We start from the raw sequence: 71,755 nt of genomic DNA, 5'->3' as shown, positions 1-71,755 counted from the left end.
ACTTTCTCTCTCACTCACCTCCTCCTCCTCCTTCTCCTTCTCCTCCTCCTCCTCCTCCTCCTCCTCCTCCTCCTCCTCCTCCTCCTCCTACAGTTGCAATAAACAAGGAAGAAGATTACATGCAAATATATTCCCCAAGACACTGGCCGAGAGAGAGAGAGAGAGAGAGAGAGAGAGAGAGAGAGAAAGGTAACAAGAACATAGACAAAGGTGGAGTGAAGAAAGTAAGGGAAAGAAAAAAAAGAGGAAAAATAAACCAAAAAAATGAGAAAATAGTTAACAGACAAAATTACAAAAAAGAGAAAATAAAAAAGAAAGAGGAAAAAAGAAAAGAAAGAAAAAAGCTGAGAAAAAAGATGAAAGAGAAAAAAGAGAAAAAAATGAGGAAATAAAAGAGGCAAAAATAAAATAAAAAGAGGGGATAAAAAAGAAAAGAGAAAGAAGAGGAAAAAAAGGAAAAAAAGCAAGGCCCCCATTTTTTTCCCTTAATGTAGAAATAATGGGTTTAATGGCGTCGTTTCTTGCGTCGCCCCCAAGGCCCATTACCCATTAGAAGGCCCCAAGGAGAGGCGCCCCTTCAGGAGAGGAGGAATGGGTCGTCTTTCCTCCCTCCCTCCCTCCCTTTCCTCCCTCCCCATTACCTCCCTTCCCGTTCCATTAATTCCATCTATTTCTTTCCCCTCATTACCCTCCTCGAATGGGTCCAATTTGGCAACTAATAACAGTCGTAATAACCCTAATAATAAGCAGTAATAATAATGACCTCATCTCAGTGTTATTTATTTCTCTCTCTCTCTCTCTCTCTCTCTCTCTCTCTCTCTCTCTCTCTCTCTCTCTCTCTCTCTCTCTCTCTCTCTCTCTCTCTCTTTCTCTCTCTCTCTCTCTCTCTCTCTCTCTCTCTCTCTCTCTCTCTCTCTCTCTCTCTCTCTCTCTCTCTCTCTCTCTCTCTCTCTCTCTCTCTCTCTCTCTCTCTCTCTCTCTCTCTCTCTCTCTCTCTCTCTCATTGGATTCCTCGGGCGTGAGATGGAAGTGTGAAAAGAAAGAACGGAAAGGAAAACGAGAGAAAGGAATTAAAGGAAAAAGAACAAACACCAAAGGAAAAGAAAGAAAGTGTGGGATGGATGAAAAGAGAAAAGCAAAAGAGAAGGAAAATACAGATAAAGAAAAGAAATCAAAGAAGTAAGGAAAATCAGGACAGAACAATCGACGAGGCGGGAATAAGGAAAATAGATGAATGAAGGAAAAGAAAAAAGTAAAAATCGGAGTAAAATTGAGATAAAAAAAGACGTGATGGAAAAGAAAGAAGAGAAAATGGAGCGAGTGAGTGAGATACAAATGACTATGATGGAAATTCTCTCTCTCTCTCTCTCTCTCTCTCTCTCTCTCTCTCTCTCTCTCTCTCTCTCTCTCTCTCTCTCTCTCTCTCTCTCTCTCTCTCTCTCTCTCTCTCTCTCTCTCTCTCTCTCTCTCTCTCTCTCTTATTCTTCCTTTTCTTTTTTCACATCCTCCTCCTTTTAATCCTTTCTCTCCACTTTTCATTTCTTTTTCTTTTCTCTTCGTTTCTGTTCCTTTCTCTTTCTCTCCTTCATTCTTCTTCTTCTTCTTCTTCTTCTTCTTCTTCTTCTTCTTCCTGTTATTTCGCGTTACCTCGGAGAAGTGTGTCAAGCGAGAAACAAGTTATAATAAGTCTCATCTCCTTCTCTTCCTTCTCTTCCTCCTCCTCCTCCTCCTCCTCCTCTTTCTCCAGCGCCTTCTCCTCCTCCTCCTACTCCTTCTTCTTCGTATCTTCGTTCACTTTCTTCTTTTCCCATTTTCATTTTTTTTCGGGACCCTCATCTAGATTTTCACTGTTTTTTTTCTCTATGATTTTTTTTTGTCATATTAGGTTTCCTCTTAGTGTGTCTTTCTTTTCTTCTTTTTCTTTTCTTTCTTTCATTCCTTCTTTTTGACCTTCAGTCTTGCTTTCTCACTCCTTTCATTTTTCTTTCTCTCTTCCTTTCGTTCTTTTCTTCTTTCTTCCTCTCCTCTTTTTCTTCTCGGTTTGCGCCCTTTTCCCTCCCCATGACAACTCGCCCTCCCTCTTTACTTCCTACTCAAACACACGTAATCTCCTCTTTCCTTTCTCCACTTCCTCCTCCTTCCCTAACTTTTCCCTCCGTTACTCCAGAAAACTCCATCTTCCAATCTTTAGCTTCTCCGTTACTTCCTGCATTTTGTTCCTCCTTCTTTTTCATCTTTTTTACTTTTTACATTGTTCCTCCGACCTCCTGATATCAGTGGAGTTGTTAGTCTTGTTCGTTAGTTTTGGAGTTCATCATGTATGTAAAAATATGTTTAGTGTCGTTTAATAATTGGTATGTTATTTTTTTCGTTGTTTTTTTAGGTGTAAGTTCAGATTTCTAAAACATTTTCACAAAGGTTAGTTCTTATATGTTCTCTATTTCTCTTACTTTCTTCTTTTATATATTTTTCTTCCTTTCTTTCTCATCTTATTGTTCTTGTTCTTTTTGGTCCTGCTCTTGTTCTTGTCCATGATCTCCTTCTTCTTCTTCTTCTTCTCTCACCCTTTCCCTCTTTACTTATCTCACCGCAACGACTAACTTCTCCGTCTCCTTCCCTTTCCTCTCTTCCTCCACATAACTATTCCGACCCCCACCTTAGCCCCCAAGCCCTACCAAACCCACTTCCAGCACGCCAGCCAGCCAGCCAGCCCTTTTGAACCTCTCCCATCCCATCCCAGTCCTATCTAACCCTCTTCCAACCGCCCCCCCTCAGTAGGTAGGGGTGTGGAGTCTCATAACTCGGCCCCATCAAAGGCAGCTGGCGGAGTGTCACACCCTCCATTGTTAACTGCTACTTTTTATATCAGGCGGGCTAGTATTTCTGCCGCATTCACGCGTGGACCTCCAGCCTTCCTCCTTCCTCCTCCTTGCCACTCTCTCTTTCACTCCCTCGTTCCCCTTTTTCCATCTCTATCTCTTTCCCTCTTCTTTATTTTCATGCTTCATCTTCCTTTGCCTCCTATATTTTTACCCGTTTTTTGTTCTATTCTCTTCCTCATTTTTCTTTTCCTTGTTTTCTTACTTCACTCTTTCCACTCTCTCACTCGTTTCCCTTCTTCTCTCTCTTCCTTACTTTCTCGTATCTCCTTCTCTGTTTTTTTTTCCTTGCTTTTTCTTCTATATTTGTCTCTTCCTCTTAGCCGGTCTTCGTTATACTTACTCTTTCATTCTTATTTTTTTCTTTTCTCTCTCATTCTCTTTTTTCCTACTCGTTCAACATTCTCTCACTCCCTCGTCTCCTTTCTTCATCTCTTTCTCTCTCTTCTTCCCTTCTTTGTTTTTTTTTCTTGCTTCATCTTCTACCTTTGTCTCCTCCCTTTCGCCATTCTTTGTTTCTCTTACTCACTCATTCCTCTTTCCTCTTCTTTTCTTTCTTCCTTTTCCTCCTCTCGCTCGTTCTTTCACTTTCTCACTCCCTCGCTCCCTCCCTTCCTTTCCTCTTCTCTATTTTTCCTATTCTCTCATTTTCTCGCTATTTCCTTGCATCCTCTTCTTCCGTTGTCTTCTCCTATTAGTCTTTCTTCACTCTACTTAATCCTTCATTCTTCTTTACTTTTCTTTCTTCCTTTTCCTCAACGTCATGGTCGCCCTTCCACTCACTCCCTCGTTCCCCTTTTCTCTTTTCTTGCCTTATATTCTTCTCTTTCTCCTTCTCCTGTTTGCCATTCTTGCTCTTCGCTCAATGCACTTTCTCTCTCTCCCCCTCTTCCTTTTTCGCTTTCTTCCTGTCTTCCTCTTCTTTCTCTTCTTCCTATTTATCCTGCGTTTCATTCATTTCCTCTATCCCCTCGTCTCTTCTTTTCATCTTTTTTTTTTATCTCGTCTCATCTTCCTCCTCCTTCGCCTCCTCCTCCTCCTCCTCCTCCTCTTGGAAGTCCACCGCTCTTTCCTCTGACTCTCCCCTTTTCTCGCTCTTCCTTTTCTCCTCTTTTTCTTCTCCTCTCCTTAGCCATCCCTTCCATGCACTCACATATTTTCTTTTTTTTCTTTCTCTTTTTCTATCCTTCTCTTGGTCGTCCTTCGTTCCACTCGCTTTCTTTCTCATTCCTTTTATCTCTTTTCCTCTCCTCATCTTCCTCCTCTCTTTTCTCTGTTTCCCTTTTCTTTCTCCTCTTCTTCGTCGTCCTACGGTTTACTCACTCATTCTCTTTTTTTTTCTTCTTCTCTTCCTTTTTCTCGTCTCAGTCATCCTGCGTCGCTCTCCCTCCCTTTCCCTCCTTTATTTCTCTATATTTCTTTCATCTTCGCTCTTCTTCACCTTTAATTCCTCCTCTTCTTCGTCTCTCTTTCTCACTATCATTCTCTCTCTTCATCACATTCCTTCCACTTTCCTGTCTTCCTTCCTTCCTTTTCTTCTCTCTTTCTCTGTATTCGTCTGTTCTATCCCTTCATTTCTCTTTACTGCAATCGTTTTTCCTTGATTTCTTTCCTCTATTCTTCTGTCTCTTCATTACTCTTTCTTTACGTGGTCTTTTTTCTTCTTTCCTTTCTTCCTTACTTACTTTCTTCCTTCCTTCCTTCCTTCCCTTTATTCCTTTGTCTCTTCATTACTCTTTCTTTACGTGGTCTTTTTTCTTCTTTCCTTTCTTCCTTACTTACTTTCTTCCTTCCTTCCTTCCTTCCCTTTATTCCTTTGTCTCTTCATTACTGTGTCTCATTTCCTCCCTTTCTTTCTTCCCTCTAACCTTCTGCCCCTCCATCACTCTCTCCACTTTGTCTCTCTTCCATCTTTCCTTTCTTCTTTATTAATGTTATGGGAATCATATGTACGTTCATTTTCACAGCCTTAAACATACATCTTTAAAGTCTACGGTCTCTTAGTATCTCTCTTTTCTCTCTCTGCTTACCTTCCTTTCCTTACTCCGATCATAAGTAACCCTGTATGCAATCTCTTCATTATCTTCTCTTGCTTATTTTTTACCTTTCCGATTGTTTTTCTAAGATGTCGGTCTTCGTTTTCATCTCTTAACGTTTTCTTATTTTTTTTCGTTCTATTGTATTTCCTTTCTATTTCTTCGTGTTGTATTATCCTTCTTTCACTACGTCTTTTTCCATCTTTCTCTTGTTCCAGTTTTCTATCTTTTTCCTGTTCTTCCTTTCCTTCTTCCTTCCTCCTCCTCCTCTGATTTTCCTTCTCTCTTCTTCGTGCTTAATATTCTTTTCTTTATAGTTTTTCTCCATGTTGCTCTTTATTCCCCTTTCTTCCTTCCTTACATTCTCCTTCCATTTTATTTAATCTCCTTCGTCCTTTATCATTCTTCCATTCAGAAATTCTCCTTCGTCTTTCTTTTGTTTTTTTATTTATATTTCTCGTTGCTCCTCCTCCTGCTCCTTCTCCTTTTCCTCCATTATTCATTCATCATAAGCCTCGCTCCCCCTCACCATTTATGGCATTACGCACACACACACACACACACACACACACACACACACAGAGCACGTGAATAAAAAGCGCACACGACATCTTTGTACGTCGTTTTTTTCACACTTGTAAGGCAGTTTAAATATTTAAGTTGTTTTTCCTTGGTTCATCTGTTTTTTTGTTTTTTTTATACCAAAGAGTATGTCAGTTTTAAAAATATATGCGCGAAAAGTATGTAACTCTCTCTCTCTCTCTCTCTCTCTCTCTCTCTCTCTCTCTCTCTCTCTCTCTCTCTCTCTCTCTCTCTCCCTATACCTCCCCCCCCCCACACACACACACACACTCACGTTTTCCTTTTAAGTTCTGCCCTTTACTCCGTTTTTTCCTCTCCCTCGTTCACTCTCCCTCGCCCACTTTTTATCCGATTTTAGCCCACATCGGAAGACTATCGGGAAATTGGCCGTATTTCCGGGACTAACCTATCTGACCCCTGAACGCGAAGCCGAGGGGGAAGGGCGAAAATAAACAGAAAGAGAGAATGAGGAGAGAGAGAGAGAGAGAGAGAGATTTACATAGAAAATCAGACCACACAGACCCCATGGTCCAGACTTGGTGGTCTGTCCTTAAACCTAAGTGATTTTACATTAATCAGAAGACTCCAAAACGTTGCATTTCTACTCTAGTTGATATTAAGTTGAAGGAAGTGACGGTCGAGCTTATTTTTGAAGGAGTCAATCGTGTTACACTGGACCACTGACGGTGGAAGCTTATTCCATTCTCGCACTACAACGTTGGTGAAGAAAAATTTGGTGCAGTCTGAATTTACTTGTCTACATCTGAGTTTTACGCCATTGTTCCTCGTGCGCAAAGTGTCATCGATCATAAACAATGTTGATCTGTCTACATTCGTGAAACCATTAAGTATTTTAAAACATTCGATCAGTTTTCCTCAGGCGACGTTTCTCAAGAGAACATGTTAAGGGTAGAAAGCCTTTCTTCGTAGGATTTGTTGCGCAAGGAAGGGATAATTTTCGTTGCCCGACGCTGAACACCTTCTAATTTAGCAATATCCTTTGCATGGTGAGGAGACCAAAACTGTACCGCATATTCCAAGTGGGTCTGACTAAACTGTTGTAGAGCGGAGTATTACATCTTTATTCTTAAATAAAAGTTTCTTTTAATGAAGCCCAACATTCTGTTCGCTTTATTTGCTGCATCGATGCATTGCTGTGAGAATTTGAGGTTTGACGCGATTTTGACCCCCAAGTCCTTGACGCATTGAACGCTTTTGAGTTTAACGCCGCGCATTTCGTAATCAAACTTTTATTCCTCGTTCCAACTTGAAGGACCTGGCACTTGTCTACGTTAAAGGGCATCTCCCATCTATCCGACCAAGCTGAAATTTTGTGCAAATCCTCTTGGAGGCTTTGCCTGTCTTCGTCAGTGAGAACCGAGTTACCAATCTTTGTGTCGTCTGCAAATTTACTAATGCGGTTATTGAGTCCAACATCCACGTCGTTGATGTAAATAATGAAGAGCACTGGGCCAAGAACCGAGCCCTGAGGACGCCACTAGTGACAGGCGCCCACTCTGAGTTAAATCCGTCAATCACTACTCTTTGTTGTCTGTTGCTCAACCAATTCGCGATCCATTGGTTTACCTGACCGTCAATACCTATTTGTTTTAATTTGTAAAGTAATTTATGATGCGGACTTTATCAAACGCTTTCTGGAAATCAAGATAGACTACGTCCAGTGATTTGGTTACGTCATAAACAGTGAAGAGGTCGTTATAAAAGGTTCATAGATTTGATAGGCAGGATCTTTTGTTTCGGAAGCCATGTTGTGAGTCCCAAATTAATGAGTGGCTTTCAAGGTAACTCACAATTTGTCTCTAATTATGCCCTCAAGTAGCTTACCTACAACCGAAGTTAGACTAATGGGCCTGTAATTACCTGGTACTTTTTGTCTCCTTTCTTAAAATCGGTGTAACGTTAGCCTTTTTCCACTCTGAAGTGACAATGCCTTGTAGCAAGGAAATATTGAATACGGTTGTGAGGGAGGAGAGTATTTCGCTCTTTGTTTCTTTCAGCAGAGTTGGATATACTTTATCAGGTCCAGGACTTTTATTTGTTTTAAGTGATTTGAGGGCTTTAAGGAGAGAGAGAGAGAGAGAGAGAGAGAGAGAGAGAGAGAGAGAGAGAGAGAGAGAGAGAGAGAGAGAGAGAGAGAGAGATAGAGAGAGAGAGAGATAGAGAGAATAAGGAAAGAAAAGAAAGAATAGGAAAAAAGAAAGAATAAAAAGAAAAAGGAAAGAAAAAGGAAAGAAAAAAAGGAAAAAATAGAGAGAGAGAGAGAGAGAGAGAGAGAGAGAGAGAGAGAATGTAGATAATACAACAAGAATTGAGAGAGGGAATCTAAACGGAGTTATATATAGTGAAAAAAAAACATCAAAAAGAGTTAAGACGGAGAAAGTAAGGCAAAGGAAGGTGGGTCTAAGAACAACATGAATGGATAGGAAAGCTGAACTGAGGTAAATAGACTGTGAAATATCATAAAAAAAGTTAGACAAAGAAAGGTAAAGGAAGGTAACTCAGACGGTTAGCAAACAAAACACGCGTCAGGTAAGGCAATATACAGGTAGAAAATCATACAGGTGTGAAGGCCAGGTGAGAGAAGGTATGTAGGTAGTGTATGAATGGGCGAGATGGTGGAGTAGAAAGGACTGAAGGGTGGGAGTAAAAAGAAGAAGAAGAAGAAGAAGAAGAAGAAGAAGAAGAAGAAGAAGAAGAAGAAGAAGAAGAAGAAGAAGAAGAAGAAGAAGAAGAAGAAGAAGAAGAAGAAGAAGAAGAAGAAGAAGAAGAAGAAGAAGAAGAAGAAGAAGAAGAAGAAGAAGAAGAAGAAGAAGAAGAAGAAGAAGAAGAAGAAGAAGAAGAAGAAGAAGAAGAAGAAGAAGAAGAAGAAGAAGAAGAAGAAGAAGAAGAAGATAAGAATGAAAAAAAATAGAAGATAAAGACGAAGGAAAAGAAAAAAGAACAAAAACAAAAACAGGAGAAAGAAAACAAAATAACAAACAGCAAAAAACCACCAAGCAATTAAGATGAAGGAACACTAAAAAAAATACCTCCCCTAACAAAAACAACAAAAAAACGAGATAAGAAAACGAAAAAGCAAGAAAAGAATAAAAAAAAACCCGTAGAAAGAAGGATGATGAGGGGAGGGGAAGAGGAAATGAGGAGAGAGAGAGGGCGAGGGGGAGAGGCGTCCAGGGTTGGTCCAGGGATTAACAGAGTGACACCGGCCGCCGCTGCCTCCACAAGATCAATAAGTGTGTTTGTGTTTGGGCTCAGTGTCCGTGTGTTGCAGGTCCCCGTGTGTGCCTTGGCGGGTGGCGGGGCGGGGCTGGGTAGGCGGGGTGGTGGTGGGGGGTGTTTCGGGGGCGTCCGGTCAGTGAAGTGTGTGTGTGGGGGGGTGTGGGGGGGTGTATGGGTGTTGGGGGGGTGTGGGGGTGTCTGCCCGCTAACAATTTTTGTTGTTGTTGTTGCTGTTTTCTCGTATTTGTTGCTTTTGTTGGTGTGCAATACTACTACTACTACTACTACTACTACTACTACTACTACTACTACAACTGCTTCTACTGCTATTATACTTTATATTATATCTATTATTATCAGATTTAGTTAGCAGAATAGCATAAGCGTGAATCATGAAGCAGAGCATAAAAATGAAGCCTAGAAACAAACGTAGGTAACAAAACAGCAGCACAGGAGCCAGGAGGAGGGTGAGGTGATGACGATTAAGTGCAGGAAGAGGAGAAAAATGTGAGGAGTGAAGAAAAGGAGGAGGAGGAGGAGGAGGAGGGAAAAAAAATAAGAAACGAAAGAAGAAAAATAAAATAAAAGACAAAAAGAAAAGAAAACAACAACAACACTAAGAGGTCCAGACATCACGAAAGCATATCCTGGCAGCGCAGCATGGACGCCTGGGACAGCACGGGCGGAAGAGGGAGGAAGGCAGGTAGGGAGGAAGGGAGGGGCAGACCGTCGGGGGGTGTGGCAGCGGGGACCTAGGCGGGAAAGTGTAGCGTAAGAGCGAGGATAATTGTGTGTAAAGCGAGGAGGAATGAGGCGACGGCGGCGACACATCTCACACACACGACAATATTGTTCACCTCGGCGGTCATGGGCGGCCGTGTGACGCGCCAGCCAGCACCACCACCCCGGGGCAGGCGGCGGAGGGAGGGAGGGAGGGAGGATAAGGGGAGGAAAGGAAACGGAAGAAGGAGGAAGGATGGAGGTGGAGGATGGAGAGAGGCTGACTGTAGTAGTGAAATGAAAGGAAACGGAAGAAGGAGGAAGGATAGAGGTGGAGGATGGAGAGAGGCTGACTGTAGTAGTGAAATAATAAGGCAATGATATAAAGAGAATAAATGTGATAGATAAGATAGATAAATAGATGGTTAGATAGATAGATAGACAGAATTTTGATCATCTCGACCCCTTCACATCCCCCAAAAAAGGACTAGAGAAAATAATGGCTGATGTGGATGAATCAATGAATACAATTAGGAACATTTTACATTAATTACCATCATCAGTAACCTCTCCTTATTCTTCCATCCCTCACCCCAACATCCTCATTCCTTCTCTCTAACTACCCCAAGCAACGCATTCTCGACTTCCCCAACATCCCTTCCCTCTCCCTTCCTTACAAAGCATCCATGTCCCTCCCATCTGTTCATCTCACATTTCTCTTCCCGTTTCTAAGCATCCCAGCCTCTCTTCTCTTTTTCTCTCTCTTCATCTCCCTTATATACTCGCATCAGCATCACTTTTTATTCTCTCTCTCTCTCTCTCTCTCTCTCTCTCTCTCTCTCTCTCTCTCTCTCTCTCTCTCTCTCTCTCTCTCTCTCTCTCTCTCTCTCTTCATCGTAACACAGCTCTGGTTTATCGCTTACTTCTTTTTGCTCGTCTTTATTTCTCTCCTTTTTCATTTCGTTTCCTTTCTCTTGCTACTATTTTTCTTCTCTCTTCTCCTCTTCGTCCTTCTCTTCTTTTTTTCCGTTTCCTTTCTCCTGTTCATTCTCCTCTACTCATCGTATTTCTCCTCCTTTTCGTCTCCTCTTTCCTGCTTCTAAGCCTCCTTCTTCTCTTCATCTTCCTTCTCCTCTTTCTCTTATCTCAATCCTACGCCTTGAACTCCTATTTTCTTACGCCTCCTTCTCCTTTTCTCCTCTTCCTTCCTCCTCCTCCTTTCCTCTCAGTCCTACGCCTTCAAACTCCTCTCCTATTCACCATCTTCCACCTTCTCATTCACTCATCTCTACTCAACGCCTCCTCCTTCATTCGCAGCCTCCTCAGTATCTTCTCTCTCTCTCTCTCATCCCCGCCCGGAGCCTGACTCATCCCGGCGCGTCACAATGATAAAAGACGGACAACTGGGGGAACATCGACCTCACACCGACCTCGCTACACCGAAATTCCGGCACAGGAGACACTTTTTACCCCAGACTCGCGCTATTCCGGAGGGAGGAGCGGAGGGACGGAGGGAGGGGAGAGAGGGAGAATGAGAGAGGAAATGGGGAGGCTGAGGGGCGCTGGGGAGGGAGGGGAGGGGGGTGGAGGGGGAGGATATGTAGTGTATGGCGCTGCAGGCTGTGAGCGGACATGTGGCCTGACCATTAGCCGACACGTTGTTCTGGTGTGGGTAATCTAGCTCTGTTTTTTTCGAATTTGTTTCTGCTCTGCTGCCTATAATCCTCCTCTTCCTCCTCCTCCTCTTCTTCTTCTTCTTTTACGTCTTCTTCTTCCTCCTTGTCATCTTGATTTATATGTTTTTTTTTCTTTTTTGTTTCTTCGTTTCCTTTGCTCTCCTCATCCGCTTCTCCTCTTCCTCCTCCTCTTCATCGTCTCTTTCTTTTTTTTGTATTGTTTCCTTTGCCCATTCGCTTTTGTACTATTCTTCTTCTTCTTCTTCCTCCTGCTCCTCCTCCTCCTCCTCCTCCTCCTCCTCTTCTTCTTTTTCTTCTTCATTTTCATTTTGTTTTATTTAGTTTAGTTTAGTTTCTCTATTCAGGTCTCGTTCCTATTTCTTTCATCATCTTCTTTTCCTCTTCCTCTTCTTCCTCTTCATCGTCCATTTCTTTTTGTATTGTTCCGTTTTCTCGTTCCATTCACTTTTGTACTGTTGTTCCTCCTCTCCTCCTCCTATTCCTCCTCCTCCTCCTCTCCTCTCTTCATCATCATCCTTTTTTAATTATTGTTTCGTTTTCCTTTTCCATTCATTTCTGTACCTTATTTCTACTCCTCCTCTCCTCTCCTCTCCTCTCCTCTCCTCTCCTCTCCTTTCCTCTCCTTTCCTTTCCTTTCCTTTCCTTTCCTTTCCTCTCCTCTCCTCTCCTCTCCTCTCCTCTCCTCTCCTTTACTTTACTTTACCCTCCTCTCCTCTCCTCTCCTCTCTTCTCCTCTCCTCACCTCTCTTCTCCTCCTCTTCCTCCTCCTCCGCTGCACTCAAACAGTACACCCATAAAATAAATTCAAGCCTTTACCTTTTCCTCAGCGTGAGTGGGTACAACACACGTGTATATTTCACGGCACATTGAGTCGCGCGCAGAGCAATTACGGATCAGCTGTCTCCTGGCATACCTACGTTAACTATCGCTTTGCTAACTGTTTATTTTTTACGTTATAGATGTTTTGTTTTGGTATTCATTTCCTAGTGTTTTTACATAATCGCTTTCTTTTGTTTACTTATATTTCTATTTTTTTCTTAAGACTCCCTCCGTTTTCCTCTTGTTCTCTTCTCTTTATAGTTTCCTTCCTTCTCTTTCTTTCTCCATTTCATTTTTTATTTCCCTACAAGCTCCGTAACATAAGAAGACGACAGGCTTATACAAATACAACATTGAAATTACAGCATATATCCAGCTCTTCAACCTCCGCAGTTTAAACATGACTAAAGGAACATCAAGGCAAGTTTAATTTAAGGTAATGTTCTTTTTATATGTTTGAGTAGCTAATGTTACAAAAAGGTAAAGCTGAGGGGGGCATGCGTTACAGGTGGGCGTGGCCTCAATGCTCATCTCCTTATCCTCCTCCTTCGTTTTCTTTCTGTTTCCTTTTTCCTGTTTCTCTGTCTCCTTCTCCTCCTCTTCACTTATCACAACCTCACGCCTTCAACTCCTCCTATTCACCCTCTTCCATCTTCACCTCTACGCCACCTCCTCATTCTCAGCCTCCTCAGCCAGCATCCCCTATCCCTTGCTCTCCCTCTCTCTAACAAATTAAAAGGTATTGGTAGAGTTTGCTGGAAGAAGGACAGGGGAGAGGTCTTGATGATACACAGGTTAAAACAAGCTGCAAAGAGTAAGATCAAAACACAGAGAAGACACAGACTAAGACAAGAAAAGCGAGAGAAGATGATACAAAGAACAACGGGAAAAAGAAAAACAGTAATAGTGATGGTAGGAGAAGGAAGATGAAGAAGGAAGAAGTGGAACGATGGAAGGGAGAGGAAAAAAGAGGTTATATAAGAAAGTACAGGATATGAGATGAAAGAAAATAAGAGGAGAGGAGAGAAGAGAAGAAAGGAGAGGAGACGTGGGGTAGTAAACATCTGGAAAATAAAGAAGAAAACAGCGGGAAAAAAACAGGAGTAAGAGAGGAAAGGAAGATAATTGCATGAGATAAAAGTGAGGGTTAAAGAAAGGAAGGAGAGAGCAAGGAAAGAAGAAAACGTAGAGGAAAGGAAAAGAGGAGGACGAAAGAGAGAAAAAGAGAAGAGAAAGACGGGTCGAAGGAGGGTGCTGGAAGAAGGAAAGGAGAGCAAGAAAAAGAATAAAAAGTGTAGGAAAGGAGAAAAGGAGAACGGAAGAGAGGGAAAGAGAAAAACCCTTCCCCTATCCACCAGTCCCATTACCAACCCTTCCCCTATCCATCAGTCCCATTACCAACCCTTCCCCTATCCACCAGTCCCATTACCAACCCTTCCCCTATCCACCAGTCCCATTACCAGCCCTTCCCCTATCCACCAGTCCCATTACCAACCCTTCCCCTATCGACCAGTCCCATTACAAACCCTTCCCCTATCCACTAGTCCCATTACCAGCCCTTCCCCTATCCACCAGTCCCATTACCAACCCCTCCCCTCTCCACCAGTCCCATTACCAACCCTTCCCCTATCCACCAGTCCCATTACCAACCCTTCCCCTATCAACCAGTCCCATTACCAACCCTTCCCCTATCCACCAGTCCCATTACCAACCCTTCCCCTATCCACCAGTCCCATTACCAACCCTTCCCCTATCCACCAGTCCCATTACCAACCCTTCCCCTATCCACCAGTCCCATTACCAATCCTTCCCCTATCAACCAGTCCCATTACCAACCCTTCCCCTATCCACCAGTCCCATTACCAACCCTTCCCCTATCCACCAGTCCCATTACCAACCCTTCCCCTATCCACCAGTCCCATTACCAACCCTTCCCCTATCCACCAGTCCCATTACTAACCCTTCCCATATCCACCAGTCCCATTACCATCCCTTCCCCAATCCACCAGTCCCATTACCAACCCTTCCCCTATCCACCAGTCCCATTACCAACCCTCCCCCTATCCACCAGTCCCATTACCAACCCTTCCCCTATCCACCATTACCAACCCTTCCCCTATCCACCAGTCCCATTACCAACCCTTCCCCTATCCACCAGTCCCATTACCAACCCTTCCCCTATCAACCAGTCCCATTACCAACCCTTCCCCTATCCACCAGTCCCATTACCAACCCTTCCCCTATCCACCAGTCCCATTACCAACCCTTCCCCTATCCACCAGTCCCATTACCAACCCTTCCCCTATCCACCAGTCCCATTACCAACCCCTCCCCTCTCCACCAGTCCCATTACCAATCCTTCCCCTATCCACTAGTCTGGTGGAAGGCAGAAAAGAGAAAGAAAGAGAAAGAAAGAATATGAGGAAGAAAGAGAGCGAGAGTCCAGAGGAAAAGGAAAGAGAATGAATCGAATAGGAGTAGAAAGAAAGAGAGGAAAAGAGAAAAGGTTGATTTGGAGGGATGCTGGAAGGCGGAAAAGAGGAAAAAAAAGAGAGCCAGATTCAAGAGGAAGAGGAAAGAGAATGAATCGAATAGGAGGAGAACGAAAGAGAGGAAAAGAGAAGAGGAAGGGGGAAGAAGGGTGCTGCTAAGCGGAAAAGAGGAAAAAAAAGAGAGCCAGATTCAAGAGGAAGAGGAAGAGGAGAGTGAATCGAAAGAGTGATCTGATTATCGTTCTTTTGAGCAATGTAACACCTTCTTCCTCTCCTTAGATTGGCCTTTCCTGTTCACTGGCGGGCAATTTAATCTCGAGGTGTGTGTGTGTGTGTGTGTGTGTGTGTGTGTGTGTGTGTGTGTGTGTGTGTGTGTGTGTGTGTGTGTGTGTGTGTGTGTGTGTGTGTGTGTGTGTGTGTTTATCTTTCAAACTGAGTGCATCAATCTATCTATCTGTCTATCTATCTTTAAGTATCTATCTATCTATCCTTATATCTACTTTTTTGCCTTTTATCCTATCTATGTTCCTGGTTATGTATCTACTTATATCTATCTATCTATCTATTTTTCATATCTACTGTATCTATCTATCTATCTCACTCACTCTACCATCATATACCCATTACCCATACATCTATCTTTCTATCTATTTACTTATATATCTACACGTACATCAATCTATCCACAGTGTAAGTCCATCTCAAGTCGCATCTATATCCCAAACAATCCTTCTACACAACTGTCTAATGATACCATTGTCTACCTGTCTCTCGTTCTGTCTCCCTCTCGTTATGTGTCTCTTCTTCAGTGAGTGGTGTGGCCGGCCTATCTCTCGCTCTCTCTCTTATTTCCGGCATCGCGCAGCATCCTTCCCCCAGTGGCTAACTTTACGCTCTTCCCGCGGAGGTGAGGCCGAAGAGGGACTGATGATTTTTTCCGCCCGCGGCCCTACCTTGCTTCCGCCGCCTCCAGTAGCTCCTTCCTCTCGACTTATTGCTGTGTTTTCCGTCTTACCGCGTTTCCTCTACACCAAGGTTCCTATTTTCCTTGTCTTCCTCACACATATCCTTCTCTTCTTCTCTCTCTAGCGCTCTCTCTCTGATCGGTTTTATGGTTCCCTCGCTGTGTTGTTTCGGCTCTCAAGGATGTTATTTTTCTTTTTGTTTTTCTTCTTTTTTAGTGTTTGATTTCTTGTTCTTCTTTATTAATTCCTCTTCTTGTTCTTTCTTCTTTCTTCCTTCGTATCTACTCTTCTTGTTCTCTCAGCTCTTAATAATGTTTTTCTTTTGTTCATCTTTTTTTGTTGTTGTTGTTCGTCTCTGTTGAATTATCTTTGTGTTCTTAATCTTCCTTCTCCTTTTCCTCCTTTCATTACCTTATCTTCCTCCTCCACCTCCTCCTCCTCCTGTTCCCCCTTTTCTTCCTCCTAGAACTCCACTTCAAACTCTTCTTTCTTTCCTGGATTCGTGAACTTCTTCGAATATCCTTCCCGCCGTTTAACAGGACATCAAAGAAAGGGTGTTTAGGACGCAGACATCTAAGACGAATGACATATATTGGAGTCAAAACTAAGATGCACTGCGGGTCTTTTAACAGCCTCACACACACCCCGGGCTTGTAAAAGGGCGCGACCACTCCATAACACCTTGGCACATCGTCCGCCACTCAGGTGTTGCCCCACGAAAGGCAGGTAAGCGTTCACAGGTGAGACAACAACAACAACAACAACAACAATGAAAATAATTTATAGGAGAGAATTAAAGGATAAGGAAAAACAAGAGGAAGAAAAAGAGGAAACTATGAGAAATGGATGAAGATGAAGAGATGAAGAAAAGGAGGAAGAAGAAGAGGAGGAGGAACAGTGAAGTGAAAAGGAGGAAGAAGAGTAGGAGAGATGAGAAAAGGGGGAAGAAGAAGAGGAGGAAGATAAAGTAAATGAGTAAGAAGAAGAAAAGATGAGAAATGGACGAAGAAGAACAACAACAACAGGGAGAAATCACACAATCAGAAAGTCAAATACGTATACAAATAGATAGATTGATAGACAAATAGACAGATATAGATAGATAGATAGATACTTCCAAGGACAGTCTAAGAAAAAAAAAAGAAACACAATGATAAGTATTACCATAGTAAGGGGGAGAGTAATATGAGCAGTGTTGCCAACGCCTGGATATCGAGGGTTGACACTCCGGAGGCAGCGTTGTCAAGGGGAAAAAATGAGGAAGGGGGAAAATTTATATACCCAGTGTTGCCAAGGCGGGCAGAGGAAGGGGCCGAGCAGTGTTACCAAAGGAAGGAGGAACACAAGAGGCCAGGGTTACGAGAGAGAGCCAGGACACCTTTAAACAGTAGTTCCGAGGAGTAAGAGGGAGATAACTTATTTAACAGTGTTGCCACCTAAAAAGGAAAACCCGATAATAAACAAACCGAAGGAAAAATTATCGGCTATTGGGAAAATCTTAGAGAAATAACGAAAAAAAAACCCACATTACACCTTTACCCGAATATTACAAACAAAACAAATAAGATATACTAATTAAATCCTATTATTCCCAGCATTACCTTTACCTGAGTTTACGAGGGCATGTTTTATTTCATTGTTTGTTTGTTGTTTACTGTGTTGTTGGTGAAAGAGGAAAAAAGACAAAGATGGAAATGAGGAAGAAAAAAAGAAGGGAGGAAGAGGGAAAAAGATTAAAAACAAGAGATTTAATTGGAAAAAAGCGAACATTTATTAATTTTACGTTTCCGTCACTAAATAAAGATATCGATTTATGAAAAAAGAAGAAGTTAACGCAAGATCAATATTGAAGAAGAGATCAGACAAAAAAAAAGAGAAAACAAATACGTGAGGAAAAAAAAAGACTATAAAAAACAACAAGGATGGGCGAGCTTTCTGAAAGTCAGGAAATGGGAAAATGGGGAAAGGAAACAGGAAAAATGGGGAGCCGTAGATCATAAAGTAAATGAGGGGAGGGATAAAGGGCAAGAGGTAGAAGAATGAGGGAGGAAAATGAGATAAAAAAGGGGAAAATAAAACAAGAAATCAATGAAAAAAAGTGAACATAATAAATAAGTTAGATAGATAGATAGATAGATAGAGAGAGAGAGAGAGAGAGAGAGAGAGAGAGAGAGAAGGCTATCGGGTATTGGCTATTTTAGGGCTGTTGTGCATCTCATATCTCAGGCCCAACCCGACGTTAATATCTAAATATCTGGCCATCTTTGGGGCTTAGCTGGACGCGTTCGGCCGATGCGCGCTGGCCAGGACCTCGGCTTCGTTGGCTGAGGATGTGACGAGGAAACGGATGACCAATTATAAAACCATGAAGGATATTTTTTTTTTCTTGAAGTCGTTGGGTAAGTGTGTTTGTTAATTGTTTGTGGTTATATGGATTTGGTGATGTAATTAGTGTTCCTTGTTTATTGCTTATGTCTTTTTTTTTTTTGTTAGTAAAAGAAACAAGGGTAGCAAGTAAACGTTTCTTGAGGTCATAAAAAACAACAACAATAAAATAAAGACAACACTCCTAACTGATCTTATTCCTACCACCATCTCTCCTATTACTACTACTACTACTACTACTGCTACTACTACTGCTACTACTACTGCTACTACTACTGATACTATTAATTCTACAACTTTTGAGAGAGAGAGAGAGAGTCAATGGCCCGGAAGGACCCTGGAGTTCGGACCACCAAGTTTTTACAAAGCGCTGTCGTCTTGTTTCTCTCTCTCTCCATGCACTCTTTCACCCTTCCTCCCTCCCTCTTCCTCTCCTCTCCTCTCCTCCTCCTCCTCCTCCTTCACTCACTATGCACTCCTCCTCAATACTCTTTTCTTCACCTCCTCCTCCTCCTCCTCCTCCTCCTCCTCCTCCTCTTCCTCCTCCTCCTCCTCCTCCCATTCGTAATCTTTCGCCGCCTCCTTCTTTTCCAATATCATTTTACTGTTATTTTTTTCTTTCTCTCTCTCTCTCTCTCTCTCTCTCTCTCTCTCTCTCTCTCTCTCATGTCACCTTCTCACAGCCTCCCTGACCCAGTTCTATATCCTGTCCCCTTTTCTTTCTTTCTTTCTTCTGTTTCTTTTATTTTCTTATCTATTATTCAGGTTTAGGTTGGAAAAGTGTCTTGATCGTCCACTATTTAAAGCGTTCAAGTCGTAGGAAGGAAAATCAAGGTGCAGACGAAGACAGGCTGTTCAAGAAGAGAAAATGAAAGAGATGAAAGACTTAAGACACTAGTTAACTCTTGCATAGGGATGTTGACCCGTATGGTGGAAAACTTCAGCAGGAATAACAAAAAAAGAAGAAAATGAAGAAGAAAAGACTAGAGATCGTAAAAAACAAACAAATAAAAGAGGGAAAGAAAAAGAGACAACTGGAAAGAGATAATTGAATGTCAGTTATGAGGAAAGAAAAGGAGAACCGAGAAAGAGGGAAGTAATTAGAAACAAGATAGATAAAAAGAAAATAATGGGAAGACAAGAGATAAAAAAGTAAATAGATCAATAAAATAAGGACGCTGCCGCAGGAATGGAGGCAAGCAGTCAGCAGGTACAGATGAGCAGATGGCATATAAACAACAGTAAAAAAAAAAAAAAAAAGATACCAGGAAAAGCAATATTACAGCGGACTACTACTACTACTACTACTACTACTACTACTACTATTGGTATTACTACTTTTATCTTCCTCTTACAATTATACAACAATACACTTACCATTATCTTTAAGGCGTGTCTGTTTATTGTTTACTTATCTTCGCGTGTGTGTGTGTGTGTGTGTGTGTGTGTGTGTGTGTGTGTGTGTGTGTGTGTGTGTGTGTGTGTGTGTGTGTGTGTGTGTGTGTGTGTGTTTTCTTTCTCCCTTCTTTCTCCCAAACATCCTTACATTTCCTCTCTCCCTCTCTCCCACCCTCCCCTTCCTGACTTCATCCTTTCCTTTCTCCCTTCCTCTCCTCCTCTCCCTTTCTCTCTCTTCTACCTCTCTCCCTGGCCTTCCTTCTACCTCCCAAGTGCTTTCCTACCTCCCTCTCTCCCTCCCTCCCTCCTTCCCCTCCCGTCCTCAGGTGACCCGAACGCACGCGGGCACACCATCCACCAGGTAGCTGTTTTACATGGGGTTTATTTCCCTTCCCAGTTTCTGCTCACGTACCGACGGGCGGGCGGGCGTGTCCTCCTGGCTAGCGGCTCTCCTCCTTCCCTTCCCTTCCTTCTCTCCTCCTCCATCCTCCTCATACTCTGATACCTCCTGCTGCCCCTCCTTCCTTCCTCCTCTCCGTGTACCCTCTCCTTCTTGTGCTTCTTTTTCTGAGTTTTTTCTGCTTATAGTTTTTGTTTTGCTCCTGTTTTCTTCTTCTTCTTCTTCTCTTCTTATTCATCCTCCTCCTTTCTCCTCCTGTTGCGCCTCTTCCGGATTTCACTCTTTCATTTTTTCTTTCTCTCCTCCTCCTCCTCCTCTTCTTCTCTTCTCGTCCTCCATTCTATTCTTCCTTCCTTTATACTCATCTTCTGCTCGTCATTCTCCTCTTCTTCCTTTTCTCCTCCTCCTTCTTCTATTCCTTTTCTTCATGTTTGTTTTGCGTTCCACTTTTCTCTCCTTTCCTTTCTTCTCCTTCCTCTATTTCCGTCGCTTCTTCCCGCTCCTCCTCCTCTTATTCTCCTGTTTTGGCTCCTCGTCTTCCTCCTCGATATAACTCCTTCGTCATAATTGTCCTCCTTCCCCTTAACTCCCTGCTCATCCGGGTGTAGCGATAATAATAATGATAATAATGATGATAACAATGAAGGTAGTCGTCATCATCATCATTCCTGTTGGTCGCCTCTTAAGTGTACGAATAGTAGTAGTAGTAGTAGTAGTAGTAGTAGTAATAATGATAATAATGATAATAGTAATAATAATAATAATAATAATAATGATAATAATAATAATAATAATAATAATAATAATCAGTGTCAATAAGAGCCTTTCCATCATCACACGCATTATTTTTATGGTGATTTCTCTTGTTTGTTTTTTTGTATTTCTTCTTTCATTATTCTGTTTTATCTTCCAACCCATTACTCATTGCTCTTCTCCTCTTCTCCTTCTCTTCTTCCCTCTTCTCTTAACTACCTCCCTCGCCTCTACTCATTTCTCCTGTTTGACCTCTCCGCCTCTTCCATTCCTTTACCTCCCCTTCCTGACCTATCCAATACTTCTTTTTTTAATCCTTCTTTTGTCCGCTTCTTATTTCAACGCCTCCTCCTCCTCCTCCTCCTTCGCCTTCTTCCTCTACCCCTTCACGTACAGTATCATCCCCTTTCCACCCCTACCACCCTCAAAACACCCCCTTCACCGTGTTCTTGATCCCTTTTCCACCCCTCCTAACTTCCCCCGTCCTTTCCTCAGTCCCTTTCCTTCGTAACTTTTCAAGGACTCATCCTACTCTTTCCTCCTCCCTTTCTCTCCCTTCTAGCTGTTCCAGTACTACTCTTCCTCTTATTCTCATTTCTTCTCCCCTTTCCCTTCCTTCCACCTTTCTATCTTCTCCAATCCTCTTACCCTTTTCCCTCTTCTTCCCTTTGGCTAACTTACTCCCCCCACACTTCCCTTTCTCTCCTTCCCTTCCCCTAGTTCCCCCTCCTTTTCTCCTCCTTTATTCTTCTCCCCCGTAGCCCCCTCTCTCCCTCTTTCTCTCTTTCTTTCTCTTTTTCTCTCTTTACAGTCCTTATTCTCTTCCCTTCCCCATTTTCTTCTTTGTTGTTGTTCTTGCTGTAGGTCAATTTGCTCTCCCTTCTTTATCTCCTCCTGCTTCTCTCTTCTTCCAAAGTTCTCTCCCTCCTTTTTCTTCTCCTTTTACCCTCCCTTTCCCTTTCACTCTCCCTCCTCTTCCCCTCTACCCTCCTCCTCCTGCTGTTGCTCCTGTTCCCTTCTCCCCTTCTTTCCTCAATGTACAATCCCTCTTCCTCCTCCTCCTCCTCCTCCTCCTCCTCCTCCTCCCTTCCTCCTCTCTCTCTCCGCCGCCGTCCATAAAAAATGTCAAGCCAGGCATCTCGATATTACACTTGGCGAGAGACATTTCCAGATGGTGGGTCAGCGGCCAGGGGGGGGAGGGGGAGAGGAGGAGGAAGGAGGGAATGGGGAGGGGAGAAGGGAGGGCGGAAGGGGTGGGGGAAGTTAGCAAGGAAGAATAGGGGAAGGGGAAAGGGTGAGGGGGAAGGAGGGGAAAAGTGGGGAATGGGAGGGGATAGGGGGGAGGGAGGAGGGGGGTGGGAAAGTTAGTAGAATGAGAAAGATTGATATAAAGTTGGAAAGATAATTAAGAAAGGAAAAGTAGGAAGAAAAAGGGACACAAAAAGAGGAAGGATAAATGAGGAATGAATAAAAACATACAGAAAATAAATAAAAACAGGTAGAAAACAGGAAGGGCGAAAGAGAATCTAAAGAAACAGAAAACCGGAAGAAGGAAGAGGAAGAAAAATAACAAAAAAATAAAGACAAAAAAGAAAAAGAAGTGAGTTAAGAGTCTCTTCAAAACAATATTAACTTAGAAAAACAAGCTAAAAATATCTTCCTTCTCGTAAATATGATTCTTTTTTGTGTGTGTGAAGGAGGAAGAGAGAGCGAAGAGAAAAAAATAAGAGGAGAAAGAGAAGGAAGAGAAGGAAGGAAACAGGAAGAGGAAGCATTAAAGAAAAAGGAGGACGAAGGAAAACGAATGACAGGGATGAGAAAGTGAAGAAAACAGGAGAAAAGGAGAGAGAAAATGTTAAGTAGGAGGAGGAGGAGGAGGAGGAAGAAAACGAAGAGAAAAAAGGAAGAGAAAACATAAAATAAAAAGAATTGTAAGAAGAAAACGGAGGAAAGGAAAGAAGAGGAGGAGGAGGAGGAGGAGGAGGAGGCGAAGACGAATAAAAAGGGAGGCAGGAGGAGGAAGGGAAGGAGGGGACTGGGGAGAAGGAGAAAGACGAATAATAGGAGAAAGGAGAAAAAGATAAATAAAGAGAGAAAAGTGAATGACAGGAAACAGCGAGAAATAAAAAAGACAAAAAAAAGAAAAAAAGAAAGAAAAAGAGGAAGAGGAAAAAACGGTGAAATCGAAAACAAAAACAAAACGGAGAGAAAAAGGAGGAGGAGGAGGAAGGAAGGAAGGAAGGGAAAGAAGCAAGGAAGGGAGGAAAGGGGAGACTAGCAAATGGGAGGGAAGGGAAAGGGAGAGAAATTACTGGGGTTATGTTCGTGAAGGAAGGGAGGAGGGAAAGGAAGGGAGGAGGAGGAGGAGGAGGAGGAGGAGGAGGAGGAGGAGGAGAGGAGATATTTTACCCGGGCCGTCCTCCTCTGTCCCTCTTTCACACTTACACACTCAAAGGAAAATGTAAAATATATGAGGCCAAGAAACTGAGGCGGAAAAAAATAAAAATAAATAAGATAGAAAGGAACTGCGCTTACTGGGGGGGGGGGGGGGGGAAGGGGGGGAGTAGGAGGGGGACGGGTCTTTTTTGGTTATGGGGGAGGGGGGGGGGATGTAGGAGGGGGAGGGGTCTTGTTCTGGCTGTCTGTATCTTAAGTTTACTTTGCCCCTCTTTTCCTCCTCTGTCCCCCCCCTGTGTGTAAGATAGACTGCATTGAAGGATTATGAATGGCAGTGGAAGAGCGAATGATATTTTTGTGTTAACGATAAATATTAAAAAATTTTACACAATCTTACATACATACATACATACATACATACATATATACATACATACATATACACAGTCGTTGTTCTTTAGTTATTTCATTTGTATTCGCGATGATTATTTAAGTCTGGCACGATCTTTCATACAAATATACATACATACATACATACATACATACATATATACATACATAGTCGTTGTTCTTGTGGTCTTCCGGCATCCATTGTTTATATACGCAGATGTTAATATACATATGATATAGAGAAAATATATAGAAACTCATAAGAAAAAAGAAGCGTTAATATTACACGCAAAAATACTGTTTATCTTTACTACATACAAAAGTTTAACTCAAAATGAATGGCACACACACACACACACACACACACACACACACACACACACACACTCACACACACACACACACAAAAGACATTCTCACACTATTACATTCGATAACAACTGTAACTAAACTCTTGTACTCCAGATAAACAACAAAAACAAACAAACAAAGAAACTGCAAACCAAATAAAACAAGAAAACAAGATACACACATTCCTACACTACAACATTCAACAACAACAACAACAACACATACAACTAAACTCTTGTACATCAGCTAAACAAACAAACAAGAACAAAACCTCACACACGTACACTTAACACAAACAAAACAAAACACACAAACAAACAATAGACTCAAAAGAAAGAAACACGCCGGAAACATTCGCACAGACGCAGCAGCATCAGTGAAGTCCGCACGAATGTTTACTTTTTAATGTACAAGAAACATCTCGCATACGAATCCTCCTTGCGTGCGAAATTTACGAGCATTAAGAGAGGAAGGAAAGGAGGCACGCAGGAGGGAGGGAATGGAAGGAGGGAGAGGATGGGGAGGGGAGATGGACGAGAGGATGAAAGAGGGGGGTTGTAGGGGGAAAAGAGAGGGGAGAAGGGGTGCTGGTGGTGGTGGGCGCCCATTTGATATCGATTGATTGATTGAGATATAAAGTACAGCCTCTCTCACCCTCTCCTCTTTTTTCCTCTTCCCTCCAAACTCTTCTTTTCCTCGCCTTTCCTCCAATACGTATAGAAGCAGACTCCTCTTTTTTCCTCTTCCCTCCAAACTCTTCTTTCCCTCGCCTTTCCTCCAATACGTACAGAAGTAGACTCTCCTCTTTTTTTCCTCTTCCCTCCAAACTCTTCTTTTTCTCGCCTTTCCTCCAATACGTGTAGAAGTAGACTCTCCTCTTTTTTTCCTCTTCCCTCCAAACTCTTCTTTTCCCTCGCCTTTCCTCCAATACGTGTAGAAGTAGACTCTCTTCTTTTTTTCCTCTTCCCTCCAAACTCTTCTTTTTCCTCGCCTTTCCTCCAATACGTATAGAAGCAGACTCCTCTTTTTTCCTCTTCCCTCCAAACTCTTCTTTTTTCTCGCCTTTCCTCCAATACGTATAGAAGCAGATTCTCCTTTTTTTTTCCTCTTCCCTCCAAACTCTTCTTTTTCCTCGCCTTTCCTCCAATACGTGTAGAAGTAGACTCTCCTCTTTTTTTCCTCTTCCCTCCAAACTCTTCTTTTTCCTCGCCTTTCCTCCAATACGTATAGAATCAGACTCTCCTCTTTTTTTCCTCTTCCCTCCAAACTCTTCTTTTTCCTCGCCTTTCCTCCAATACGTACAGAAGTAGACTCTCCTCTTTTTTTCCTCTTCCCTCCAAACTCTTCTTTTCCCTCGCCTTTCCTCCAATACGTACAGAAGCAGACTCTCCTCTTTTTTTTCCTCTTCCCTCCAAACTCTTCTTTTTCCTCGCCTTTCCTCCAATACGTATAGAAGCAGACTCCTCTTTTTTTCCTCTTCCCTCCAAACTCTTCTTTTTCCTCGCCTTTCCTCCAATACGTACAGAAGCAGACTCTCCTCTTTTTTTCCTCTTCCCTCCAAACTCTTCTTTTTCCTCGCCTTTCCTCCAATACGTACAGAAGCAGACTCTCCTCTTTTTTTCCTCTTCCCTCCAAACTCTTCTTTTTCCTCGCCTTTCCTCCAATACGTACAGAAGCAGACTCTCCTCTTTTTTTCCTCTTCCCTCCAAACTCTTCTTTTCCTCGCCTTTCCTCCAATACGTATAGAATCAGACTCTCCTCTTTTTTTCCTCTTCCCTCTAAACTCTTCTTTTTCCTCGCCTTTCCTCCAATACGTATAGAATCAGACTCTCCTCTTTTTTTCCTCTTCCCTCCAAACTCTTCTTTTCCTCGCCTTTCCTCCAATAGGTATAGAACTCTACTTCTCCTTCTCTTTTACCACGCAATTTACTCTTGTTCGTATAGTGCATGGTCTTGTAGGTGTTTAGCTTGTACCTCGTTCTTTCTCCTGTTTATCATAGTTTGTTTCCTTATAATTTATTTCGGGTCAAGAATACAATCTCGCACTTCGGGTTGGATCACTTTGTATATCGTAAAATAACTTGGAGGGGCGCTTAGGGTGTTTGGTCTTGGCTCCGCAACTGCAAGGTCACGTGGAGCTGAGAGATAACTTGAAGTAGAGCTAAATGAAAGAAAGAGAAAATGATGCAGAAGAAAGAAGGAGAAAGAGGAAGAATAGGAAAAAGGGGAAAACAGGATAAAGGAGACTAAGAAAATGAGATGGAAGGATAAATTGTTTTGTATCTCCTAAAATGAATTGGAGTAAAGCTAAAATAAAGGAAAAAGAAAGTAATGTAGAAGAAAGAAGGAGAAAGATGAAGAAAAGGAAAAAGGGGAAAACAGGATAAAGGAGACTAAGAAAATGAGATGGAAGGATAAATTGTTTTGTATCTCCTAAAATGAATTGGAGTAAAGCTAAAATAAAGGAAAAGTAAGTTATGCAGAAGAAATAAGGAGAAAGATGAAGAAAAGGAAAAAGGGGAGGAACAGGAAAAAGGGAGACGAACAAATTTTGAGATAGAAGGATAGATATTTTTTGTTATCTCCCAACAATAATGACTTTAAGTAGTGCTAAAATAAAAAGGGAAGGAAGAAGGAAAGAGAAGAATGGGAAAAAATGAGACGATAAAAACGCGATTGAGAGAAGGACGGGTATTTTTTTTTTGCTATCTCCCAAAATGACTTAGAGATTAAAACAAAAACAAAAAGATATAGAGGAATGTATAGGAGGAAGGAGAGAGGAGAGAGAGGAAAAAAAATAGGAGAAAGAAGATGAATAAAAAGATATGTGGGAAAGAAGGATATTTTTTTTTGCTATCTCCAGAAATGACTTAGAGATTAGAACTATAAAAAAGATATAGAAGAGTGTATAGGAGGAAAAAGGAGAGAGGAGAACAACAGGAAAAAAAAGACGAATAAAAAAGATATGTGGGAAAGAAGGATATTTTTTTTTGCTATCTCCAGAAATGACTTAGAAATTAGAACTATAAAAAAGAGATAGAGGAATGTATAGGAGGAAGAAGAGAGGAGAAAAATAGGAAAAAGAAGACGAATAAAAAAGATATGTGGGAAACAAGGATATTTTTTTTGCTATCTCCCAAAATGACCGAGAGTAGACCCCCCCCCAAAAAAAAAAAAAAAAAAAAATCGTGGGGAAAACTTTAACGTTCGGAAACAGCCTCGAATTATGGAGATTACTAAACTTAATGACGCCGCGCCTATGACGTCATCGCGTTCTAATGGCGGACGGAGAGACGTTTACTTAGACCTGCCAACGCGCAGACATCGGCAAAAATAGCAGAGAAAAAAAAAGCATTATAAAATTCAGACTTCTTAAAAAAAACCCCATCAAATTCAGACTTTCTAAAAAAAACATCAAATTCAGACTTTCTAAAAAAAACATCAAATTCAGACTTTCTAAAAAAAACATCAAATTCAGACTTTTTAAAAAAACATCCAACTCAGACTTTCTAAAAAACATCAAATTCAGACTTTCAAAAAAAAATCATACTTCGAAAACAGAAAAAAATAAGTATCCTCTAATTTTCAGAATATTCCCGAAATTGATCTCTCTTTCAGCCACTATTCAAAACTCTTTTTCATAGCGGCAGTGATTAGCGGGCATTTTTTTCTCAATATGTTTTTTATGCCATTGAGTTTGCTTCCTTTGCTATATAAAAAAAGAAGATACTGCTGCAGATCGCCCAGGTGACCTCTACCCCCCCCCCACCCACCCCTACCCTCCTCCCCTTCACCCTCCGACAGCACCCCCATCTAAACTACTCTACGGAAGGTCCTCGCCACTCTTCACCGATTTCCAGTTTAACACGCACTACTTAACGCCTCTGAATAGCGGTTCCCTCATCCCTTATGTCCTGTACGTTTATGTGAGTCCTGCTGGAAGCCTAAGGACTCCCGCACACTCAAAGACCTGTCAGCCACTCCAGGGACGAAGATCTTAGGCTTTCGGCGGAGAAATTGTGGTGTGTTCGTGTCCTTACAGCTGTCTAACGCGTGATGGGGAGGAGTGTTCGCGATGAGCCTCTCGCTGCCACACGCACACACACACGCTGGTGGAGGGGGTGGGCGGGTGGAGGGTGTTTCTGCTCAAAGGTGTGGGTGGTGTGAAGGACGGTGGTGGGTGGTGGGGTGAGGTGAGGTGGTGTGGCGAGGTGTGTGGGTGGGGTGCTGTCCTAATGTGATGGATGGTGTGAAGAATTGTGTGGTGTGAAGTGGTGGCGGGTTGTAAGGATGGACGAGGTGAAGTGTGGTGACCAGGCATGTCTTTGGTGGTGAGCATGTGGTGAGCAGGTGAGTGGTGAGGTGATGTGGTGAGTTATTGTAATGGACGAGGTGTGGCGATCAGGTGTGGCGTTGGTGGTGATGTGGTACATTATACCTTGCTGAACAGGTCGGCTGTAATTAAAGGTCTGTCGAGCTTCAAGTCATATGTATGTGAGCTTTATAAACTAATGTTAAGGAAAATTGTGCTTCATTACACTGACCAGAATATTCTGGACATTATTTTTTAGCTAAAGCAGCGGCAGCACACCCAGGCGTCTGCACGGGGCTGCGTGCGTGCACGTGTGTGGCGGGGCCTGGTGTTGGTGTTGGTGTGGCCGGGGTCTGGGTGTTAGTGTTCCATGGTGTGGCCGGGGCCTGGGTGTTGGTGTTGATGAGTGAATGGCGAAGGTGCCACACTAATAATGGAGTGACGCTGCTTGACTCAACTCGCGGGACAAGTGTACACAGCGTACCGCTGCCTGTACTGCCGCGGGTACACGTTCCCTCCCTACGCCCACGGCGGGGCTGGGGCCCCTGGGGCGGCGGGCGCTGCTCCGCCGGGCCAGGCAGCCTCGTGGGGCACAATCTGCAGGCGCGTGAGCTGGTGAATAAATATGAGGTTCACTGTGCATTTGGTATATAAATTCCTGTTGCAATCAAGGTGTCATTCACAAGCAGTGACGGCGGAGGCGGCGGCTGTGACGGTGGCGGCGGCGGCGGCATCGACTTGCTCGGATGTGCTGGCGCTGGGCGGCTCCGTCCTCGTCAGCTTCCACCCTCTGCTGCCGCCGCCGCCTCTGCCACCCCTCCCCACCACAGCTCAGCTATGCTCCCGCTCCCCATCTCGCTTCTCGCCGGTAATGCACATCTCCAAGACAGGGGCTGAGGGGGATTACGGGCGGACTAATGTGAGGGCTAGGGATTAGGGCCCCGGTGGGGAGGCCGCCCCCTCCATACGCCGAATATAATTGGTTGCACTCTGAGACACGCTCAAAGCTAAGCCACCAACTTTATCGATTCGCGTGGCGATTAGTGGGCGGTGCGAGGGACAGGGGGCGGTGACGCCGAGGGGAATGCCAATGGGGAGCGGCCACGGGCGGGGCGGGGCGGGGCACACGAGGGGAAAGCCAATCGGCGGTGGAGAGAGCGGCGGCGGGGCGGGCTGATTGTCGGGGCGGCCAATGAGCGGCGGGGTGCAGCTGGGCGGGCGCCGCGAGCCTGACACCAGCATCTCAACCCTTCCAGCCCAATCAGCGGGCGGCGCGGGCTTGTGCAGGAGCAAGTGAAGGCGGAGTGCAACCGTGCAGGAGATGGCGGCGGCGGCGGCGGCGGGGGCGTCGGGCGGCGGCACTCTGGAGGCGGCAGGCGAAGGGCGGCTGACAGGGCGGCGGCGGGGGAGACGGCGCTCAGTGCCACTCCAGGGCTGGGGTGGCGGCGGCAGGCGTGGCGCGCGCACACACACACACACACACACACACACACACACACACGACATATCTAAAACGACAGCTCCGTCAATGTGGCTCAGTCGTGCTCGGCCTCCAGACACCCAGGCCTCGCAGGGTCCCCGCCGCACTAATATAATGGAAATAAAGACCCCGCAGCACACAACACCCTGCACCGCCCACACCTAAACGAACCACAACACCCCTACACATACCAGCCCAACACACCTTACCACCATCCACCACAACACATCTGTCCACCCACTTATAGTTAAAGGGAACTCTTGGGGGTGGGGGTAAGGGGGGCGAGGCACTGTGGCCCTTCCTGCCCTGAGTGAAAGACATGCAAAGGGGACAGAGGCTCATGTCCTCCCTTAATATGAACACGTAGGACAGACAAAATAATGTTCATGGTCGAGGTAGACGAGCTGCTATCATGTTGCGGCGTCTTTGTAATATTAAATCCGCTTTCGAGGGTATAATGCATTTAATGATAATAGTTATAATAATGATATGAATAATGATAATAATAATGGTAGTGATAATAATAACAGACAATAACAGACATTAACACCAATCATCATATTTAGCCATTTTACTAATGATACGTAAAACACACGAAGATTTTAACGACCTTATTGAAAAAAATCTCTCTCTCTCTCTCTCTCTCTCTCTCTCAACACTCCATCACACACTCCACTCAGATTTCCTCTCCCTCACTCACATCCCACTCCCTCACTCTCCTCACATCCGCTACATCACCTCCCTCTTATACACATACACTCTCCTCCTCCTCCTCCTTCTCCTCCTTAACATCCTCTCCTCCAATCTGCTAAACTTCTTTCCTATAGCAAGCATCCTTTACACAACAACTACTTCTCTCGTTTCCTCTATTCCTTCTTTTTTTCTTTGCTCTTGTACTTCCTCCTCCTCTTCTTCTCTCCGTCCCTACTCGCCCCTTCACCCCGCACTCCCTTCTTTGACATCCCCATCCTCCTCATCCTCCTCTTTGGCACTCCCGTTAACCTCGTAGTTCCTTCTTGCCTTCCCATCCCACCACACTCCTTCACTCCCTCTGGCACCCCCCTACCCCTCTTTGTCTTTCCTACCCACTTCCCCCTTTACCCCTACTCCACATTTCACTCCTCCCCCATCCACTTCAACTCCACCAAGCTCTCCTCATCACCCACCCCACCCCCCACTTCCTCCCTCTCTGGCACTCCTAGGCTCCTCTTTCTCCTCCTTCCAGCTGGCACTTCTACCTCCTCCTCCTCCTCCTCCTCCTCCTTCCCCGGCTGCCTTGCACGGGGCTTCTGCGTGATGGATTCCTGATTGGGTCTCGGCCTCATAACAAAGGCCGGGGCGCCGCCATTTACGGGACCGAACGGAGTCTAATGGCGCCAGTTTCCCTGAATATTAAGTACCTCGCGTTCTGCTTAGTCGAGGCCCCATTTTTTCCACGTTTATCCCAAGATTTTCCTACCTCCTCCTCCTCCTCCTCCTCCTCCTAGTCTTCCTACTCGTAATCTTAGTCCTCCTCCTCCTCCTTCTCTTCGTTCTAGCTTCGATAATGATTTGGTTGGGAGTTGTGGTTGTGTTAGTAGTAATAGTAGTAGTAGTAGTAGTAGTAGTAGAAGTAGTAGTAGTAGTAGAAGTGGTAGTAGTGAGTAACAAGTAGTTGTGGTAGTGGTCGTAGAGTCGCAGAGGTGAATATTTAGGAGCAAAAATAATAGAAAATCGATTTAAGCATTGGGGTAGAAAGAGTAGAGCACATGGGTTGAACGGTGATGATAATGATGGTGGTGGTGGTGGTGGTGGCAGTGGTGGTGGTGGTGGTGGTGGTGGTGGTGGTGGTGGTGGTGGTGGTAATGTGGGCGTTCCCTAGAAACCTGGAAAGTAGTACAGTATCCCTCACTTCGTCCCCCCACCCCCCATCTCCCTCTCCCTCTCTCTCTCTCTCTCTCTCTCTCTCTCTCTCTCTCTCGCTCTCCTTAGCAGTAATGAAAGTCAGGCAGCGGGAGATTAACTGCTAATGAACAGGAGTCTCAAGGAGCGGCATCAGGGCGGTAACTCTTGCCGGCGTTAGGCGAGGGAATATTAATGAAAATAATCCGACAGCCTCCAGCACAGTGTTTGGGTAGACGGTGAATAGAGAAGAAGTGATGGAATGAAGGAAAGTTGTGATGAAATGAAGAAAATGAGAAGTGCAGAGTGTGAGGTGAGGATAAGTGTGTTCCCAGTTGTTTTTTCCCCCTAGATGTGTGTGTATGTGTGTGTGTATGTTTTTTAAGGGAGTTGATGTTTTTGGTTGAGCGAATAGGTGATGGAAAGAAAGGAAAATGTTAAAAATGAGAAAAAATGAAGAAAAATGAAGAAACTGAGAAATGAAGAGTGTGTGTATGTGTGTAAGTGTGTATGTGTTTTTTTTAAGGGAGTTGATGTTATTGGTTGAGAAAATAGGTGATGGAATGAAAGGAAAGTGTTTAAAAAATGAAGAAAAATTAAGAAAATGAGAAGTGAAGAGTCTGAGGTGAAAATAAGTGTCTTCCCAGTGTTTTTTTTTTTTTTAGATGTGTGTGTAAGTGTGTATGTGTTTTTTAGGGGAGTTGATGTTTTTGGTTGAGAGAATAAGTGATGGAATGAAAAAAAAAACAAAAAAAAAAAACAGGTGCAGGGCTAAGAAGAGGATTATATGTGATGCTATTTTTTCTTTATTTTGATTTGTGTGTTTGTGTGTGTTTTGTAAGTGTTTCCGACAGTCTCCATTATTCCTTTTTTTGTGTGTTTTTGGTAGATGTTAAATGGTAGACAGAATATGTATTGAAACGAAACGGAGATTGTGTTAAAATGAAAAAAAAAATGAAGTGAAATAATATATGTGATGCCAGTGTGTTTTTGTGTGTTTGTGTGTTTGTGTGTTTGTGTTGTGTTAAATATAAGGACAAACAAACAGGCAAACAAACATCAAAACAAAAATGTGTGTGTGTGTGTGTGTGTGTGTGTGTGTGTGTGTGTGTGTGTGTGTGTGTGTAAAGGAAACAGAGGCGATTGGAGGAAAAAAATAGGAGGGAGAGAGGAAGGGAGAGAAGAGGAGAGACGGGGGGAAAGTAAACGCATCAAGGAAAGGGGGGAGAGAGAGAGAGAGAGAGAGAGAGAGAGAGAGAGAGAGAGAGAGAGAGAGAGAGAGAGAGAGAGAGAGAGAGAGAGAGAGAGAGAGAGAGAGAGAGAGAGAGAGAACCCCCCAAAATTGTCACCGGAACCAGCATCTCTTAAACACACACACACACACACACACACACACACACACACATATGCCTACTTCCAGCATACGCCTGTCCATATCCAATCAATACAGTGAGTGAGGATTATACGGAGAGGGAAGGGAAGGAAAGGGAAGGGAAGGGAAGGGAAGGGAAGGGAAGGGAAGGAGAGAGGAGAAGAGAGAGAGGAGGAGAAGAGAAGAGAGAGAGGGGAGAGAGAGAGAGAGAGGGAGGAGAAGAAGGAGAGAGGAGAGAGAGAGAGAGAGAGAGAGAGAGAGGAGAGAGAGAGAGAGAGAGAGAGAGAGAGAGAGAGAGAGAGAGTGAGAGAGAGAGAGAGAGAGAGAGAGAGAGAGAGAGAGAGAGAGAGAGAGAGAGAGAGAGAGAGAGAGAGAGAGAGAGAGAGAGTCTTTATAATTTCCACGTGATATTTTTTTTTCTTTTATCAACTGGAAATTTAAAAAAATAAACAAAAACAAACATTTCTCTCGCTTTAGTCAGGAATAAAGTAAAACTGTCAAGAGTCCTTTTCTCTCTCTCTCTCTCTCTCTCTATCGTCATCCACCTCCACACATCTCATTATTTCCTTCAAGATCAGCTTTCAGGAGGTTGCCAGTTAGTTATAGGACGGAGGGACGGACGGAGGGAGGGAGGGAGGGAGGGAAGGGAGAGGAGGAAGAAAGGGAGAGAGGAGGAAACTATATTCAGGTGTCGACTGCCACTTTTTCCTCCCTATTCTCTTCCACGTCTTTCCTCTCCATCATTATCCTGCACCTTCTTCTTCCTCCTCCTCCTTCTCTTCTTCCTTTTCCTTCTTCTTCTTTATCAATGTTCTTGCTTTTCTAATCTGCTATATTCTCTCTCTCTCTCTCTCTCTATCTCTTCCACTTTATCCAACTTTTACACTGCAGCCTCTATATCCCCTCTGCCCCCCCCCCCATCCTCTACCCCTCACCCCCCCTTATACCTATTTACTATTATTTATCTTTGTCCTCTGTTCTTTCTAATCTTTTCCTACGTCATACGATTCTATTTTGTCTTATTTTTTAGTCTTTTTATGTAGTTATCTTTCCTTTCCTGTACCTTCAAACTCTCAAACCTAGTCCTTTCTGCTTCCCTGTTTTCCTTTACACCGACCCGCTCCGCCTCAGCCTTGCCCTATCGTAACCTGCCTCTATTTCATGTTATTTTTTAGTCTTTTATGCCGTTTTCTGTTCTTTCCTGTATCTTCAAGCTCTCAAACCAGGTCCCGTTCTCTGCTTCCCTGTTCTCCTTAACCCCGCCTAGCCCCGACCCTCCCCAGCCTTGCCCTGCCCTGCCTCTCCCCGTATAGCCATTTCGACCTCTCACACGGAAGAACAAGACTCGTGCAGCTTCCAACGAGCCGTAGGAGAGTGATGTTATCTAATCGAGGGGACCAATAGGCGGGATCCACTCAGCGCAGGGAACACGCCGGGCCCCTCGCTATAATTGTACTTGTAAACTAGATAGCGCCTCTAACTATCAAACTTTTTCTGCTCTCCTTTAACAATGCAAGCTCGAGAGGGGCATAAACAGCCGCCCGCCGCCCGAACGGATACTCAACCCAAGGCGGAGCGGCCGGAGAGGCGGATATGGCGCGTCTCAGCAGCGATCAGACAAACTTTCATGTCGAACTGCCATTCTCAAGTGCAATAATTAAAGTTGTTTAGTTAAGCCTGCTCGGTGGCCGCGTCCCCCGCACGGCCAGCCAAGCGGTCCGGACGGCAAATGGACGCCGCTGCTAATCCTCCGAAGCTGCAGAAGGAGAAAACTCAGACGCTATTGCCTCCTCCGCCGGGGCCTCCATACTCCACGGCGCCGCCTCCAAACTCACCCGTGAAAAGCCATAAACGGTATATGGGTAAAGTCTGCGTCGCCACCCTGCCCGAAGAGACGACAAGGGGGGCAGGGGGTGAGGGAGGAGCACAGGGGGGAGGGACAGGGATGGCGTGACGGGGCGGGGAGGCTGAGGAACTACTAGACGGCTGATAATTCTCATGTCTTTGGCAGCCGACTATTGCGATGGCTGTAACCTCGCTGTGAGCAGGGGTATAACAGTCTCTCTCTCTCTTATTACCAGACTTTATCATTATTCTTGTTGCTGTTGTTTTTGTTTTCTCTCTCTCTCTCTCTCTCTCTCATTACTGGAGTCTTTTTATTCTTGTTACGGCAGTTCTTGTTCTTGTTCTGTTTTTCCTTGTCCTCTTGCCGCCAACATCTTTTCTCTCCTCCTTCCTCCCCCCTCTCCTTCCTTCCACGGTCCTGCGTTTAATTTCTCGGTAATTTATGTGGCAGCGCGAGGCCTTGCTCCGCGGCCGCTGGGTCTGTACGATCTGTTCGGTCTGTCTGTCACGCTCCATTGGCCCTCCATCTCCGGGCGAGGCGACCTTTTCTTTATGTGCTGAGATGATGAGGAAGACGAAGATGATGGTTTTGATGATGGTGATGATGGGAATGATGAAGATGGTGATGATGGGAATGATGATGATGGTGATGATGGGAATGATGATGATGGTGATGATGGGAATGATGATGATGGTGATAATGGAGATGATAATGATGATGGTATTGATGATGATGATGGTGACGGTGATGGTGTATGTCTTTGTGTGTTCTTGTGTGTGAAAATTAAATAACTGAACTTTTTTTTTTTTTTACAAAGGAAGCAGCTCAAGGGAATAGAAAAAACAACAACAATAATAACAGCTCCGAACAAAAGAACAAAAGAACAAGAGGATGTATGTCTTTGTGTTCCTGTGTGTAAAAATGAAATAGATGAACTTTTTTTTTTTACAAAGGAAGCAGCTCAAGGCAAAAGACAAAAACAAAAACAAAAATAACAGCTCTGAACAAAAGAACAAAAGAACAAGAGGCCAAAACAGAGGTTGACATTACCTATACTTACGGATAGTCAATTACCGTGTATCTATTGAACAGTACCACCATGACAACCACCACCACCATCACCACCATCACCATCTTCACCATCCCACTTCATCAACAAAAACAACAACACCTTTCCCTTCCTCTTTCCTTCTCTTTTTCAGCCCATTATCATCAAAACTCTACCCTCTTCTTTCTCAACAACATACAAAACCACAAGGACGATAGCGATAACACAATGTAAGAGAAGAATTAACGCACAAAGCTCTTCAAAACGCGACCGAGTTAGTGAATGCTTCCTCGTTAACCTCAAGCACAACCTCTCTTAGCCGCATACTTAGGTTGGTTTTATAAGGCACTTTCGCTTCTAACATCAACTATTTATGAGGGTCAAAGAGGGAGGCAATTGAGTTCTTATGTGTGTTTCTTTAGGTTCATGGTACAGATGAAGGGACAAACTACCACCAGGGTCTAAAAACTACTCCTGGAAATGCCCCAAAATCGTGGGAAAGCCTTGTCAAATAGGCGAACTTAAGCGACAAATTGTTTAGTAATGCGGCCCTCAGTAAGTTTGGGACGAAAATGAAATCCCAGAATAATTGTACTTGGCGAGCATAAAGGAAAATGAGCCCAGCACACGTAATTGGGGCGGAAGATACGTGTTTACCTTTGTCCCGCGGAGGAATACCTGTCTGGGCTTGGACAAAATAATGAGTTGTGTCTGTCTGCCTCCATAAGCCTGTATTATAAGCTTACCTGGAGTTACTAAGCATCTATCTATCTCTATCTATCTCTTTATCTATCTTTTCCTGAATCACTGACTTGGTTTCGTTACATCTTCACCAGTCTTCTGTTTTCTCCCTCTTCTCCTCCTTTTTCTTAGTCTGTCTTCCCGTCTTCATCTCCCTTTCTCCCTCTCGGCTTCCCTTCCCCCCTCCCTCCCTCCCTCGCTCTCTTCCTTCTTCCTCCCCGACGCGAGACGAACAAACAACATTAACATCGCTGATTTTCGTAAACCCAGGTAGAATTCACAAAGGAGGCGCCCGATCATCAGTCTGAGAGGGTCGTTCACCTACCCACCCGACACACCACCTCCCCTCACACCTCCTCGCCTCGCCACGCATACTCAGGGACACGGAGACGCTATCACAACACCCAGGAACACGCATGCACCTCGCCCCTTTCCTGCACTCCGAGGGGATGAAGAGGAAGCGGAGGGTGACACGAACCTAAGCCAGAGTCGGGGCGAGGGTTGGGACGCGGCGAGTTTCAAAAGACAAACGCAGCGGCGGGCGGCTTCCGGTAGAAATTCAAAATATAAACTGAACGTGTATGTGTGTGTGTGTGGCGGCGCCGTCAACCACAATAGCTAACGACGGAGCGGCGGCGGCGGCGGCGGGGAGCCAGATGGAGGCGGCGACGGCGGCGGTGCTGACGATTCTGGTGGTGGTGGTGGTGATGGTGGTGGTGATGGTGGTGGTGTAATGGTGAGGGGAGTCGGTCAATTCAGCTCCTCCTTATCTCCCTGCCGTTCCTCCCCTTCCTCCCCAATTCTCTCCTCCCCCCCTTCCCCCTCTCCTCCCCTTCTTCCGTGTTTACTTTCCTTATGCGAGAGAAAAATATAAGTGTATAGATTCGAACCCCGGGATTAGAGCGGTTCAGAATACTAAAGCAGATATTCCGAACACACACACACACACACACACACACACACACACACACACACACACACACACACACACACACACACTGACAAAATAAATCAGTCTATACACTTATGAAACGACAAATAAAAACAGACTAACACACAGACAGACATACATAATATATGCACACAGAAATAAAAGGAACTCGAGGACAGTGAAAAAGAAGAAAGGGAAGGGAAGAAAATGGAAGGGAAGGGAAGGGAAGGGAAGGGAAGGGAAGGGAAGGGAAGGAAAGAGGAAGTGAAGTGGTGAAGTGATGGGAAGGGAAAGAAAGGGAAGATAAAGGAAGAGAAGGGAAGGAAACGACAAGGGAAGAGGAAACAGAATGGAAGGGAAGGGAAGAGAAGGGAAAAGGCAAAAAAAAGAGGACGCAGCGGTGAAGAGGTGATATGATGGAAAGGGAAAGGAAGGAAAGGGAAGAGAGGAGAAGAAAAGAGAAGAAGGAAGGGAAGGCTGGGTCAAGAAGGGGAAAGGAAGGTGAGGAGAGGGGACGCGGCAGAAAAGAGAAGAGGTGAAATGATGGAAAGGGAAAGGAGAGAAAGGGAAGAGAAGAGAAAAGAAGAAAAGAGAAGAGGGAAGAAAGGGAAGGGAAGGCTGGGGCAAGAAAAGGAAAGGAAGGTAAGGAGAGGGGACGCGGCAGTGAGGAGGTGAAATGAAGGAAAGGGAAAGGAAAGAAAGGGAAGAGAAGAAGAGGGAAGGAAGGGAAGGCAGGGGAAGGCCGGGGCAGTGCGGAGCAAGGCTAATAATCTATGTGGTCCGGAACGTAACCGGACAAACTTAAATGCAAAAATGTTTGTGAACAAAGTTAGGCTCGTTTTTGGCTGTCCTTCAGGGGGGAGGGGAAGGGGGAGAGGAAGGGGGGAAGGGGAGAAGGTGGAAAGGAGAGAAGGAAGAAGGAGGAGAGAGAGAGAGAGAGAGAGAGAGAGAGAGAGAGAGAGAGAGAGAGAGAGAGAGAGAGAGAGAGAGAGAGAGAGAGAGAGAGAGAGAGAGAGAGAGAGAGAGAGAGAGAGAGAGAGAGAGAGAGAGAGAGAGAGAGAGAGAGAGAGAGAGAGAGAGAGAGAGAGAGAGAGAGAGAGAGAGAGAGAGAGAGAGAGAGAGAGAGAGAGAGAGAGAGAGAGAGAGAGAGAGAGAGAGAGAGAGAGAGAGAGAGAGAGAGAGAGAGAGAGAGAGAATGCATACACACTTTAACCAAGCCGTGAAAGGGGAAAAAGGAAAAAAAAAAGACAGGCAACAATAGAAAGTAGCACACAATAGAAGGGAACAACGAAGAGCAAAAGTTGTACTAAAAAAAAAAAAAACGTAAAAAAAAGTGTGAAAGGGAATCGAAATAAAGAAAAGAAGAAGGGAAAAAAAAGGAATAAATAGGGTGCTGGAAGGGTGCCGATATATAGATTCCAGAAAGACAGGAATAAGAGAATGTGGGAAGGAGCTCTGACACTGGAAGAAGGAATTAAGGGCAAAGAAGAATGGGGGAAAGATGATAGAGGAGAAGGAGGAGGAGGAGGAGAAGATGGGAAGTGGAGGAGTGGTAACAATAGAGCAGAAGGAGGAAGAGGAGGAGGAAGAGGAGTAGGAGGGAGAGATGGAAGGAGGAGTAACAGTAATAGTAGAAGAAGGAGAAGGAGAAAGAGGAGGAGTAGGAGGAATAGAAGAAGGAAGAGGAAGAACAGAATAAAAAAAGAAAAAAAAAAAAGAGAATAAAAGAAAAGCTTCATATCCTTGAGTATATGGAGAGGAGAGAGTGTGACAAAGGGGTGAGCGAGGGGAGAGAAAAAAAAGAAAAAAAGAACTCGTGAGAAATAGTTTGGGAGACGATGAAACGCGGAGAGGACAAGAGGACAGGATAAAAGTTCATGGAGGAGAAAGAGGCGATCATAAAGGGAAGATAGGGGAGGGGGGAGGGAAGGGAGGGAGGGAGTGAGAGAGGGAGCTAGCAGGGTCGTGGAGGGTAAGGAGATGAAGACGAGGATGACGAGAACAATGTGAATCTCTCTCTCTCTCTCTCTCTCTCTCTCTCTCTCTCTCCAAACGGAAAGTGAGAGAGAAAAGCCGCGAGGAAAAAAAAAAAAAACTCGGAAGGCAATAAAAGAAGTTAACATACAATAGACCGTAACAACAGAAAGCAAAACCTGTAATGAAAAAAATAAAATAAATAAAGGGGAAAAATATCACGAAAATAAATTGAGGAAATATCACCTCAACCTCAATGGCATCTTCGAGTCACCAATGTAAACAGCAAACAAAAGATGCTGGAGATTCTTGGTGTGTCTGGTCCTTCTTCACACTCGGCATCTACTCGGTTCACATCCATGTAGGCGTCCTCCCTTGCACCCACCTCAAAGTGATGATTGGGTGCCATTATAGCATCTCGGTACACTTGTCACGATACTGGAGACGAGGTTTAGCAAAGAAGCGAGTAATGGGCAAGGAAGAAGACGCAAGGGGAGGAGAGAGGACACAGGCAAATAGGGTAAAGAAAGAGTTATGGGCACGAGAAACGAGAGAAGGAGACATATAACGTAGGATTATTGAGAAAAAGAGAGAGTGGGTATATATTAGGTGAAAGACACGAGGGGAGGAGCGTTATAGGGTAGCATATTTAAGGAGGGGTACAAGTATAACTGGGTAGGCGTCTGGGATGCTGGAAAGGGATGTAGTCATGAAGGGCAGCATAGGTAAGGAAGGGTAAGGAAGTGGGTAGGTGTTTGCAAAGGGAGAGAGACAAGAGTTAACATGAAGGGTAGGATATTTAAAGACTGGTAAAAGTAACTGGGCAGGCTGGAAAGGGATGTAGAGCTCGGCCCGGCGCACCCCACAGACTCGGCTCTCGGCTCTCTCACCCACGCCCTCTCTCGACACCGCCTGGATCCGACGTTATTGGATTTCAACCTAAATCGAAATGGAAGGAGGACACAAAGTGGGGTTCCTATCTGCATCTCCCGCCCAGAAATATGGCCAGTTGAGGCAGAAAATGAAGTTGATCCGGGGCAGGAGACGGAGAAGATGAGGGAGAGGAGAAAAGGAAGAGAGAGGGAAGAGAAGGAGAGAGAGGGAAAGGGAGAAGGATAGAGAATGAACGAGATAAATAAATGGGTAAATGAAGAGGAAAGGAGAGGAAAAAGAAAAGAGGGAAAAGAAGGACAGAGGGAAGGGGAGAAGAATGGAAGATAAACGAGATAAATAAATGTTAAAAAAAGAAGAGACGGAAAAGAATAGAGAGAGAGGAAGGAGAGATAGACGGTTAAAGAAAGAGGGAAGAAGCTGTAATAAAGAGAAAAAAAGAGAGAGAGGAAGAGAGGGAAAGGGATAAGAAGAGAGAGAGAGAGAGAGAGAGAGAGAGAGAGAGAGAGAGAGAGAGAGAGAGAGAGAGAGAGAGAGAGAGAGAGAGAGAGAGAGAGAGAAAAGGGTAAAACATATGGCAAAAAAAAGAGAAGAGGGTGAAAAACAGGGAATAAAGGATAATAAACAGGGAGACAAAGAGAGGAGAATAAAGAGAAAGAGAGAAAGAGAGAGAGAAACGCAACTACATGGAAAATGACAGGTGGTAATAAATATATACATGATGTAAATTCTCTCTCTCTCTCTCTCTCTCTCCAGCTCACGACGCAGGCTTCCCTTTGATCTCTTTAATTTACTTCCGTCTCTCACCTCCTCTTTTATCACGTCTCTCTCGTTATCGCCTCATTTGCACAACTGTTTTTCTCGCGTCTTTCCTCTCCTCGCCTTCTTCTTCTTCGCCGCCGTATAAAAAAAAGTCTTGTTTGCCGCGCCGCTCAAATAATAATAATAATAATAGTGAATGTTCTATCTTTTGCGTTTACATAGATTCAGGTTTCGTTTGGACTATTACGGTCTCTCTCTCTCTCTCGAATCATTTTTATATATGGCTTTTGTTACATACACTTTTTTTTTTTTCATTTGTTTATATATGAATTTCAGTTTTCCTCCACAGGCTCAGAGGGTTAACGTAAGGGAGATGAGCACCGCCGTCAAGCGCAGTCGTATCGTGTGCTCCCAAATTTAACTTATCTTACTTTTTTCCATACTTTTCCATCTCTTTTATATATTTCTTTTCGTTGTTTATCTTTCAATTCCGTTTCCTTCACCCCCTCTTCCTCCTCCTCCTTCTCCGCTTTCTTCTTCTTGTTCTTGTTCTTCTTGTTGTTCTTCTTTTTTCTTCTTTTTCTACTATCACTACTACTACTACTACTACTTCTCTTTATTTTTTTCTTTTACATATTCTTCTTCCTCCCCCTCCTCCCCCTTCCTCCTCCGTCATTTCTTCCCTTCCTCCCCTTTCCGATGTGCACTTCTGCCTCAGGCCTAAAAAAAATCGTAAAGTTTCAATCGATAGAGAGAATTAATCACGGTCATCTCGAGTCCGGTGCAGCAGGGAGGGAGGGAGGGAGAGAGGGAGAGAGGGAGAGAAGGGAAGGTAGATATATAGAAAGAGGGGAGAGAAAGAGCGGGGAGAGAGGACGAGTTGCCACGAATCTTAGAAAAGAAATCAATACTGCATACAAAGAAGAATTTTAAAACACGTATTCAGTTTTCTTTTTAATTTTCTTCCCAAAAAACCTCATTCGGTAACTGTACTAATTAATTCTCTTGCATTTCTCGACCAACTTACTTAATTACCATCCTCTATATACATGTAACTAAACCCGTGCAGTACTTATCAAAAGTCTAGAGGGGGAAGAAAGTTAATTACAACACAACGTTGAAGGAACGAAACGAAAAGGTAAAGAAGACGCAAGAAAGTGGGATCGGCCGTGGCAGGGGAACTCAAACACTGTCGGAAATATGTGAATCTACCGCCAGACGTGGACAGGCGACGAAGCGGGGCAGAAAATTAAACTGGCCAGTATGAAGGGGAGAAAGGCGGAGGAGGAGGAGGAGGAGGAGGAATGGGAGGAGGAAGAAGGGGAGAAAAAGGAGGCTGAAAGATGGGAGTAATGTGTAATATGCAGGATGAGGAGTAGGTTGGTAAGTTAAAAAGGAAACATGGAAACATGTAATGACAGGCAACAGAAAGCCAGTTGGCTCATTACGAGGTTGCCTGCTGTAGAGCCGTGATCTGCCTGACAGTCACTGGTGTCTGCAGGGCAGTTCAAGACATTTCGGTGCGTATTTTCAGTTTACTCCTGTTGTCCCGAAGTGACGGTCGATGCGATTTTTGAAAGAGTTGATGGTTTCTGCACTTACTACTTCAGCAGGGAGGTGTTCCAATGGCATATGACTCGGTTAGAGAAGAAACTCCTACCAGTGCCTGCGTTGCATCGCCTCGCTTGAATGGGCAGGCCGTTGTTTCTAGTTCTTGAGTTGGTCTGTAGCTCCAAGAGCTTGGAGTGGTCGACGTTACTGAAGTTTTTAGGTACTTGAAGACCTGAATCATACCCCCCCGTAGGCGTCTCTTTTCCAGCGTGAAGAGGTTGAGTCGCCTGAGTCGTTCTTCATACGGCAGGGCTCTCAAGGGTGGAATCATCTTCGTAGCGCGTCGAGGGATTCTTTTTAATAATTCAATGTCTTTTCTGTAATTAGGGGACCAGAATCGTGCCGCATACTCGAGGTGAGGTCTTACCATTGAGGTATATAAGGATAACAGGAGGAGGAGGAGTCGTGCATTGGACGCGGCTAAGAGTAGGCTACCTATACACTGGGACCAGTATACTATAGCTAATGCTTCAGGTACGTTGCTAATAAGAGCACCTGTGTACTGGCACAGGTATGTAGGGACTCTGTAATGACAACGGCGAGTAGTGTTGCGCTGGTAGTCGTCCCTCTGGGGGGGATGTCAATAAAATGTGACAATTTGGCATTCGTTATAATATTCCCAAGTTTACTTTTAGTACATAAATAATCGTCATTAAGATCACTAAGCAAATAAATTTTTTTTTTAAAGGAAACATTGATCTATGAATGTATCAAGAGTAAGAAAAGTTAAGTCATGAGACGCCTTGGGGCGGCGTTAGGGACACCTTTCGATGGCAGACGGGAGTCCAAGTATTGCATAACCCGCCAAGCGTCCTGATCCTTGATGACTGTTCCGAGTGTGAGGCCTTGGGGCGGGGGTAAGGACAGCCTCCAGTGGCAGACGGGAGTCCAAGTATTGCATAACCCGCCAAGCGTCCTGATCCTTGATGACTGTTCCGAGTGTGAGGCCTTGGGGCGGGGGTAAGGACAGCCTCCAGTGGCAGACGGGAGTCCAAGTATTGCATAACCCGCCAAGCGTCCTGATCCTTGATGACTGTTCCGAGTGTGAGGCCTTGGGGCGGGGGTAAGGACAGCCTCCAGTGGCAGACGGAGCTCAAGTATTGCATAACCCGCCAAGCGTCCTGATCCGTGATGACTGTTCCGAGTGTGAGGCCTTGGGGCGGGGGTAAGGACAGCCTCCAGTGGCAGACGGAGCTCAAGTATTGCATAACCCGCCAAGCGTCCTGATCCGTGATGGCCTGTTACCGAGTGTGTGGAAGATCGCCAAAGAGTAATCCTCGGTGCGTGATGGCCTCAGCACATGATGCCACGAGAAGCAATGAAAGCTAATACTGAGGCTTTTCCTGCCACCGCCAGGTGGCCAACATCTCCTGGATGGCCCGGTAAACTGTCAGGGCGTCATTTCTGGGGCCCTGGACGTGGACCAGCCTCCTCGTCGGGTCGTGATCCACCTTCACGTTGTAGCGCGCCAGCAGATTATTTAAGTAGGTGCTCTCGGGACCCAGCAGGGCGCGCACGTATCGGGGCGGCATGTACAGCGTGTAGCGCCACCACTGCTGACGGCGGCGGGCGGCGGCAGCCTTCTTGTCCTGGCGTTCAAACGTGGCCAGCATGTCCCTGATGGCGTTGTGCATTGCCAGGGCATCGTGCTTTGGGCCTCTGACAAGGAGCTGCTTCGTGGTTTTGTCGTAACTGAACTGTGCGCAGCTCTTGGAGCGTAAACTCCTGATGACCTTTATGTCCAGCAGGCGCCGTGCGTAACGTGGCGGCAGGTGATGGGTATACCACCACTCCTGACGGAGAGCCTGGCGAGCCTCCGCGCCCGGCTGCTCCGCCTGAGCTGGCCGAGGCTCGGCAGTAACAATCTCCGGCACGGCAACAGGAACAGCGCCAGGGACGGACGCATCCTCCTCTGCCAGGGCTGGCCAGGCCTCAGGACAAAGGCCACAGACACAGCGCCAGGGAAGGATTCCTCCTCTGCCAGGGCTGGCCGGGCCTCAACAGGAGCAGACTCCTGAAGGGCCACAGACACAGCGCCAGGGACGGATTCCTCCTCTGCCTGGGCTGGCTGGGCCTCAACAGGAGCAGACTCTGAAGGGCCACAGACACAGCGCCAGGAGGACTCCTCCTCCTCTGCCTGGGCTGGCCGGGCCTCAACAGGAGCAGACTCCTGAAGGGCCACAGACACAGCGCCAGGGAAGGATTCCTCCTCCTCTGCCTGGGCTGGCCGGGCCTCAACAGGAGCAGACTCCTGAAGGGCCACAGACACAGCGCCAGGGAGGGATTCCTCCTCCTCTGCCTGGGCTGGCCGGGCCTCAACAGGAGCAGACTCCTGAAGGGCCACAGACACAGCGCCAGGGAGGGATTCATCCTCCTCTGCCTGGGCTGGCCGGGCCTCAACAGGAGCAGACTCCTGAAGGGCCACAGGAACAGCGCCAGGGAGGGACGCTTCCTCCTCTACCTGTGCTTGCCGGGCCTCAACAGGAGCAGACTCCTGAAGGGCCACAGGAACAGCGCCAGGGAGGGACGCTTCCTCCTCTGCCTGGGCTGGCCGGGCCTCAACAGGAGCAGACTCCTGAAGGGCCACAGGAACAGCGCCAGGGAGGGACGCTTCCTCCTCTGCCTGGGCTTGCCGGGCCTCAACAGGAGCAGACTCCTGAAGGGCCACAGACACTTTGCCAGGGAGGGATTCTTCTTCCTCTGCCTGTGCTGGCCGTGCCTCGGCAGGAGCGGCCTCCTGCACGGCCACAGGCACATCTTCGGCAGGAGTGCCTGGGAGAGAAGCCTCCTCCTCTTCCTGGGGTGCTTCCTCCTGGGGCAGTCCGCGCCGCGATCTGCTCCGCCCCAGGAGGAGGCTGCACGCCACCAGGAAGACGAAGAGGAGACCACAGCCTGCGGCCACCTGGAGCCAGAGGGTGAACGCCTCGTGTTCACCGAGGGCCACCTCCATTTGTCGCTGCAGGCAGTCCAAAATTGCCCGTGAATGGATCTGCAGCAACAGACCCTCCAGCAGCCCGCCGGCACCGGGACTGCCGAGGGGCAACAGGCCGCACTCGGCAAAAGGGTCCCTTAGGGGCGCCGGGCGCAGGGGCCCCAGCCACCAGGAGTCGGCCAGGCGGCCGCGCACTTTCCCAACAACGGTGGTCTGGGGCCCGGAGGCCTCCCAGGCCCGCCGCAGCTTGGACACCTCCCTGGTGTCCGGCACGGCGCCGCGTAGCAGCCAGTATAGGGCGAGGCCCATTGCCAGCTGAGCGACGAAAGCGAGTGTTTCCCGCAGTGTTTTCATCGCGATATCAAATACAAAAAGTATTGAAAAGATAACACGGCAGCGTTACAAGCGGAAGGCAGTCGTGGGATGACTGACCTGTTGTGAGGGAGGAGTGGGCAGGAGGGTGAGCCAGGGAATGGTGGTGGTGGTTACGGTGTGCTGACGAGCCTTGAGGTGCAGACCGTGTACTCATGGGAGATGGCTAATGGATTAATAATGATGATGGTAATAATAATGATAATAATAATAATAATAATAATAATAATAATAATAATAATAATAATAATAATAATAATAATAGTAATAATAAAGATAATAATATTAATAGGGAGGAGGAGGAGGAGGAGGAAGGTTGGTAATACTAATACACGAATAAGAATATGAATAGTCGAAGAGACGGAGAAATGATTGATAAAAAAAGAGCAAATATAAGACACACACACACACACACACACACACACACACACACACACACACACGCCTCCCCCCCCTACACACACACATTAGACCTAGCTACTAAAACTCTCCTCACTGAAGGAAAAAAAATCACATCGGATAAAATACTTTCAACACGCTCCTATTATCTCCAACTCCCCCTCCTCCTCCTCCTCCTCCTCCTTCGCAAAGAGGTGATATCAGGTGCGCGGTACATGTTTAATAGGTGGGAGAGAGGGAGAGGGGAAGGGGGAGGGGGAGGCCGTGAAATAGTCAGGCAGATGAGCGAGGAGGAGACGAGCAGGTGGCGGTCTCGAGGGGAGCAGCGAGGTCAGTCCCCCAACCTTTTAGTCGAGGTGAAATTTTAACTACAGCCAGGAAAGTGTCGGTTACGCACCCCTCCTCTCTCCTCCTGTAGGCAGCTGCAGCGAGGGAGGGAGGGAAAGGGAGGGTTGGAGGGAGGATTGGAAGAAGATGGAAGGGAGGGAGGGAGGGTGGTAGCGAGGCAGATATGGTAAGGAATGAAGGAAGCAGAGAGTGGACTGAAGAAAGAAAGGAAGGAGGGAAGGAAGGAAGGATGGATAGATGATGGAGTGAAAGAAAAGTTGGAGAGGAAGGAAGGAAGGAAGGAAGGAAGGATGGATAGATGGTGGACTGAAAGAAAAGTTAGAGAGAAAGGAAGGAAGGAAAGAAGGAAGGAAGGAAGGATAGATGGTGGACTGAAGGAAAAGTTAGAAAGGAAGGAAGGAAGGAAGGACAACCTCTCCAGACAAGAAATAACGATGATACGGTTAATATTACGAATTACATGAAGCCTTTACTCCGACATTGGAAAATAGCGGCGCGGGTCAGACACGAATGAACACGTTTTGGAGCGAACTAAGCCCTCCAGTGGAATGATACCGACTACTGCTGCTGCTGCTGATGATGATGATTTTAATAGAAAGAAATAATAATAATGGAAAAAAATAGAACAAAAACATTTACACCTCACTAAAGACAGCCCATCCCCAAACAGCCACTTCACCCTTCCCCCCACTCTCCTCTCTTCCTCCTCTCCCCCACCCCGCCCACGCCCACGTCCAGGCACCTGAGGCCGTGGGTGGCGGGGCGTGTCAGGTGTGTCCGGGCCCAGGTGAGGCGGCTCCCACGGCACCTTCCACCTCATCCCTAATGAAGAGGCTTACCTGAGATTTTTATGTACACCGACTGAGCTTACCTGTGTGTGTGTGTGTGTGTGTGTGTGTATCAATAGATGTGTTTACTAAGAAGTGTATCATATTAGCTCCCCTTTAAGTACACAAGGCCTTTAAATATGTAAAGGAATAGCATTATCATTTCCCTTTGTGCGTGTTGTGTTTATGTAACCGCACGCCTACACACACACACACACACACACACACACACACACACACACACAGCCTCACCCTAAAACATACACTGCACACAAAGCATAAAACATAAACACACACAAACACACACACATACACAAATAAAAATAAAACAGCAGCGAAATAAACCATTCTCTCTCTCTCTCTCTCTCTCTCTCTCTCTCTCTCTCTCTCTCTCTCTCTCCTCCTTAACACCTTTAAATATCGCCGCGGCAAACATCGAACTCAAAGATGCGTGACAAAAATAATTCCAGGTCGAAGGGCAGCGACGGGGAAGGTTGGACAAAGGGACCTCTTGGACGGCGGCACGAAGGAAGAGGGAAGAGGAGGAGGGAGAGGAGGAGGAGGAGGAGGAAGAGGAGGGAGGGTAGAGGAGATAGGGAGAGTAAGAGTGTTCTGTATGCAAGAAGGAACTCAAAAGAAATTTTACCTCCGCCCTCTCGGCCAAAGCAGTGTTGCCAGTAACTCAGGGTAGCCAAGTCCAAGGTCAATACTCGGAACCCCATACAGATATAGAGGGGTAAGGGGGGAGGAGAGGAGAGGAGAGGAGAGGAGAGGAGAGGAGAGGAGAGGAAAGGAGAGGAAAGGAGAGGAAAGGAGAGAAGAGGAAAGGAAAGGAGAGGAGAGGAGAGGAGGGTAGAATAGGGAATGGAGGAGGAAGGAGGGAAGAATAACAAGCGAGATAAGGAAAAAAGGGAAGAACGAAAGAGATGAAAAAAAGGAGAAGAAAGAAAGCGAACGGAGGAAGAAGGGAAGACAAACTATAACGAGATAAAGAAACAAAGGGAGGAACGAGATAGATGGAAAAAAATGGAGTAGAAAGAAAAGAAACGGAAGGAGGAAGGAGGGAAGAAGAAGAACGTTGGGAGACAAAGAATCAACGAGGAAAGAGCGAAGGAAAAAAAATAAGAAAAAAAGGAAAATTATGAACGAAGGAAGAAGAACAGAACCAGATAAAGAAACAGAGAGACAGAGAGAGGAAGAGATAACGGAGGAAGAATGGAATAAAAACAAAGATCAAAAAAAGAAACAAAGAAGAAAGAATAAAAAAGAAAGGAGGTATAAAGAAAAGTAACAGAAAAAGGAGGAAAAAAAGAGCACAGGGAGATAAAAAGAAACAAAAACAGAGAGAGGGAGAGAAGATAGTGGATAGGAGGGGAGGGAAGGAAGGAGGGAGGGAGAAGGAGAAGAAGAGGAGGAAGGGGGGAATGAAGAATAAAAATGCTGGAATGTTAGCAGGAGACAGAGCAGGAGGGGAATGAAAAAAATATCGGGGAGGAGAGGGATGTAAAACTAGTCCATTGTGGCAACATTGCTCAAGTCTCGCGGTGCTGGGAACACTTGCAGGTGACCCAAGATGTAGTTAATGTATGCAGGCTCCTCCGCTTGGCTCCTCCTCCTCCTCCTCCTCCTCTTCCTTCTTCTCTTCTTACTTTATCCTCTTCCTTCTTCTTACTTTATTCTCTTCCTTTTCGCTTTCTTTCTCCCCACGAGTCTTTTTTTTTTCCTTTGAATTTTCTCTACTTTTTTTATTTCTCTCTTCTTCTCCTTCTCCTTCTCCTCTCTCTCTCCTTATCCTCTCCCTCTCTCTTCTTTATTCTCTTCCTTTTCGCTTTCCTTCTCCCCACGAGTCTTTTTTTTTTTCCTTTGAATTTTCTCTATTTTTTATTTCTCTCTTCTTCTCCTTCTCCTTCTCCTCCTCCTTCTTCTCCTTCTTCTCTTCTTACTTAATCTCCTCTTCCTTTTTGTTTTCTTTCTCCCACGAGTCTTTTCTCCTTTTTTTATTTTCCCTACTTTTTTCTTATTTGTTTTTTTTTCTTAATTTTTCTTTTTTTATACCATATTCTCCTTTTCATACGGTTTCTCCTTCTCCTCCTCCTTCTCCTCCTTCTCATTCTTCTCCTCCTTCTCTTTCGTCTTCCTTTCTTCTACGACTTTTGCTTCCTATCTTCTTCCTTTTCTGACAGTTTCTTCATGTTCGTTACTTCCCCTTTCGTATTTTTTTTTTTACTTCTTCTCGTATTGTTCCTCCTCCTCCTCCTCCTCCTCCTCTTCTTACTTTTTTTCTTATTCATCTTTTCCCTTTCCTCTGCTTTATCTTTTTAACGTCATATCCTCCTTCGTATATTTTCCTCCTCTTCTTCCTTCTTCTCATTTTCTTATTTTCCTTTTCTTTCTCCTCATTGTATTTCTACCATATCTACTACTTGTTCCTCTTTATCCTTTACTTTTATTTCTCTCCTTTTTTTCTATCTACCCTTTTTTTCGATTATTACTTATTTCGTTATTTCTTTCTTTACGCAACGAAATGATCTTCCGTATCAATATCGTTTCGCTCTATTTTTTTTCAAGTTTTCAGCGGCCCTTCAGTTTTGTTCCTTTCTCTCGTTCCTCATTTTTTATCATCTTTTCTTCCTTCTTCTTACTCCTCTCTTTCCTTCGTTCTTTTCTTTCTCTCCTTCCTTTCTGCCTTTTTTAACTTTCTCTCCTTTCTTCCTTGTCCTCCTCAATTTTTCCTCTCTCCCAATTTTTTTTAGGTTCTTCTCAATTCCCTTTTTTTCTTCCTTCGTTTATTTTCTTTTTGCATCGTTGTTCCTGTTTTTTTGTTTGTTTGTTTGTATGTCTCTGGTAATCCTGACTACATTCTGGGCCTTATTTACATTTACGTGTATATTTTTATCGCTTTATTTTCTTTCGACTCATCTTTATCATCTTCTTCCCTGGTATTTGTATCTTTATTTGCATTTTTATTATCCTGCGAATTCTCTCTTCATATCTTTTCTTCTTTTTTTTTCTCTACAGTATTTTTGTCTTTACTTGCTTTATCTTTATGTATTACTTATTCCACTTATGTTTCTCACCTCAATTATCCTTCCTTCTTTCTTTACCTCATCTTTTTTTCCCTCTTTATATATATTAATTTTTCTCACCTAATTCTCGTTCTTTAACCAAACATAATTTTCACATCATTTATCTTCCCTCTTTCTTCCAATACCTCAAAACCGTATCTCCTTTTTTTCCATTATATATATTTTGTTCCTATCTAGTTTCTGTTCCTTTCCCACCTTTAATAATTTTCGAGTATAGTCTCTTTCTGTTTATATTCCCTCGTTTCTTTATCATTGTACACCTTTTTATCAAGTATCCCATTTTTAACCTCCTCTTCTTCCTCCTTATCACCTTGTTGCTTTTCCTCCTCTTCCTCTTGTACTTTCTCCGCGTCTAGTTTTTTATTTTCTCTCTCTCTCTCTCTCTCTCTCTCTCTCTCTCTCTCTCTCTCTCTCTCTCTCTCTCTCTCTTACCTAACAATAACATCCCTATACTTGCTTCCCTTACTTTCTTCAATGTTTTTTTTTCTTTGGTCTCTTTAACGTCATACACTTCCTCTCTCTATCAATCCATACCCTTATATATTTTCATTTCCTTAACTTCTTTACTAACAAACACGCTTCCTTTTTTTTCCGCTTCCTCGGCATTGTTCTTCTTATTCCCTCCAAATTTATCGTCTTTTCTCTTCCTCTCTTCGTTTCTTTCACATCATTCGCTTCTTTTCCTCTCCCCGACTCAGCGCTTCCTCACCATTGTTTCTTGTCTTTATTTCTCTTCGTTTCTTTTAATATAGAACGCTTCCTTTCTTCTTTACCATTTAATCGCTTCCTCCTCGCCACTGTTTTCCTTTCCTCTTCCTTCCCTTATTTCCTTGGTGGCTTCCGTTCTCCCTCTCCCTTCCTTCAACGGGGCAGAAAACTCGTTCGGGTGAGAAATATTTCGATAGGAAGACGAGACCGCGAGAGGCTGTTTTGTTTGTATTATGGAAGAGAACGGAGGCTGTGAGGTGTGTGTGGGGGTGGGGAAGGGGGGGGGTGAGGGATGTGTGTGTAGGGGGGGTGAGGTGCGTGTGTGTGTGTGTGTGTGTGTGTGTGTGTGTGTGTGTGTGTGTGTGTGTGTGTGTGTGTGTGTGTGTTTATATTATATTTTATGCAAATGAGAAGGGAGGGAAGGAGGGAGGGAGGCACAGAGGGGGATAAAGTTAAAGAAACAAAGGAAGGAAGGAAGAAGGGAAAGAAGAAAGAAAGGAAGGAAGAAAGAAGATAATATGGATAGCGTAGGAGAGGTTGAAAGATGTAGGATAAAGAAGGAAGAAAGGAAGAGAAAAAGGAAGGTATAGAAGAACGGAAGGAAGGAAGGAAGGAAGGAAGGAAGAAATAATAGGAGGAAAATAGGATAGACGGGATAATTTGTGAGTGGGAAAATGGAAAACAAAAGAGGAAAAGGAGAAACGAAGGAGTAAAGGAGAAGGAAAATAATAGGGAGATAATCGGAAATGAGAAGCAGATATGGAGGGGAAGAAAAGAGAAGTGGAGGAGGATGTGAGGAAAGGATGAAAGCAGAATTACGAGAATGGAGAAAAAATAGGAAAAAAGAATAGTAAATGAGGATGAAGGATAATGGATGAGGGAGGAGCGTAAAATAAGGGAGAAAACTAGGAAGAGAGGAAGGAAAATAAATGATAACAGAAAATACAGGAAATTAAAGGAAAAAGAAAACAAAAAACACGAAAATAGAGAAGAAGATAATAAAGATACCTAGAGAGAGAGGAAGGAAAATAAATGATGACAGAAAATACAGGAAAATCAAGGAAAAAACAAAACAAAACACAAAAAAAGAGAAGAAGAAAATAATAAAAATGAAGCAACAATATTTTAAAAAGACGTATATTAAAAAAAAGAAAAAAAAGGGGAAACGGCATGAGAAAAATAATCACTAAGCCGAGGAAGTGAAGAAGGGACAAAAACAGGAGGAGGAAAAAGAGGAGGAGGAGGAGGAGGAGGAGGAGGAGGAGGAGGTGAGGAAACCAGGTATTCAGTAATGTCCTTCCTCTGTAGTCCACTCCAGCCAATCAGTCGAGTCTCAAGGGGAGGGGGAGGAGGGAGGGAAGGGAGGAAGAAGGGAAGATGAGGGACAATAAGAAGGGAGGGGGGAGGGGGACGGAGGGTGGGGGGGTTGGGGGTTGGGGGAGGGGGGGGGCAACACCGAGGGGACGCCCGAGGCAATTAATATAAATAAACAGAGACAACTTTCCCTTTCTTTTTTTTCCTCCCCCGAGAGGAGGAAAAAAAAACGATAATGCCGATATGATGAGTGAGCTTAAAGGGACACACGCACACACACACACACACACACACACACGCTACATGCTTTCCATACTTAACTTTCCTTTTCTCCCTTTTATGCTTCTCGTCATCACACTTTTTTCTCCTTTTTTTTCCCTCCTCATTTTCGTATTACTGTATTACTACGCGTGGCCTCCGTGCTCACCTCCTACACACACAAAAAAAAAACACCAAAGAGGCAAAACAAACACAAAACAAAGAATCAGGAGACGGAGGAGAATAATTTGAGTGAAAGAGAAACTACAGGACGGAAGAAAGTGTACCCCTGAGGACCTGTGCCCCTTCAGAAGGACTACCCCGCTAAACGAACATCCTACAAGGTCCTACAAGTAACGCCCAGGATACCCTCTGTCCATCCCGCCCCGCCGCCCGCCCCTCCATCTGTCCGGGGTGAATGCAAGAGCCCCCGGGAGGTTGTGTGTTCCTGGGGGCGGGGGTGTTCGCTAAGAAGGGGTCAGCGGTTATTATCTCAGGGGAGTAAGCTTCCACTCGCTCGGAAAACCCATTAAAATAGAGATTACTTGACTGATGGTCATAGTCCGCCGGAATTTGCATTAATATTGTTCCACATATTGAAAAATTGACCCCCCCTTCCCTTTCCCTCTCCCCTCCCTTCCCTCTGTCCGTACTCCCGTTCCTCTCTTTTTTTTCCCTTTTGGTTTCCGCCCTATTCCTCATTTTTCATCTTCTTTTCTTCCTCCTCCTTACCTCTCTCTTTTTATTACATATTGAACACTTGACACCCCTTCCTCTCCCCCCCTCCCCTCCCTCTGTCCCTACTCCCGGGCCTCTCTTTTTTTTCTCTACCATTTTTTTCCCCTTTTTGGTTTCCTCTCTATTCTTCATTTTTCGCCTTCTTTTCTTTCCCCTCCTTACCTCTTTCTTTCTATTACATATGGATAACTTGACCCGTTCTTCTTTTTTTTTTCTCCCCACTTTTTTTTCCTCTTTTTGGTTTCCTCCTTATTCCTCAATTTTCATCTTCTTTTCTTTCTTTGGTTCTTCTTTTCTTCTGGTTCCTCGTCTCCTGTTTTTTTCAATTTTTATATCATTCCCTTCCCCTCCTCTTCTATTCTTTTTTGTTTTCCCTGCTTAGACTTCCCTCTTTCTCCTCCTTTTTTGTGCTTTTCCTCATCTCACTTTCTTCTCCTTTCCTCCCTCTTTCTCCTCTTTCTCGTATTTTACTCACTTTCTTCCGTCTCTTTCTAACTTCTTTTATCTCATTTTCCTTCTGCTATTTCTCCTCCTTCCCTCCTTCTTTCTTCTCATCCATGGCTTTTTCTCCTCTTTCTCACTCTCTTATACCTCCTCTTCCTTTCTTTCACATCCCTCCTCCTCCTCCTCCTCCTCATAGCCATACTCTTTTTTTCAGCTATTTCTCTTTCTCGTATTCCGTCACCCCCTCCTACTGCGTCTCCGTCATACCATATGTGCCTCGGTGAAGCGCGCCGAACATGCATCATCCGTTCTTCATATTCGAGAGGAGGAAGGGGAGGGAGCGAGAGAGAGGGAGAGGGTGAGAGAGAGGAGAAAAAATATCGCGGGAGTGACCTGCGCTCCACCATTGTTTATTTCAGGCGGACCAACACTTGCCGGCCGGGGAGGGATGGATGGAGGGATGGAGGGGAAGAGGGGAGAGAGGAGGTGGATGGGTGGATGGCCGCAAGACACACACTCGCGACACAAACTAGTTCTTACGCCTCCTCTCCTCTTCCACACAAACTCTGAGGTACACACGTAATTCCACCACTCCTCCTCCTCTTCCACTCTCTCCCTTCTTCCTCCTCTTCCGTAAGCTAGTTCTTAATCCTCCTCCTCTTCCTCCTCCTCTTCCACTCAAACCCCAAGGTACACACGTAATTCCACCACTCCGAGCTCCTCTTCCTCCACTCTCTCCCTTCCTCCTCCTCTTCCGTGGATATCGAAGGGGACGACGAGGAGGACGAAGACGACGACCCCCAAAGACGAAGGAGCGAGGGTCAGAAATTTAGAAAAGAATTGGTATACAAAATTCCCCGGTTGAGACGCTGCCGCCGCCGCCACCGCCCGTCTCTTTTGCATTCCATCAATAATGTAGGAATCGGAATGGCTGGAGGGAGAGACCGAACCAGGACCACGGACCACTAATCATGGAGGAGGAGGAGGAGGAGGAGGAGGGCTAGTGGCTGGATGAGAAGGAGAAGGGGCAAAAAGACGAAGAGGAAAAAGAGGGAATAGAGAAGTTTGGGAATGATGAGGAAGACTGAAGGCCCACAAAGAAGAAAAAGAAATGCATATATAAACAAAATGAAGCAAAGAATAGACAACAAAACACAAACAAAAACAGCACAGCAAACAAACATATGGACCCAGGAACATAACTAAGAAATAAAACCACAAAGAGAAAAAAAAATCAACCACTTTTTACGTCACAACAAACATAAAAATAAATAAAACAACAGAGAAAATCCTTGATAAAATTAACTCTACCTGACGATGGCCCTTAATAAAGACACTACACCTGTACAAACACCTGTCATTACGTTAAAAATTAAGCTCGTACAGGTAACTAGGCAGGTACGTCACTAATATACCTGGGCACTTTTTGCAGGTGAATTGAGTATGAGGAAAGGTGAGGGAGAAGGAAGAGACAGGAATAAGAGGAGGAGGAAGGGGAGGAGGAGGTATGTTAGAGGTGAGGCAAGGGATAGAGATTGCGAAAGGGGAAGGATAGGGAGGTAAGGAAGGAGGGAGGAGGAAAGAAAGCAAAGAGGTGGGGGAGGGGGTAGGAAAGGCAAGCATGAAAGAGGAAGTGTACTGTTTTGTGTAGTTTGGGATCAGTGAAGAGAGGATGCTTAGGAAGGGATTAGCTGTGAAGGGATAGGAAAGGAGGAAGATATGCAAGAAGTGAAGTGTAGTTAGTGATTATGAAGCTTTATGTGATCATTGAAAGTGTGGAAGCTTGGTTCAATCTGTGGTTATGAATAAGGGGATATCAGTGAAGTGTGGGAAAGGAGGAATATGTTTAAGAAGTGAAGTGTATTGAGTGTGTGTATAACTCTGTGATCATTGAAGTGCATTGAAGATCTGCATTTGAGTTGTTTAATGAGATGGAAGACTTAGTTATGAAATGGTTAAGAAGTGTATAGTGTGCTTTTAGTTAGACTTAGTTATAAAATGGTTATGGAGAGTATACTGTACTTTTCTGGGGTTAGATGAAGCCGGCTTAAGAAGGAGAACAGATGAGGGAAAGAGGGAGAAAGAGGAAAAATAGAGCAAAACAGGTGAGAATCAGAAATAAAAGGCAGGGTTTGGGTAGGTCTAAGTGATGTACAGAGGAGGGAGAGGGAGGGAGGGAGACAGAGAGAAGGAGGCAAGGTGATGGAGAAACAGAGGCAGGTAGAGAGGTAGGTCTAGTGAGGTAGGGGAGAACGAACAGACGGACGGATGGGAGAAGAGGAGAAGGAGGGAGGAGGAGGAGGAGTGGGCGCGGGTTCTCTGCTCTCCCGTATACCAGACACGTTCAATGGAGGACTTAGGACAGCAGTTGGCAATTTTCCCATGAATGGAGAATTTTCACAGACTGCCATATAAAACGTAGGCTCTTCCTTGCCTCCAATAAAAAGATATCCAACCTCCTGTTTACCTCCGGGCGGCGACACAGGGGCGCAGGAGACACCGCCCACCGAGGGAGAATTTAGCACCTGGGTAATGAGGTCTTAAGGGCGAATATTGCGGCCTCGGGTAATCGATCAGAGGCTTCTTCATCTCGTTTGTTCCCCTTTACCAATCCGTCGATACGTTTGCCTACCAGAGTGCTCGCCGGGTAAATTAATCTGGGCGCTACCGAGAGCTGCCGCAAGAAACATATCCCCGTGTTCTCCCCGCCGCGCCTCGTCCGCCTGATGGGAAATTAGAAGAAAGAAAAAATATTCGTCTAACACATTCGAGGCAAATACCAATATCGCCCGTCATAACTTTCAGTGTTACAGCAGAGGGAGTTACGCGGGCCTCCAAACGCCTATACAGGGGTCAAGTGGCGTAGTACAGCAGATGAAGAGAAGGTGAGCGGTGTAATTAGTTGTACAGGTGAGCAGGTACTGGTCTGTCTGTCTGTCTTAGTGGTTAGTACAGTGTAAGGGAGATCTGTACTCGAGATGTTTGATGAGAAAGATGACTTAGATAATGGTTATGAAGTGTGTAGTGTGTTGAAGATAAGGACAGTTAAAGAAGGTGAATTGAGAGGGAAAGTAAAGTGTTTATACGTGTTTGTTTACTAATCTCTCTCTCTCTCTCTCTCTCTCTCTCTCTCTCTCTCTCTCTCTCTCTCTCTCTTATTCAATCGCTGACGGATACACACTCCCCCCTCCCCACCTACACACACACACACACACACACACACACACACACACACACACACACATAACAGCGCCACTATAAATAAACACCTGCCCGCTCCACTAACTATATGGGGCTCACCTACCTGCGATATGGGACAAACGTAATCTCTCCCTGCCACCCCCCACTCAGAAATACACCACCACCCCCGCACCCCCCCTGCCCCTGCTGCACACAAACACACACTTATAGATACTTTTTATTCCTCCCCCTCCCTATTTCCGTCCTCCTCCTGCTCCTCGTCCACCTCCTCTTATTCCTCCGTCCATCGCTATTTTTGGGGTCAGGTCACTCCCTCCCCCTTTGAATGAATACGGCGTTACTATTTCTTTCTCCCAGCGTGGCCGAGGCTATTCCTGCCCCCTGCGTGATGTCAAGTGTCACTCAGATGGGCCGAGCATGACGTCAAGGGAGTAATTTTACGGAGAAATTCAATGATGGGATTTATTTTCTACTCCCGCCGTGACATGCATTCTCCGTACCAAAACAAAGGAGGTTAATGGAGTTTGCGGGTAACCGGTTATGAGTTGCATTACGTGTTTATGAGACATTTTGAAGGTTCGTTGCGTAGCATTTGGGAGTATAAGTGGATAGGGGGAGGAGGAATTAAGGAGGGCGTGTGTATATCTATATGGGTTAGGTATGTATATTTTTGGAGTTCCTAACGTTTATATCCTCTCTCTATATCTCCGTTTCTATTCTGGGTAAGGGTAGAGAAGGGAAGGGTGATTTGGCCTCGTTTGGGATGTGTGTCAGGTGATGTGTGGCTTGGTGGTGGTGGTAGTGGTGGTGGTGGTGGTGGTTATATTACGCCACAGTACTAAATTGACGGGGTGACGGACAGGTGAAGGGGTGGCGGACAGGTGAAGGGGTGGCAGACAGGTGAAGGGGTGAGGGAGGGGGTGGGGGATGAATGAAATGATGGGTCGTGGTAAGGTGTAATACTTTTTGTTCTCTCTCTCACTCTCACTCTCTCTCTCTCTCTCTCTCTCTCTCTCTCTCTCTCTCCCTATGACTTTTTACCTTTAACATTTACCATCTTTTTGTAGCTAATTCCTCAGTGCGTAAGACTATTTTGCCCTCTACACAGTAATAAGAAACAAGGGAATAACAGATACGCAAGAATAAGATAGAAAAGATGGTGTAAGTAATGACACTATGAGCTCAAATGAAGAGTAAGGAAACAGGTTGGTTAGAATATCAGGATCCTCATAATGCAACACAACAAAGGAGATGAATTGTGGATTGCTAAAAAAGGACGATTTGTATATCTTTCTCTGGCTTATCTCTCTACCTAATCCCTTCTTTTCTCTGTCCGTCTATGTGCCATATTACCAAACACTTCAGCGCCCAAGCACATATATTCAATAAGGCTTTCGTAGGTTTGTGGGCATTTTCAAGGGTAGTTTTATGACCCTGGTGGTAGTGGTAGTTTGACAAAGTTCTCGCACCTTGAATGTAGAGAAACAGCCATGGGGACGCGTTTAACTACTTCTTTGGGGTTTAGAAATGACTGATGAAAGGGAAGGAGGCGTCTATAAGAATACCAGCCAATTAGTCTGTCTGTGTATCTCTTTTGTGTAGGGATGAGTTACAGTCTACGATAAGTGAAAAATCTGTACATGTGCGTGTGTGTGGAGGGTCTGTCTGTCTGTCTGTGTGTGTGCTGAGAGCCTGGGCGCGAGGGAAAGGCGTGGGGGAGGCGGAGGAGAGCGGAGGCCCTAAGATTACATTATGTAAAGCAGCCGCTGTTCTGATTGTAATATTGAATTCTTCTTCGGCCAGTGTGATAAAATTGCTTGCTGAACTGAAGAGAGCGAGAGAGAACGAGAGCGAGAGCGAGAGAGAGAGAGAGAGAGAGAGAGAGAGAGAGAGAGAGAGAGAGAGAGAGAGAGAGAGAGAGAGAGAGAGAGAGAGAGAGGGAGGGGGTGGAGGTGTTATGAGTCAGGGCTCAGGACACACGCATAGAGCAGTGTCTGAGAGGCGTGAGTGTTAGCGTGAGTTAGTGTGAGGAGGAGGAGGAGGAGGAGGAGGAGGAGGAAGCATGAGTCCACCAGCTTTGTCTTTTTTTCTTTTTGCCTTTTCTTTTTTTTGTCTTCTTGCCCAAAATTGGATTCCGTTTCGACAGTGGACGAAATGTGAAAAATGTCTCTTTGTTATACTGGTGACACGCTCTCCCTCTGAGTAGGAAAAGACGGGGAGGGAAAGTAAGAGAAAGAGGAGGAGGAGGAGGAGGAAGTGGAGGAGGAGGAAGTGGAGGAGGAGGAGGAGAGGAAACTGTTTTATTGTATGAGGAGCACACGGACACTGCAACACCACGTACTGACACACGCACGCACACACACACACACACACACACACACACACACACACACACGTAAAAAAGTAGTCACCCTCATATAAATCATCACAAATCATACCGTTAAAATTACTAGTCTTTGTATGCTCCTGAGTCACCACCACACACCACAAAGTTCATCACCATTACACACCACCACCACTACTTACTATCAATACCCAACACCATTCACCACCAAACACCACCACAGAATGCATCACCACACGCTGCAACACAAGACAAAGCGTTCACCACCACTCACCACAAGAACCACGAACTCAGAGTCACCACCTGTCATCATTTTCTTCACTATAAGGAGCATAAAATATCAACTCATCACTCACCGTCACTCATGAACTCATACCACGTTACTGACCCACTCGAGACCACTCATCACTATACCTCTTAACAATCTCCACCATTCCCCCTCTCTTCATCACACTCCACCACTCTCCACTTACTTTCTCCACCATCACCATCACTCACTCAAGCCACTCCCTCACTCACCACCATATTCTTCAGCCACTCACCACTCTCCACTCTCCACAACTAGCCACTCTCCTCCACTCACCATAACTCATCACTCAACACTTTCTTCAACCAATCACCACCACTCACCAGTCACCACTCACCACTCACCAGTCACCGCCACTCAACACTCACCACTCAACACTCACCACTCACCAGTCACCACTCACCAGTCACCAGTCACCACCACCACCAACACCACCACTCACCAGTCACCACTCACCACTCACCAGTCACCACTCACCAGTCACCACTCAACACTCACCAGTCACCACTCAACACTCACCAGTCACCACTCACCAGTCACCACTCAACACTCACCAGTCACCACTCACCAGTCACCAGTCACCACTCACCAGTCACCGCCACTCACCAGTCACCGCCACTCACCAGTCACCACTCACCACTCACCAGTCACCGCCACTCAACACTCACCACTCACCACTCACCAGTCACCAGTCACCACTCACCAGTCACCGCCACTCAACACTCACCACCACTCACCAGTCACCAGTCACCAGTCACCACTCACCATTCACCAGTCACCGCCACTCAACACTCACCACCACTCACCATTCACCACTCAACACTCACCACCACTCACCATTCACCACTCAACACTCACCACCACTCACCATTCACCACTCAACACTCACCAGTCACCACTCACCTCTCAACACCACTCACCAGTCACCGCCACTCCTCCGCCTCGCTCCCGGCGCTGGCCATCCTCCGAGAGAAAGAGAGAGAAATAATTGCGCCTGAGGGGAGTGTGTGGCCCTCGCTCGCTCCATATCTCCATGAAATTTAATTTCCTTTTTCAAATTTTACAACATTTCCGCTTGAATTTGAGAAATCCGAGGGTGTGGGGTTGTGAGGCGCCACACGGCTCGCGCGCCAGATATCATTATTATATTTGGCGCAGGACGCTGCTGGCCGGAGTCCGTCTTGTATTGAGTTTCTCTAATACTCCGGGAGCCAGTCACGCCTCCTCTACCTTCCCTCCGCCTCCTCTCCCTCCCTCCCTTCCTGCCTCTCTCTCCACCTGCTGCTCCGGCCGTCCTCCGCCTCACATCTCTCCTGCATCTTCATGACACCTTCCCTCCACTTCTCCCTCCCCTCCACACCACTGGCCCTCCACTGTGTCTTTTCCTTCCACGGCACTCCCTCTCTCCCTCACAGATCCACACTGCCACAACACTCCCCCGGCACTCCACTGTGTATCTTTCCCTTCCACAACGCTTTTCCACACTCCCACAACACTCCCGCTGCTTTTTACGGCGTCCTTTTTAACAGCACTCTTATATCTACACGCACAGACCCTCCTCCCCCCCCGTCCCCCACACATCTCCCCACATCGCTCCCTCTCTCCTTCCCCTCCTCCGCCTCCCCACGCACCTCTTCTCCCAGTAAATACTTCCCCAACAATCCCCGCCCAAGACTCTCTACAAGTACCTACGTGGAGGCGATGGAGGGGGGAGGAGGGAGGAAAAGTGGGGCCGTTAGGGATAAAAAATGAAAGAAAACGAGGAGTGGAGGTGGAGGAGGAGGAGGAGGGCGGGTGAGGCGGGAGGGCGTGGGGGAGAGTTAGATTAATCGATGTTCGTAATAGTAAGATTCTGGTGCGGTGGTCATTTGATTTTCCGGGACTGACTTTCCCCCCGCGCCGGACCAAAGACTTTCTCCCTTTGACCAGCTGACCGTCATTACTAAACATGAAAAATTTACATTCCACCTGAAAGCCCCGCTGCGATATGAAATGAAAATGAAAACATGCTTCGGCGACCTGACGGAGACTTTTATAAGATGCCTATTGAAACCTTGGCCAGTCAGCGGTCGACCTGCGCCCCGCCACGCCACTCCCGCCCTTAGTGCAGCGGCGGGGAAGGTAAACAAGGTCGATTATGGGGATGAAAGTGCTATACCGAAGGGTCCCTCACGTTACTTGCCATTAAGAGTGTGTTTCCTGAAGCCTGGCTAAAGCTGATGGTCTGTGTGTGTGTGTGTGTGTGTGTGTGTGTGTGTGTGTGTGCCTGGGGGGGGGCTGGTTGAGGTACAGGAGCGTGAACAAGACAAGGGCTGACAGGTAAAGGAGTCAGTTCATTATTTTTCACAGTCGAAAAAAACGAACACAGAAAAAAAAATCCAGTTAATGCTTTGCAAACACTCCTATTGTCAGGCTTAAAGGGGGGAGGGAGGGAGGGAGGAGAGGGGGTAGGGAGAGACGAGAGGGAGAGGTAAGGAGGTAAGGGTGTCCAGTGGAAGGGGGGGGGGGGAGAGAGAGAGAGAGAGAGAGAGAGAGAGAGAGAGAGAGAGAGAGAGAGAGAGAGAGAGAGAGAGAGAGAGAGAGAGAGAGAGAGAGAGAGAGAGAGGTGAAAGAATATCGAGAAGAAAAAGAGGAAATGGAATCTCAAATCGAGACCGGCGATAGAAAAGAGAAAACTAACGATGGAGAGAAAAAAAAGAGAAAATTGTGGAGGAAAAGAATGAGAGAAGAAAAGGAGGAGGAGGAGAAGAAGGAGCGGAGGAGGTGTTGATAGAGCAGAAGGAGAGTAGAGAGGAGGAGGAGGAAGAGGAGAAGGAGGAGGAAGAGCGGAGGAGATGATGATAAATAAGAAGGAGAGTAGAGAAAGTAGAGGAGGAGGAGGAGGAAGAGCGAAGGAGATGATGATAGAGCAGTAGAGAAAGTAGAGGAGGAGGAGGAGGAGGAGGAGGAGGAGGAGGAGGAGGAGGACATGAAAACGATAGTAAGAGAGAAAACTGGAAAAGACATAAAGAAGTGAGGGAGCAAAGAGGGAAGAAGAAATATTAGAAAAAAAATGAAAAGAAAAAAAGAAAACAGGATGAAAGTGAGGACGAAAAAGATGAAAAGAGTAAATGAACGAGGAAAGGAAAACAAATCAAGTAAAAATGGAAGTGAGAGAAGGAAAATAAATGGGAGGCAAATGAAAAGGAGGGAAAAAGGGGAAAAAATCGTGAAGGAAATGAAAAAAACGTAAAAATAAATATGAAGAGCAAAAATAAAACGAGAAAATGCACAAAAAAACAAAATTAAGACAAAAAATGAAAAATAAAACGATAAAAAAAAACATAAAAGAAAAAAAAAACTCAAATAAAGTTAAATGGAAATGGAAAAAAAATGAAGAAGAAAATGCACGAAAAAACGAAATTAAGACAAAAAAAATAGCAGAAAAACGACAAAAAAATAAAACGCATTAAACAAAAAAACAGATAAAGTTAAACGAAAATGAAAAAAAATCTGAATAAATGAAGAACAAAAAACAAAAAAAAAATCAAGACAAAAATACAGAAAACGACAAAAAATAAAAACCGAAAATACACACACACAAAAAAAAAAAACACAAATGCAGTCAAATGAAAAATGAAAAAAAAGCTAAATAAATGAAGAAAAAAAAAACAAGAAAAAAGAAAAGATCGAAGTGAAATAAGAAGAAAACTGTATCACGGACGAGCACTCCGGAGGCCGAACTCAATCAAGGATGAATTGTGGCGGCGAGAGGGCAGTTAGGAGCCTCGGGGGAAGGAGGAGGAGGAGGAGGAGGAGGAGGAGGTTCGTGGTAGATACAAGAGTGAAGATGAGTAGAGAAGGAGGAGGAAGAGGTGGTGAATAAAAGCGTGCAGATAATGATCGAAGAGGAGGAGGAGGAGGAGGAGGAGGAGGAGGAGGAGGAGGAAGAGGAGGAGAGAAGCTAGATACAAGAGTGGAGGTTAGAAAAGGTGGAGGAGGAGGAGGAGGAGGAGGAGGAGGAGGACTTGGTGGATAAAACCGTGGAGATAATGATCGAGCAAGAGGAAGAGGAGGAGGAAGATGAGAGAGGAGTTAGAAGAAGAGGAGGAGGAGGAAGGTGACGAGGAAGAGGGAGAAGAGAGGTGAGTGTAAAGAAGAACACAGTTATAAAAGACGGAAGACGAGGAAGTGGAAGAGGAAGAAGAAGAGGACAAGGCCGAGGACAAAGAGGAGATGAAGAAAGAAAATAAGGAGGAGGAGGAGGAAGAGGAGAAGGAAGGAGGCACTCATATCCTTCTTTCCCCCACCCCACCCCTTCCTTTTCCTCACTCTCATTTCTCCCTCCACCTCCCCCCAGACTGTCCTCCACATTCGCCCTCGGCCGTGATGACTGGAGGAAGAAGAGGAGGAGGAGGGGGAGGAGGAGGACGCGTAGCCGGCGACATCAGCTTTTCAATAACCTGCGCGTGTTTAAGATGTCGACAAAATGAAATGAAAAAGCGAAATGAAAATGAAATGAAAATTCCTCGCATGGGATGGACGGCTGCTTTCCTCGGGGCGCGGAGAGCGGGCGCACGTAAATCACTTTTCCCCAACCTCCTTCACGCCCTTATGGACCCCGGGCACAGAGGCTCATTTACCAGCGGGCTCTTCGGCGACGCTTGGGCCCTTCTTGTTATGCAGAGTCCAGGGTTCAATCAAGAGTCGTGGACTTGTAATATTTTAAAGCTTTGGACGAGGTGCCAAGGATTCGAAGGGAAGGAGAGTGGGAAGGAGTGGGAAAGCGAGAGGGAGGGAGAGTGCGAGATGATGGAGGGAGGATGGTGAGTGAGTGAGTGTGCGGGGATGGGGTGGAAGGGGTTATGGGGAGGGTCAAGGGAATGGGGGTTAATAGGGAGCATTTGGACGGTAATGGGGATGTGTTGACCTTCTAATGGGGTGAGGTATTGGGGGGAGGCTAAAGGGGAGCGTTCGGGGTGAATATGGCAATGGTACACACACACACACACACACACACACACACACACACACACACACACACACACACAAGCACGTACATATTACATTATCTCTTCTCCCCTTCCTTCTCATGCTTCCCTTCCTCCTCCTCCTCCTCCTTTTCTGCTTTTTTATCTTCTTCTTCTTCTTCTTCTTCGTCTTATTATTATTATTATTATTATTATTATTATTATTATTATTATTATTATTATTATTATTATTATTATTATTATTATTAACCTTATTATCCCTCGTCCTCCTCCTCCTCCTCCTCCTCCTCCTCCTCCTCCTCCTCCTCCTCCTCTTCTTCCTCCAGGGCAAGAAGGGAGGTGGTGAAGCCCAGTGGACAATACGAAGCCTTGACAAAGAGGAACGTGGACACCGCTTCACCACCACCACCACCACCACCACCACCACCACCATCACCTCATCATTTCTCGGGCATAAGTTATTAAATTCTTTCACTGAAGCTAAGGAGGCGAGCGGCTGAATGAGGCGAGGCTCCACCACCCTGTATAGAGTCAGACCTGGTTATTCATAGTAAAACCGACAATCCAATCTCCTCCTCCTCCTCCTCCTCCTCCTTCTCTATCTCTCCTTTCCAATGTCCACTATCACTTCTTCTTCTCCTCCTCCTCCTTCTTATGTCATTTCTTTCCTTTCCTATGTTAACTCTTTCTCCTCCTCCTCCTTCTTCTCATTCCTCTCTTCTTTCTCTCCTCTCCTATGTTTATTCCTCTTCCTTCTTCTCTATTCCTCTTTCTCCTTTTCCTATGTCCACTCTTCCTCCTCCTCCTCCTTCTTTTCCCTCTTTCACTTTTCTTTCTCTCTCTACTTCTTCCGATTTCGTTTTCCTCCTTTCATCGGCTCTTCAAAGCTCTTTTCAAATGTTTCTTTTTAGCTATTTGAGTTTTCATTCCTATTTAATATTTTCTTTAAGGTATTTAGTCTTTTGTTATAATATGTACATATGTGATGTTTTTCTCTCTTGCTTTATTCAGTTATTTTTTTCTGAACTGTATTTTCACTTTTTCTTGGCTGACTTTATAAAATTCTCTCTCTCTCTCTCTCTCTCGAAACTGCTTTGAAGGAATATGTGAACCAAGATTTGTTTACTTCCTAGTTATGAGTAAACACACACACACACACACACACACACACACACACACACACACACACACACACACACACACACACACGTAATACCCTAACTTTTCAATGATGGACGTAGTGGTGTGGGTTGAGCTGGAAGTGGAGGTGGTGGAAGTGGAGGTGAAGTAGTGTTTGTGGTGGCTGTGGAGGTGGTTATCTAGGTGGAGGTGATTGTGGAGATGTTGGAAGTTGTGGTGGTCATACTGACATGATAACCAATACAAACATGATTTAACTCCTTTTTACTCGCCACTACACACAAAAATAAAATACAGGTAGGTTAGTGAAGGAAAAGGGGTGAAGGGGTGAAGGGGGAGGCAATCACCCCTACACCCCATTCCCCTTCTTCCCCATTTACCTCACCTCTCACCTGACAAGCCTTCCCCACCCTTACCTCTTCCCCCTCACCCATACTCACACCCATTACCTTTACGAGTGGGGAAATGGGGAGAAAATAGGGCAAGGAAGGCAATGTGAGGGACGGCTTCCAGGAGTAGGATGTTCCCGTGGGTTCAAAGGACTTCGTAGGATAATGGAGGTGGAGAGTCCTTGAGGATACCAAAGGAGTAAAGGAATGTTTAAGGAAGAAGAGGTTTGAGAATGGAAAGTGGATTATGATGATGAGAAGAAGGGAAAGAATGAAGAGGAGGAGGAGGAGGAGGAGGAGGAAGAGGAGGAGGTGGAGAGTGGAGAGGAGAGGAGGAGGTAGAGGAGGAGGAGCACTATCACATCCACCATCACCACCACCACTACCACCATCACCACCATTACCACCATCACCACCATTGCAATCAACACCAGCATCACCACCACCACCACCACCGCCGTGACGCAGATGGTGAAAACTGGCAACCCAAGACCGTAGAGATAGTTACCAAGTGCATGTGGATTCTCTCTCTCTCTCTCTCTCTCTCTCTCTCTTGCAGGGCGTATTTGCTTTTCAATTTTTCAGATCCTCTATCGCAGAAGGAGGAAAGAGGATAAATAGGAGGAGGAGGAGGGGAAGGAGGAGGAAGAGGAGGAGGAAGGGGGATAATGGAAATGACGAAGGAGAGGAAAAAGAGGAGGAAATAAATAATGATAGAAAAAAAACGACGCAAAGAAGAAGGGGAGGAATACACATACGCGGAAAGAGGGAGAGAGAGAGAGAAAAGGGAGGGAAGGAAGGGGGAGAAGGAGAGGGGAGGGAAAGAGAGGGGAAGGGAGGAAGGGGGGTTTATATGGAGCGGAACACATTATAAGGGACAGTCCCCCCGTGCCCCGCTCCCCTTCCCCTCCCCTCCTCTCCTCTCCCCATCCCATTCCCCCTTCCCCCCATCATCCCTGCTTCCCCATAACAAAGCTAAATAGTAACAGGTTCCGATGATGATGATGATGATAGGAGAAGGAGGAGGAAGAGGGAGATAAAAAGTGGTAATGGCTTATGGGTTGAAATAATAATGATGATGATGATGATGATGATGAAGGAGATAAATATGATTGATTCTTCTATTCAGGCTGGCAAGAATATATTACAAATCGACTTATTATTAAAAAAAGTGGTCATGTTCTGAATGCCATCTAGCGGATACAATTTGAAGTGAGGACTCATGAATAAAGTGAAATACAATATGCTATCTATTTATCTATCTATCTATCTATCTACGTATGTCAATCCATTTATGTATCTCTCTAAACACACACACACACACACACACACACACACACACACACACACACACACACACACACACACACACACACACACACACACACACACACACACACACACACACACACATAAACACACACACACACAAACACACACAGCAAAGATATGATTTCCTTGACCCCGAAGACTTAAAAAAAAACATCGAAAAAAAAGGATAAAAAAAATAATACTAAGAGGAAGATGGAAATGAGAAGGATGTAGAAAGGAAGGCGGAGGAGGAGGAGGAGGAGGAGGAGGAGGACTGGACGCTAAGGACACCCCACTCGAGTCATCTGTTCACTCAGCACAAAGACCCATAAAAAGTGTCTCCCCCCCCCCTCACTCCCCCCCTGCCGCCCCTTCCCCCCCTTGGCTTCCCTTCAACACCCTTCCCCCCCAGCCGTCCTCTCCCTCCCCTGTCGCATCTACTGTTCTCCGCTGACCCCTTTCCCCTGTCTCACCCTGCCACCTCATCTCTGTATCCCTGACATTCTCTCTCTCTCTCTCTCTCTGCTTCTTCCTTTTTTTCTCGTTTTCTTTCTTTCCTCTCTTTGTTTCCGTTTTTTCATTTTCTCCCATTGCTTTTTTCGTTCTCTCTCTCTCTCTCTCTCTCTCTCTCTCTCTCACTGTCACTCTCCGTACTAACATATTCCTTGTATTTCTTTTCTTATCCATTATTTACGCCTCCTGTCATATTCCTCCTCCTCCTTCGTCCTCCTCCTCCCACGGTTCACCTGGCTGCCCTTCGCTTCTTTACCTGCCTGCCAGTCCTAATACACCGTCCCTGCCGCTGCCGTAGCCGGGGTGGGGTGCGCTGGGCGGGAATATTCATAAGGTCTGTCACAGAACAAATATTATCACAAGTTTCATTTCCATTCTCTGGCGTCTCGGAGTACCCTTCCTCCTTTCATCCGTACAGACTGTTGCTACGGGTGCTGGTGGTGGTGGTGGTGATGGTGGTAGTGTTGTGTTAGTGGTGGTTGGGGTGGAGGTGATGTTACTATTTCTACTACTACTACTACTACTACTACTTTTTTTTTACTACTACGGGTCTCCATCTATTAGAGTTGCGTTGTGAGCGGTATATTTTCTCATATCCTTTCACAAAGCAATTCATTGGTCCCACCTACTACTACTACTACTACTACTACTACTACCACTGTTCCCGATGACCTCTGCTAGTTCTGTCTATCTGTCTGTCTGTCTGTCTGTCTGCTTCTCTTGCTCTCTTTCTCATAAATTATCTCTTTTGATGTTTTCTGTGCTTATTATTGCAACTTTCACACACACAAAAAGTAGAGGAATTAAAATTAAAACTATGATATTTAGATACACGGAAAATAAAGTGAAAAAATAATAAGAAAAAAAAAACGAAGGAGAGCGGAGATGAATAGACAAGATTACCCTTTGTGATGACGACGACGAGGAGGAGGAGGAAGAGGAGGAGGAAGAGGAGGAAGAGGAGGAGGAGGAAGGTAGAAAAAAACGAGAGAAACACCTGCTTGACAGTATTGCATCACCACCACCTTCTTCCTACCTTTCTTTCTTTCTTTCTTTCTTTCTTTCTTTCTTTCTTCCTTCCTTCCTTCCTTCCCCTTTCTTTCTTTCTTTCTTCCTTCCTTCTTTCCTTTCTTTCTTTCTTTCTTTCTTTCTTTCTTTCTTTCTTTCTTCCTTCCTTCCTTCCCCTTTCTTTCTTTCTTTCTTTCTTTCTTTCTTCCTTCCTTCTTTCCTTTTTCTTTCTTTCTTTCTTTCTTTCTTTCTTTCTTTCTTTCTTTCTTTCTTTCTTTCTTCCTTCCTTCCCCTTTCTTTCTTTCTTTCTTTCTTTCTTTTTCCTTCTTTCCTTTCTTTCTTTCTTTCTTTCTTTCTTTCTTTCTTTCTTCTTCCCTTTTCTTTCTTTCTTTTTCCTTCCTTCCTTACCTCTCCTTTCCTTCTTTCTTTCTTTTTCCTTCCTTCCTTTCTTTCTTTTTTCTTTTTCCTTCCTTCATTTCTTCCCCTTTCCTTCTTTCTTTCTTTTTCCTTCCTTCCTTTCTTTCTTTTTTCTTTCTTCCTTCCTTCCTTCTCCTTTTTTTCTTTCTTTCTTTCTCTCTTCTTCCTTTCTTTCTTTCTTTCTTTCTTTCTTTCTTCCTTCCTTCCTTACCTCTCCTTGCATCCTTTTCACATTTTTCTTTTCACCAATAATATTTCTTTTTATACTTTTATTAACCCTTTCCTTCTTTTTTCACTCTTCCTTCTGCTGATTCTTCTTCCTTTTTTTTCATATTCCTTTTTTCTTCCTTCTTTCTTTTATATTTTTATTTTTTTGAATATTATTTTTCATTGGCTAAGTCTTCTATGGTGCTATCTCTCTCTCTCTCTCTCTCTCTCTCTCTCTCTCTCTCTTCTATATGCTCAGTCTTCTCGGTTCACTGCTTCATATGATAGACGGAGGAAGAGGAGGAGGAGGAGGAGGAGGAGGAGGAGGAGGAGAAGGAGAGAGAGAGAGAGATGACGAGAGAGAGAGAGAGAGAGAGAGAGAGAGAGAGAGAGAGAGAGAGAGAGAGAGAGAGAGAGAGAGAGAGAGAGAGAGAGAGAGAGAGAGAGAGAGAGAGAGAGAGAGAGAGAGAGAGAGAGAGAGAGAGAGAGAGAGAGAGAGAGAGAGAGAGAGAGAGAGAGAGAGAGAGAGAGAGAGAGAGAGAGCTGGACACACGCCTTCCAACGAGAACTTGTTATGCTCACTCGCCGAGGAGATATTATTGAATCACCGCGTCTGTCTGTCTGTCTGTCTGTCTGTCTGTCTGTGCGCGTGCGTGTATGTGTGTGTGAATGTTCTTGTGTGCGTCATTCCTGTGTGTGTGTGTATATGTGTGCGTGTATGTCCTTGTGTGAGAAAGAGAACGAGAGAGAGGCAAGGGAGACGAATGAAGAGGAGGAGGAAGATGAGGGAGAGACAGAGGAGGAGGAGGAGGAGGAGGAGGAGGAGGAGGAATGGCCGTGTCCTAATAATACAAAGGGCAAAGGGGCGATGTCCAACAGTCTACTTGTGTCCATAACGTTATTAGGCATCACACTTCTTTGTATTAGTGAGGACGTGAGGGGAGGAGAGGGCCGGCGAAAGGAGGGAGGGGGGAGTATGCGAGGGGGAGGGATGGGAGGGTCGTATAAAGAGGGGAGGAAGGAATGGGGGAACAGGGAAGGAAAGGAGAGAGGGAGGGAGGGACTGGGGAGATGATGGTAAGAAGCAAAAAGGAATGAAGGAAGAGGGAAGGAAAGGGGAGAGGAACAGAGGGATTGAAGGGGAGTATAAAGAGGGGAGGAAGGAATGGAGGAGCAGGGAAGGAAAGGGGCGAGGGTGGGAGTGACTGGGGAGAGGACGAGGAGGGAAAAAGTAAAAAGAGAAGGAAAGAGGAGACGGAGGAAGGGAATGAGAGAGAGACAGAGACGAGGAAGGAAAGAAAGAAGGAAAAGGGGAGGAAAGAGGAAAGGGATGTAGGAAGTAAAGGAAGGATAAGGTAGGAAGGAAAGGAAAAAAGAAGGAGAGAAAGAGAAAATAGATTGACTAGATGAAGGAAGGAAGGAAGGATAAAAAGGAAAGAAATAAGGAAATGAGAAGGAAGGGGGAGAAGGATGTATAGACTAAAGGAGAGATAAAGGAGAGAGGAAGAAAAGGAGAGAGGAAAAGCATCATGTAAAATAGAGAAGAAGGAGTTGTGAGAGAAAGAAAGATAAGTGAGGAAGGAAAAAAAGGAATAAGCAACAGAGGATAAGAAAAAACGAATTAATTTAGGACGAAAAAAAAAAGAAAAAAAGAAAAACAGAACTTCGCGGGACAAATAAAAAAAAAAGGAGTGAAAATGATACCGAATAGATGAAGATGTTGCAAAGAAGAAAGGAAGAAAAGAAGGAAGGAAGGAAGAAAGGAAGGAAGGAGAACTAGACGAAAGAAGACAGGAACATGATTTGCTATGAAGAAGAAAAGGCGATACTTGCAGAAGAGGAAAAGGAGGAGGAGGAGGAAGAGGAGGTGGAGGAGGAGAAGGAGGAGGAGGAGGAGGAGCGGAAACGGGTGAGAAGAGGATGAGGAAGAGAGATTTACATGAAGAAAGAAAATTCCGTAAAACCGATTGAAAGGAAGGATAAAAGGGGAGGAGGAGGAGGAGGAGGAGGAGGAGGAGGAGGAGGAGGAGGAGGCAGACGAAGAGGAAGAGGAGCAGCGAGTATGAGTGGGAAGGAACGTGAGTGGGAGAAGAGAAAGACTGAGGAGAAAAAAAGAAAGCAAGGGGGGGGGAGAGAGAGAGAGAGAGAGAGAGAGAGAGAGAGAGAGAG

Source organism: Eriocheir sinensis, chromosome 56, assembly GCF_024679095.1.
Source record: "Eriocheir sinensis breed Jianghai 21 chromosome 56, ASM2467909v1, whole genome shotgun sequence".
In the NCBI taxonomy this organism is placed as follows: domain Eukaryota; kingdom Metazoa; phylum Arthropoda; class Malacostraca; order Decapoda; family Varunidae; genus Eriocheir; species Eriocheir sinensis.
Note: the sequence above shows the minus strand (reverse complement) of the source record.